This window comes from Telmatherina bonti, assembly GCF_933228915.1.
Source record: "Telmatherina bonti genome assembly, chromosome: 15".
Classification (NCBI taxonomy): Eukaryota; Metazoa; Chordata; class Actinopteri; order Atheriniformes; family Telmatherinidae; genus Telmatherina; species Telmatherina bonti.
In genome coordinates, this window is record NC_136613.1 from 7,149,000 (window position 1) to 7,221,088 (window position 72,089).

A 72,089-nucleotide genomic window follows, 5' to 3' on the forward strand; every position below is an offset into this window, starting at 1 on the left:
ACTCAAAAAGATAAATTTCATTTTAATGAAATTTTCAGGAGTTGTTGGCAATATAAAAAAGACTAACTGATTTAATTTTGGTGGTGATCCAGATCACCGTTTGGATCCAGAAATTTTCTAGAGGATTCTTTAACATTGTGCGAAGCTCTCACTGAAATTCTCATCAGATTTTAAGTTTTATGCCAGAAGTGATGAAAATTTCCTCCAGGTGTTCCTGAGACGTCATCCTCACAAGATGAAATGGAAAAAGGCAAACAAACAATGTCGCTGGCACAGGAGCACATGAAGTTAGCTAATTACGTTGTCATGTCTAACACAGCCAGATTATTACATTACTTATTATTATTATTACTTATTACACCAGCAGAATATTATGAAGACAAATGTCTGAAGCGCCGCCAGAGAAATTTATGTTCGCTTCATAAAGTGCTCCATTATGTGTTCCTCTATCAGCCAGAAGAGCACCAGGTTACATTTCCTCTCATTTTTCTGCTGTTTGATGCTGTAATATCACGAATGCCATGCACACACTGTCTAATGCAGTCATCAGCAAAGACTATTTGAACCATATTTCCTCGCAGTTTATAACTGTGGTAAATATTTTGTTTGTTTTTCTTTTCATCCACCATATTCACTGACCACAAGGAAAATCATCTGTGTTATGAGTATATCTAAAGTACTCCAGCTCAGCATCAATGGGAAGACAAGATCAGGGGGCACTATTACTACTCTTTGGGTCATAAAATCTGCAGGTAATGTTTTCTTTACAGACATTTACAGATCATATCTCATCTGACTTTTGTGGTCTAGATGAAAAAAAGCCTGATTATTTCAGAATTTGGTTTAGGGTCTGAAACCTCGGATGTCATGCTATTCCTTACAACTCGTTAAATGGAGAGGAATACAGCATTGTTTGCAATGAAATATATATATATATATATATATATATATATATATATATATATTAAAATCGCTAATTTTGGCCCACAACACAGCTTTTGGTGTAAACTGCAACTGATAAAGGAAAGTCATGCTCTAGAGAAATTCAGAATACTCTGGCAGGAAGTTCAAATAAAGCATCAGAAGAGAGTTTTGGTTGTTAAAATGAGCTTAAATCGCTGATACACCTGAACTTTATGCTGATCTGAGACCAGTCCATGAAGGCTAAAGGACCAAAGTGAATGCCTCAGTGCCAAACAACACAGGACAAAGAAACAAAACCACAAACCTGAAATTTGGAGAAAAAAAAAGAAAATGTCACCGCAAGTGTTATACAACCATCAGTCAACTGACTCCAGTTCTTTACATGCAGACTACAGAAGCTGAGTTCATATCTGCGAGACCATAAAACTGGATAATTGTCACCTTTCGTAGATCTGAACCAGCACTGAGATCGTGCTGCTGTAGAACAAGTTGAAAGCTGGTCAAAACTAGACGAGGGCCGATTCACTAATCAGTTCATCATAATGACACACTTGCCAATTCAATTATGATTCATTAATGTTCAAAAACTATTATTTTTCATAATATTTAAAAGGCAAATGAAGCTGTTTGTCCACAATTTAAGGCAACAGACTGGGAGCACATCCCACTACAGCATCTGGGAAGCAAATGGTAAACAACTGCATCCACTGTTACTGAGCGTGAGATTTTCATATTTATTTCCATAAAATATTTCCAGACGAGATCTGGACAAGACTTAAGCCATATGTAAGCTGTTTAAAGCCAAAGTAAAATTTAATAGTAATACTACAAACGTGACAGTAGCTCCATTCCAACCCAGGATAGAGGAGCTTCGTGTTCCCAACTACTGCTGCTAACACATTTTCCCTGAAAACTCCAGGAAAACGTTGAAAGACAACATGAAAAATATGTCTTATATAAGTTGAATTTATTTATGGTTAAATATAATTAGTGAAGATAACTGTATTTGGTTACTTGAATAAATGGATATGGATTAGAGTGTAAAGTAGTATAAATGTAGCCAGGAAGTGAGGGGGGAAAAAAACAACTTAATGGGGAAAAAAAACATGAAAATAAAGTCCTGATAATCATTTAATAAGCAAATTGTAGCATCCTTAATTGTAACCGAATCAACAAAGTAGCCAAGATGGCAGACCCCTTGTTACAACTTGCTCAGAACCAGCACTGAGAAGCTCTAACTGAAATACACAAGAAGAAGAAAATGTATTTTCTGACAGAAGATGAAGAAGAAAAGAAAGCACTTACCACTGAAATGCGTTGTAATGGAAGTAAACCATTCCAAGGCCATATAAAAAGGCAGCATTCTGCAGGGGGGGGGGGGGGGGGGGGGAGAAGAGAAAAACAACAAAGACGTTAAAAGCTGCAGTTTGATGGTGTCCTCATGTTTCCCAAATGGCATCTTCATACATGGCAGACAGAGTCGCGTCCACCCCAGGCCCGTTTATGTCAAACACTACAGCTCATAGCAAACGGACTGTTTATATGGCAGAAGGTAGGCCTTGCACCAGATCAGGAAAAGTAACCCAGAGCCGTCAGATCTGATCACAATCCAGCTCTTAGCACCCCTGTTTAATGGTCATTCCAAACAGTTGAACATCAAACCAAATGGGCCCGTTCATCCACATGGAGGAACAGACCGGGTGCCATCATATTACAGACCACTGCACAATTTATCTCCAGGCTATTAGCAGGAACTGAAGAAGATAATAGAGAGGAACAACACTCCTGAACTGTTAAAGTCTGGTGCAGTTACAGCAAATAACCTGGACATGTCCTGCTGCTGGTTGGTTGAACCTGTGGACGTGATAACTACATTTTAAATGTTGATACGTTGCATTACAAAGCTTCCCAAAAGCACTGAAATCATCACCAGATGCAAACACTAGCTGGTGTTAAACCATTACTTATTCAACGGCAAAAGGTACAAATCATTCACACAGATTAATCTTTCTTTTACCCTGATTTTGAAAATCATCTTTCCTTCAGTCTTTCCAAAAAGAAAAAAAAAGTACAGACTCCGTAAAATCCCTACTTTAACATGCGCTATAAACACACAGATAAACCGGCTCATCTTCAGTTTGTCTGCATTACTAGACCACCACCAGCGACTTAACCTTTGTTTCGCACGTTTACCAGAAAACTCCAGTTCGTGTGGTTTTATCTTCATGAAAGCTCAAATGATCTATTTGTAGATCTGTTTCACAATCAGTCCAGCTACTCTGACGTAGTTTTCTGCGGCGCAACAATAATAATTCAGTTTAAATTAACCTTATTTGTTAGGGCTGTGACGATATGCTTTTGTCCCGATTCAATTCAGATTTTTTTGGGTGTCGATTCGATTTAAATTGCGATTCTCACGTTTCACCAGTATTGCTGATTTGTGTCAACTAAATACAAAAATAAATATACAAAACTTTTTTTTGCTAGTCATTTTTCTTAATTTCAGTTACGGAAAAGTAAAAAGTAATAAAAACAATAACGATAATTCATTTAAATGGATTGTCTTTATTTGGAAAAAAAAAAAGATTTTTTAAACAAAAAAATTTTTTAAATTACAAAGCAAAAAAATCCCGATATTTCAATTTTTTTATTTGATTTCTCACAACTATTATTTATTAACTTAAACACCATCTGCTTATAAATAGAAAGTAGTTACGTTTAAAAAAAAAAAAATTTGCATCTTCGAGCACCGTTGTGTATACCAGGGTTCATTTCCATGCTGGATGATACAGCAACAAATATCTTCCATATGGATCAATCTCAGCCTGTGTAGTTTAATTTTGCCAAACTCTAAAATAAACTAATGACTGTAATAGTCATAATTTCTTCTGCTATAAAATCCAAACCTGCTGTTGTACCCTCACATGACAACATGCAGCTTTTTTTTATTTGATGCTTGTGCTGCACTACGTTGCATCAGAAGGCAGTTTCATGCCTTTCTTCTCAGTTTGCAGGAATGTGGAATCAATCTTTGCTTTTGCTACTTCGCGAGTTTATTTTAAAACCTTCCTAATTTATCTGATTATCTGATCTGATATCCCATTGCGTTTGATGTGCATTGACAAAAACGCTGATATTTTCCCGTCATGGTGTATAAAGGCCTTTAGAGATGCTGAAACCTCCGCAAGTCATCCTTAACACTCAGGCTAATATAACGTATTAATGCATCTATTTAAAAAAATGTTTGTTATTTTGGGCAATATCCAACTCTCATGGCAACACAATGGAGTTTTCTTAACCATAATACTACTGTGGTTCTTTCAGGGAGTAGAAAATGTGATTAACACCCAATCCCCCCATCTATCCGTCATCTACAGCGGTTTATTCCAATGCAAGGTCGCAAGAGAGCTTAAGCATAAACAGAGTCCCACATGGAAACAAATGCCGTCACATCGGTATAATTCAGACAGTTACTTTTGTATCATTTTGGTCACACCACCAGGCACTAGCTCACTTTCATTTTCACCACAACCTTTGTGGTTCTTTACATATAACCTCATGCGTGTCTCTGCTCAGTTTCCTTCATCAGCCAACTGGCATGTCGTCGTTTTTTGGGCTTTTTTTAAAGTTTATTTTTAGCCCTTTATTGGTTTTGTTGGCAGTCAGCAACCAGCTTAGAGGTACAGAACCACCGACTAGTGGACTGGAGCGACTCACAGCTGGCTCACCTGAAAAAGTCTCATGCTTACCACTGAGATTCATTTAAAATTAATCCTAATCTAATTCTGAGATTGCTTTATTACAATACAAAATATTCCAACAAATAACCTCTTTTTTTTTAATAAAAAGCAACATTTTATCATATTGTTTAAATAAGATAAGATAATAAACTTACATACATGTTACACATTTGTGTCAATTGTTCAATAAATGACTCATTATCACTGTGTTACCCTTACTACACTGTTTTAGCATTGCTACAGGCAGAAGTTGGCTGCTCAAAACTTTATATCCCATATTTTGCTGTTTCTGAGGACAGTGATGGAGTTGCGAAATAATGTGAAGCAGGACTTCAATTACAAACCGGAAGCTGCATTTACTTTCCAGCATTAAATGGAAGGCATGCATATGGACAATAATAATCTAAGCATTGTGTAAATGAGCAGAAATCCAGGCAGGGGGAGCGGTTTTAGAAAACAGCCCAAAGCAGAGATCTAAGTCGGTTCCTGAAAACGCAGAGAGCAACTATGTTTCCTATCCCACCTTTAACAAGTGTTTCAGTTCCTTCTGCAAACATCGTGTGCAAAACAGTAGCTGTGAATGCAGCGTAACAACAGCAGAGTGTAATTCAGGTACTCCACGTTGCTTAATATCATAATTGCTAAAAATGTGAGCCCATCTGGGTTAAGATGATTATGCTGTTAATGTGGCAGTGTCTTGTTCAGAGTATGGCCTTAATCTGGGTAATATCAGAATACTGCTGTGCACATACAACAATCCCCACCAACAACCTGGACCACTGTCCCTGTCCCAGTTTGTATGCATTAGAGGTAATGTCTGACACCACAATGCTGCAGACTGTGTGAGAAAACACTTCAGACTATCTGACATTGTGCATATAAATACAATATATCCACAAACTGCACAGCTGTTATGATAGATGATTTTGTCAGGAAATGGTGCAGGTATAAAATCAGGATGTTATTAGAACTGAACAGCAGGCTTGGGTTGATGTGTACATTGACGGGTGTCTTTACAGTAAGAATTTCTGATGCATTTAGGATCTGACAAAAGAAAGTGAACAATGTGTGAATGAGAGCAGCTTTAATGGGAATTTGGCCAAATGACAGGTTTGAACTCCAGTTGGTCCAGCTTTAAAAGCTTTTGTTTCATACTGACTGCACTAAAATGTTCTCAATTATTTTAAGAATCCAGTTGTAGTTGTATTTATATGTGCATAAGTCATAATTAAAAAAAAAAAAAAAAAAAAAGCTTTTCTGGCACTTTAGAGCCAGCCAAACATTTCTACAAACAGCTTTGACACATTCAGAAAGAAAATGGGCATCAAACCAAAATGTTTTCATGAGTGGACAGCTGGACCGGAGCCACAGCCAACCCAAACCTTCCAAGTTTACGACGACCTTGTACGTCAGTCAAGTGAAGGTTTTCCATTTAGCTCTTTTTCAGCTTGTGCACCAACGCTGCTGGCTAGAGAAGCTGAACAGGCCGAGTTAAATCAGCAGCATCCAAGAGTCGCCACAAGATCTGCAGACTCTGGACAACCAGGCACAGACTTGATCCAGACCAGACCAGCTCTGGCCCTCCTGAGTCACTATCTGCAGGTATTATTGTTTCCCTGCTACAACCCACTTGATTCAAATGAAAAAGTTCTCCAGCAACTTGCTGTCATCTTCTGCACCTGCCTGTTAATGAGCCATTGGTTTGGGTAAGTGTGTTGCAGCAAGAAAACACTAAAACCTGCAGGATGGTGGCCCACGTGGACCGAAGTTGGAGACTCCTAAATCCAGACAAACCTCCTCACAACTGGAAGTAATTGTTTCCGTAGCAGGTGGCACCTGAAACTAGCTGCATTTTCATTCATTTTTCTGATGTTCTCCGACATCTGAAACATCAAAGTCAAGGTTTTACTTTGTTTCTTCCGATTAAAAAAATACCCTTCTTCATTTTAGCTCTTAAATCCCATATTTCCATGTTTTTCTACTTTAATCTAAATAGTTTGTTAAATGTGTATTATAATTAGAGATGGAACTCTGTTTTAAAAATTAGTCAAAGAAAAAGGGACCAAAAAGGAAGTGCACACACAAGGTCATCATAAAACTTGTCAGTTCTATTCCAGTTATCCCATTTAGAAATTGGAGAAGAGAAGCTGGGAACATTTTCTTTCCGCTAGCTGCAGAGTCTGTGCACGAATGCGTGCCAATAGTTTCAGTGTTCATTAAATCAAACGCAACCAGAATGCAACAAGCTGGGCAGCCTTTCAGTCAATCCCAGCCTTTATGGTGTGTGTGTGTGTGTGTGTGTGTGTGTGTGTGCTGCACGTTTTGCTTCATACAAACTCACCTTCCAGTAGTCCGACTGTAAACTGAAGTACCTCTGGTATGCAGATAATGCTGGGATGGAGAATAAGGAAAGAGAGAATGAGATACAACAAGATAACAGTGACAACGTTAAAGGAAATTCAGTTCAGCCACACGGTTACTATTGGAAAGAAGTATTTTCAAGGAAACCACAAGTTGTTTTCTTAAATTAACCCTTTAAGACCAATACGGTTGCCATTGACAGCGACTGATTGGCACAATTCAAATGACAGTAAATCCTCGGTTATTTTCACTATCTGCAATTTTAACTTTTTTCAGAAGCAAAGAAGAGAAGTTTTCCATTAACCTGCAAAATATTCGTGACTGGCAGGCCTGTACTATGGAGGTGTGAAGTTAACAGAGCCTAAAACCGTTGTTTAGGGTCAAAAATCTCATTTATACACAGTTATAAACAGTGTACTAACTGTATTTACATGTCTCTCTGTGTAAATAATGTTTTAGAGCTGTCAATAAAGACTGTGGGAGGTTCTATTTTGCGGTTTGTGTGTGCGTGTTTTTGCTAGATTTATAAACTAAAATCTAAATTATTACCTAAAAATAGTGAAAAGTATTTGACAGTTTCTGAAATTTACATTTGTTCCGACAAAACAGGATAAATCATTTATAAAATAGACATCTTTTTTGTACTTATTGTAAGTGAAACAGGATAACAGTCCACGCAACGTGTCATAAATATAGTACTGAAAGGGTTCACGCAGTCTAACCATAGACTGTGTATAAAAGATGGGCGGAGCCTGCGTGACGTCACCCATAGGTTTCTGAAGAGCTGAATTGAAGCTCGGTGGGCGGTTCCTACCATCACCATCTTGGCAGCCTCGTGCCTGACGTCGCTCCCCGAAAATACAAAAATGGGCAAGGAGGTGGAGCTGAGAGGCGGGCTGTGAGTGGGGGTGGATGATTGACATCAAGCGAACTCTGACCTGTCTGTCGCTAAATGTCAATCCGAGCTAACAGGAGCTAACCAGCTAATGGAGGTAAGCAGGCTAAAGCTAAGTAACGCTGTTAGCCGGCTAAAAACCACAATTGTGCTACACACTGCCTTCTTGAAGCGGGATATCAAGTAACCGTCAATCAAAATGACATGTCCCTAAATCTGCCAAATTTTTAGATTAAATTACTTTTAAACGGGCGAGTTAGAAAAAAATTCACTCCCCCCCACAGTTGTTATGAAGGTAAACCTGACCTATTAAACCAAAAATGGATTTTTGTACCAGGCTGTAAACATGTTTATTCCTGCTGTGAAGTTGGTCTTTTTCATAGACATCATATATATGTAGACGCCGCATTGTATCACGCTGCCTATACGAGCTGACATCTTATTGCGCCGCCATCTTGGATGGATCTCCCATGCGCCTCCAATGCATTTATTTGTAAGGTGTAGGTCCAACCACGACAAGAACTCCACAGATTTTTACCTGTTTTTCCTCACAGTTTGGTTTGTTACAAAAGGGCAGAGATATTGTTATGATACAGATCACTGTAAAACATTTAAAAAACGTGCTTTTAAGTTAAAATATTTTGACAAGTCCTATCTAACTATCCCTTTGTTATGCTGCGATAGGTTTAAACTGCTGAGGAATATTTCCTGGTACACAAGGGCTGTTAACTTTCCAAAAACCTTGGAGTAAGATTTAATGAAGACAATCCAAACTTAAGAGATTATTCACTGTGTTATTATTTATCAACCAATTATGTAGAAAATTGTTTTTTTTAGTGTGTAATATATACGGGTTGTTCCACAAAAGAGTTTTGTGGGGAAACTGCATTGACGCTGCAGCAAACCTCGACAGCGGAGACCCATCCAATATGGCGGCGACGCTGGTTCACTCTCCAGCGCTCAAAGAGGCGTCTACATAAATATATGATGTCTATGGGTCTTTTAAACATGGGAGTCAATGGGGATTTGCTGTTTTGGAGCCTCTAGTGGATGAAGGGGGAACTGCAATGATTGCACCTCTGCGTCTGCCTCCCTTTTAACCATCAAAGGTACCCACCAAGAATCAACATATATAAAAACCAACAAAGTTGTTCATCATTCCGCATTAAATTTCTGAATCTAACATCATCCTACTGGGAGAAGCTGGTTTTGGGTATGTAGCTGCTTTGTTACAGCTGTGAACCAAATCCACCAAAAACCACTGTAACATCCTTATTTCTGAAGATTCTGGCAGTTTAACAGGTTGCAGAAGGACACATTTGACCAGTTACACAATTAACCAGTCAGTCGTTGATGTGAGCGTCACAAACACCATCTTATGTTCATTTATGGCTCATAACATTTGGGAACCACTGGGTTAAAGAAAAAGCCATCAAAGTGAAATCAGATCGTTGCAAAGGAAACAATATGTATGTTAATCTGAGGATGCTGGAGAATAGCAGACAGGACTGGTCACACTCTGAAGCTTACCTTTTGGATAGTCCTCCAGCAGGAGGTTGAAGTGGCCGAGCTGGCAGAAAATGTCCGGGTCCACCTTCCCCTCTGCTTTCAGGATGAGAGAATTGTAGCAGCTAACAGCCTGAACAAAAGCCAAACCGGAGTGAAGATTAAACAAGTGCAAAGACGAAGCGTTTGTTATATCATACACACATTAAGAATGATAAAGTTCCCACAAGAACATGCAAATTATCATAACAATTTGTCCTCGTACAGCCAGAGGTTTGTTCTGTCGACCCGCATGGAGACACTTTGCATAGAACCAGCTGAATGCCCAAATATGGACCTTCAAAGTCAACGGCTAAACAAATGAGCCCTGGTAGTCTACAAGGATAAGCTGGTGTGTAAATCTCAAGGTGAAACCCGACAAAAATGCAACTTTGGTTCAAACTGAAACCTTAAAAAAAACAAACAAACAAACAGGAATGTACTGATTTTACAAGGCATGTCCGTCTGGTTGAAGCCCTATTCATGAAAACAGACGCCAAATAAACTTTATAACGTCAGATTCGGCAAGTATATGTAGGAGTTTGAAAACACAAAGGACAGCCTGAAACAACTCCAGACCCCCATCCTTGTTTCCCTGTCATTAAAGACACAACAGTTCTGTTTGTGTCATTAAACGTCACACACATGCTACTAATGAAGGAATTTGCCATTAAACTGGTAGCAGCAGCCAACATCCAATATTTCTACCATTTTTCTATATATCAAATAAGTGCATGCTAACCATGTGAGCGGTGGTGTATAGTCTAAATTTTTTGCCCTTGTTTACAAAAAAAAAAACAAAACAAAACAAAACAGGAAAAACGCTGTTAAATAAAAAGTGACATGTAAGACTATTCTATTTAACAAAACAAAAAAACAGACTATTTACTTCACCCCTAAAATCCATCAGGATATTTGCTCATTATTACATCATTTCTGCTCTTCGGTTTCAGGGAGGAAGAGTTATGAAATGACTAAACCAATACTGGTACACAGACTGGTGAGAGACAGGCTCATAAACATATATACAGGCTAAAGTTAATGTAGTTGATGGCAAACTGCACCAGTGTAGCATTGGTAGTCTTAGCTGAGCGACGTAGGTACATGTTTGTAATTATAAAAGCAGCATCTCAAGGAGTTTAGAAGTTAGTATACTCAATGCTGACTGAAAAAGAAGTGGGTACACTTCATATACCTGCGTATACCCTGGACTACACCACTGCCTGTGAACCCCACAGTTGTCATTTAATTCTCTTTTGTCTGTTTATGTAGCACAGCTAGCAGCTTTGTGCCAGTGTTTTCTTTAACCATCTGTTTTTCAACATATTTGGGAAACTTTTTTTTTTTTTTGTAAAACACTACTCTAAAGCATAGAAAGGATCTCCTCATGTGTTGGAGCTGTCAGTGGAAAGGGTGCAATCTGCAAGCCACCTTGCAGTGGTTGCAGGTTTATTGGCTCTGGTTTTGATTAGCAGCGATGTAAACAAACAGGGCTGTGAACAACAAAACCAATCATTAACATCCACAATAATGAGCGTTTCGTTCTAGAAACTGTGCTCCAAGCATGAGCAGAGCACTCCATCAGTTCCAAAACAGATTTTGAGCAAAGTGGTTGAATTTACTGCTACATACAAGGGCCAATTATACGATCTTACAAGTCAAAATCTGTTTAATTTCAGAGGACAACGGAAAAGAATACGCCTCAAACATTTATACACATTGGGGCCAATTATACGATCTTACAAGTCAAAATCTGTTTAATTTCAGAGGACAACGGAAAAGAATACGCCTCAAACATTTATACACATTGGCAGTTTGATGCAGAAGGGTAAATAAAATGAGGTTCTCCTTTGTTACTTGGATTCAAACATAAATGCATCAACAGCGACGCTGCACTTTACTTTGCAACAAGAGTCATGGCGTTACAGTCTCAGTCCAAATCTTTAGCTTTTATAGTATTTTACTTGTCCAGAAAAACAAAATTATACATTGCATCAGGAAAGCTACATCACACAAATGAAGCATCAGGGCTACAATATGTATGCAAATATTTAAATTCTTACCAAAACATCTTATAACTCTTTAGATACTGTCCTAATGTACTATGTATTTTTCATCTGCATTGATAATTTAGATTTTATGGTAACAAGATATTAGAAAAGCATCAAAAATGGAATACAACTGTTATTGCAATTGTCTTGTGAGATATAAAACGACATTTTAATGTTATTATGCTAGTGTCAGGTTTAAGAATAAAGGATAATTTATATATCTGCACCTGTGCATGCTATATGACTGCAGAATAGTCACAGAAGTAGAACTCATCGCTTCATTAATACTTAAAAATCAAACATTTCTTTGCAGTTAGGATACTGTGAATGCCAATACTGCAAAACGATAAATTTGACGTGTAGCGAAGCCCTCATTCTTTCATACTATGACAAACAAATCTGTCTTGAGAACAAGAAATACCCATCTATACATTAGAGATGGGGATACAGTTGTATTTTACATCTAATCTTAGTTAAGAACCTAAAGACAGAGTTTTATCATTTAATTCTCAACCAATTAAGATTTAAAAAGTGCTGCAACTAACACACTTCTAGTTGCATGCAGCTAAATAAACCAATGTCACTTATTTAAAACAAATGAAACCAGCTCAAACCTTTCTGATCTATGATTATATGCCAAGTGCGACAGGATGTGCGGAGACCTTTTAAAAGTCATTCATAAAAAATTGAATCTCAGTCTGAAGTCTCCACGTAAGATTTCAAAATTAGGACATTGTTCTTCCACTTGCAAATTTGCGCCTTATTTGTGCAAGGAGAGACTGGGCCCCAAATATTTCTTTAAAATAGGGATCGATGCCAGTCAAATACTCCAACTTTTCCGTTATAGAGCTCTATGGTACAAAAAGAGATGTACAAATGGGTTTTATTAATATTTTAAATATCACACTGAGATGTAAAATGGTTCACTATGATGCTGTTTGATAAATATTATCAAAAAGTAATGCTCTACAAGGATATACTTTAAGTGTTTATGAAGTAGGTACGCTTATCTGGATGTCCAGTAGAAATATGAGGAGAAGAAACAGAAGAACAGACATGCATGTCTGTGGCTGGGCCTAATCACCCCAACAAAACAATGTTCACAGCTATCTCTCCAGCAAGAAACCCAGAAGCCACATGTTGAAAAACACATCATGCAAGGGTAGCCTGACCGCAGTAACCTGGACTGCTAATGCAGTTTATTATGGGCATATTAAGAACTACAAAACTACTCTCGTGAGTGCCTCAGACTTCCACTGCAATCAGGCATCTTTGTTATAAACAATAAACGTGATTATCTCTCATGCGAATAGAGGTTAGCCTAGCCACTGCTAGCTAATTAGCAAGCTAGCAAGCCTTTTCTGTGTATTTTCTTACCATCCCACGCAATCTTGGGCCAAGCCAAAGCAGCCATTATTTCTCAAGTATAAATTCAAACCCAGTATTTGTTTTTCGTCGATAAGGTCGCCTGGGAGTGGTGTAAGTGTGTACAGGTGAGAGGGCAGGAGGGTGTAAACCGCTGGACTGTTAGCCGCTACATATTAGCTGCTACGCGTTAGCCGCTACATGCTACCTGAGCGAGCTGACGCACAACCCAAACTCTGCCTGCTGTTTTCTGGTGATGGGACGGCTTGTTTATAATGATAAATATTTCTATTAACATACGTTTTTTCCTAATAAACATAAACTAAATAAACATTTTTCTTATTTTGCTTGATAAACATACAAGTTAGGAAGCTAAATATATCATTTATCAGCCCACAGTTTGCTTGACTACCTAGCCTAGCCTGATGCAAGCAGAAAAGTAACAACATATTTCATGTAAATGCGTTTTATTCTCACATGTTAATAGTGGGTATGGGCATGTTTTTGCAGTACCAAACACATTTAAATTATCGGTAAAATGCTATCACGTAGCAGGCTCTCTGAACAGGCGATGACACCTCCAGCAGGGCGGAGATGCATGCTGTTTCCCTGTAGCACAACCTTGTGTCTGCTTCTTAAAAAGCGTGTTTATTACTAATCAAATATATATATGTGCGAGTTGTTTTACTATATGCTTGGCAGTTTATATGGGCAGTCTTGTGTGTGCCATGATCCAGAAGTGAAATGGGGGTGTGCGGAGAAGGGGAGGGGGGTCTTTACAGACAACCGCTGGCTCAGCTTCAAACTTGGGTAAATTGAAGTCAAACACAAGAGTGGCACAGGGAGGTCTGTACCACTTATTTCAGGTGGGATATGCACTCATCAGAGGAGATAACGGGCTGTGATCTTGTTCAGTAGCATACCTTTAACAGCAAGGCCTTCGTTCTGGCGCCATCTTCTTGAAGCCCATGAAATCCAAACAGTGAACTGCAAGTAAAGGACAGACAACGCACAGGCGGTTCCGTGTTACTTGAGGGGGGGGGGGGGGGGGGGTCGGGGGCGATCATTTTTTGTTTTAAACTGCTCGGAAGAAAATATAAAATTGCAGTAAAGAAGCTGATAAGAAAGCTTATACAATGTGAAAACTAACCTGTCAATTTCGAGCAAGCTCTCTTTCTCTTGCGCTGTTAGCTTCGGAAAGTCCTCTTCGATTTCAGTCGCTTTTCCCGACGCCATTTTCTCCTCGTCATTACCAGCAACGCCGACACTCCGGACAGCAGCAGAGGCGGTGGTGGTGAGCGACACTCCGCACGATTTCATGGATAAGGAACGGGGAATATCAGCGGGACCGAGCAACTCCGGCAGAACGCAGAAACAACGAAACAGTTGCACACCTATCCAGGATTAAAAACGGGGCGTAGCGTAATTCTTTCCAAATCCTCAAGGAAATGATCCTTTCAAGTTCCCCTCCACATTCCTCATTGTACATCAAAACACAACGTGTATTCCAGTTCCAATTTATGCATGAAGTTGATGTAATGTTGGGTTGTAGGAGAGAGTGTTATTTGATAATATAGCAAACTTCCCCAACCAGCGGCTCAAAGTTGTTGTAATTGTGTCACAGGCAAACGCACGCCGCCACCGTCGCCACGCCCTCCGCTCAGTCTGACCAATCAAAGCTCGCCCTTTGCAGTCACGTGACTGCTTCCAGTTGATTTGCTACGAACACGCGGACGAGCACGCACACGTACACATTCAATGTGCTTCTAAGCCCCGCCTTCTATCTTGCGATTGGTTTTTTACGCTATATTATGATTACGTAACCGTATTTTTGCGGAACCCTATTGGTTGAAAGACATGTCACTCTTGCCAAGGCTGTTTCTTGCAACGTTGCACATGGATGTCGTTCAACTTACATTAAACATAAAGGCAAAAAAAACAAAGGATATTTGTAACAAATGTAATTTAATTCTGTTTACCCTCTTATTTTTATTGATATATTCTTTTTTTTTATTATTTTCTTTTTATTTATTTATCTATTTATTTTATTTTTCTCTTAGCAATTCTCTTTCCATTAATGTCCTGTGTCCCTTTTTGTACAATCATCTTTTACCGTCTCTTTTTTTTCTTTTTGAAGACTGTTGAAAATTCTGGAAAAGAATTAAAGTTATAAATCAAGGTAAAAAAAAAAAAAACCTTACATTTATTAGTCATTTAAATGATACAATACTTGCATAAATGTCTAAAACCTTATGAATAACAAATAGTATAAATGAAAGCACTTAAAAAAGAAAAATAACTGCGCTGCATTCTTCACATTGGAGCTGATTGTCCAAAGAAGAATGCTGCACAAGTTGATGAAGATGATGGAGGATTCTTCACACCCTCTCCACAACACAGTGATGAAACAACTAAGTGTGTTCAGTGAGAGGCTTCTTCAGGTCCGATGCAAGACTGAAAGATACAGAAGATCATTCCTGCCAGCAGCCATCAGCCTCCGGAACAAGACCTCCTCAAATTAATTATTATCTACTACAAGATTGAATTTCCATTTGGGGATAAATAAAGTATTTTTCAATTCATTTTCATTTCATTGCATATTTTTGTCACTTTAATGAGTCCATTTTAAGAAAACACATGAAATCATTGTCAAATACGACAACATTAAATTAATAAATATCATGACATTTCCATACTTTCCCACCTGATTGAAATGAATTGCACATTAGCAGGTTTGCAAAGACAAGCTTGACAAGTAGTTCAGTCAATGGTGTGATGGAGTTGGAAACATCTAAAACCACACTCCTGCAAGTTTTAGATGTTTCTCTGCTCTAACAATCCTGATTCGAAGGAAATGGATCAAACAGCTTACCGCTTAGTTCTGCCAGTCACTCAGTCATATGAATTAGGTGTGTTGGAACAGAAAAGGTCATCATTCTAAATGAGAAGTTGTTTTCAACTTATTTTACCTGGTTAAATAAAGATAAAATAAAAGAAAAAATAAAAGAAAGGCATCTCAAACTTCTGGGACAGTGGCCCTTGAGGCCAGGGCTCCCCTCATTTTAAGTGTTGCCCTGCTGCAGCACACCAGACTCTATGTGCCATTGAGACCCTCATTTGTTCCATCTACTTTTTATTTATGTTTCATCAAAACTGGTCTTCATAAAAAGATTAAGAATTAATTCTTATAGGGAATGAAAGGAGGAGAAAACACTGAGGCAGGCCTATGCCACATGACAAGAACTGGGCTGAAAATCTGTGGCTACAGGTCTGATGGGGGATGGATCCTCCTGAGAACATGGACATTAACATTACTAAAGCAATGCAGGATTATCTGGACAGAGAGAAGAACAAAAGACAGAAAAATCCAAAAACCCTTGAAAAGTCGTTCAGTGAGCTCAGAGAATATTAGACTGTTTTTGCCTGTGTTAAAGAATAAAGCTGCTCTCAACTCAACTCAGCTTCATTTATATCGCACTTTCACACAGCACCAGCTGCAACAAAGTGCTGAACAGTAAAGACATGCAGTGAGATTCTGACAATAGAAGTTAAGGGAATAAAAGATAAAACAATAAAAGCAATCAGAAGTCAAATAAATTAAAACAAAAACAATAAAGCAGTACATAAGAGAGAATAAAAAAGCAGAGTCTCAAACTGGATAAAATGCCAGATCATAAAAACAGGTCTTTAGACGTGTTTTAAAAGTTGGCAGCGATGCAGTTTTTCTAAATTGTAGCGACAGAGAATTCCACAGTTTTGGAGCAGTAACTGCAAATGCTCTGTTTCCTCTGAGCTTCCGCCCAGATCTCGGTACCTCCATGAGGAGCTGATCAGCTGATCTGAGGCACCGGCCTGGCAAGTATGGAGTGAGCAGCTCAGAGAGGTACGGAGAAGCCAGACCATGTAGGGACTTAAAAACAAATAAAAGAAATTTAAAGTGAACTCTAAAATGCACGGGTAGCCAGTGAAGTGATGCTAAAATAGGTGTAATGTATTCCCTCTTATGTGCTCCAACCAAGAGACGAGCAGCAGCATTTTGGACCAGTTGGAGACGAGAGAGACGACTGGCCGACCCCCAGATGAAGTGCATTACACTAATCCAGCTGTAAAATAATGAAGGCATGTATTACTGTCTCAAAATGTGGAGCGGTTATAAATGACTTTATCTTTGCGAGTTGACGAAGGTTAAAAAAGCTTGACTTTACCACTGATTTAACTTGCTAATCCAAATATTCACTTTGACCAAATATTCACTTTCAGGCTCATGCTAACCTTGCATTTATCTTAAATATTGTATTTTTGTTATGCTGGCACATTTAATAAATGGTTGTACTTGTTTCTATGACTCAATGTGCACAGTTCAGTATTTAAAGAAAAAATAACTATAATAACAAAACTGTAGCTGTTTTCTCTGTGAGACTAACTCAGATTATTTATTAAATCAAAACTGATGAAATTTGATGATTTAGTTTACTATAAGACGATACACGTTATGTTTAAGGCTAAACAAAATGTTCTTCCAGAAGGTGTCCAAAATTACTTTAAGATTCAGCAGACTAAATATAACTTTAGAGACAGTTGTAAATTTGTTGTTCCAAAATCTAGGACAGGGGTGAAACAGAGATGCTTGTCCTTTAGGGGGTTCAACTGTGGAATACTCAGTAATGAGGTAAAAAAAATTGTAATTCTTTATTTCTACTTAAAAAGATGATTTATCGGTTTATTTTTGAGAGATATGCAACTTTATAAATGACTTTTTTTTTCTTTTTTTTTTTTTTTATAAAAGTCACACATGTATGTAATGCATCTGCTTTTGTTATTTGTATAGTTTAAGGTAACTCTACTTGTAAGTGTACATTATAAGGCATACAAGCTTCGCTTCTGCCTATTTTGTTTTTGTTTTAATTGATTGTTTTTTTGGAAATGGACCAAGGCCAGATTATCCAATGGGCATTATAGGCACAGGACCAGGGACCCATGTCCACTTGGGGCCCATGTGGGGCCCATGTAGGGCATATACCAGCGGTTTGGACATGAAACAAAATGTACATAAAAGCCAGTATGGAATCAGATTTGTTTCAGAATCTCCACTGGGAAGCTTTCTGAGGATGTGACTGGATGTACTGGAGCAGCAACACATTTATGTGTTTCATGCGGATGCAGAAGATGGAAAAGACTGTGGAAAACTACCGCAGCTGCATCAGGCAGAGGAAAAACTGGAGGTTCACCAGGCTCTGACATCTACTGAAAAACATTAAACACACATGGATGCGATCTTCAGAATCTGACTTAATTTGTTGCAAGATATTTAGCTAATGACGCACAACGCCAAAAACTGTCCACATTTCAGCCACTTTCCTGGGAAAATGGTTCCAAAACACCAAAAATGAATGACGGTCAATGGGGGAACTGTTGGTGTTTGGAACTATCGCCTGTAGCATCCCCGGACGAGCACGAGCTGTGTCATTCCAAAACTCACCAGCCAATCGGAATGCGCCCCTGAAAGAGCCTGCCCATTAAAGGTTTGTGTCAGAAATGAAACCAAACAATCATGAATCAAAACCAAGTGGCAACATCCGGCGGTTAAAAATTAAGCTTATGCGGAAGTGCATAAAACTGCAGTTCCCCCTTCATCCACTAGGGGCTGCAAAACAGAGCAAATCTCCATAGACTCCCATGTTAAAAAGACCAACTTCACAGCAGAAATAAACACGTTTACCGCAGAAATAAACATGTTTACAGCCTGGTTCAAAAATCCCTTTTTGGTTAATTGGTCATCTTTACCTTCATGACAACTGAGGGGGGAGAGAATTTTTTTCTAACTCGCCCATTTAAGTTCAGCATATTTAGGGACGTGTCCTTTTGATTGACTGGTACTGATCTCACACTTCAAGTAATAAGAACGTAGAACAATCGCGGTTTTTAGCCGGTTAACAACGTGACTTAGCTTTAGCTTGCTTACCTCTGTTAGCTGGTTAGCTCCTGTTATCTCCAGGTTAGCTTGGTTAGCTCTTAGTTACTGAAAGCTCGGAGGTCGCTCGATGTCAATCATCCACCATGACGCTCACTGCGCCCCTCTCAGCTCCACCTCTTTGCCCATATTTGTGTTTTCCTGGTGAGACGACACGCATGCCCATGCCAAGATAGCGATGGTAGGAACCGCCCACCGAGCTACAATTCAGCTCTTCAGAAACCTATGTAAACGATGTAGCCTCTGTGACGTCACAGAGGCTACATCCATCTTTCTATATACAGTATATGATCAAAACCAAAACTGTGACGCGCAATTTAAAATAGCGAGAATAGGGAAAGAGGAAACTACAAACAAAATTACTCAATTTAACCAAATAAAAGCCTAATAGTTTTCATGATGATTGAAATCTTTTTATTTTGAGATCATTTATTTTACTTGAGTTTTAGAAAGTTTTGGGTTTAATTGTTGTTTTTTGCTTGAGTTTTAAAAAGTTTTGCTTGGAGATTCTGAAACAAATCTGGTTCCATAAGCTAGATAGTTACACCACAGTGTCTAGCATATTGCTATAGGTACCACCGGCTGAGAGATGTTAGAAATGCCGTTTCGCAGTGTATCATTCATAATTTTTACAACATTGTGGTGGGGAAGGGGGCCCCTGGAATACTCTGGGCCCAGGGCCATGTGCACTTTTAATCCGGCCCTGAAATGGACAAAGTGATTGTGACTGATAAAACAAAACTAAATAACTAACAGATAGTCCCTCGCTATTCAGTAAGAGTGTGTGAATATGATGCGAGACAGATAAACTCGTTTTTTCACCGTCAAATTTATGCAAATGAGGGCGGACGGACGTGCAGGCATCTGAGGACAGACCTGCGCACTCCAAAATGGCGAACAGCAACAAGGGTAAGCAGGCCGAGAATCAAATTAGCTTTATATCTCAACAAGAAGTCGGGGAGCTTCTGCAAACACATCAACACAAGTTAGACGTGTTTTCAGCTTTAATGTCGCAGCTCGGAATCCCCGCATTGTTGTTTCTGCTCCCGCAGAAACGCAGAAGTCTTTTGAACGCATCGTAAGCTTCATAGATCTGCAGCTGACTTCTAATCCAACCTGATAACTTTACTGGCTTTAAACACTTTCGTTTTATTTCTATTTATCTACTATTGATTTAAAAGCAATAGCGATAAAGTTAAGCAGTTTATTAGTAATTGTGTTGTTTTTTTTTAATTAAAAAAAAAAGACCTCCGTTGACTTTGTGTTGCGTCTCGCGTTGTTTTTATTTTCTGTTTGCAGAACTGGAAGAGGAACTTTACGACAAGGTCGTAGATCTGACAGAATACGCCAAACGCCAGCGATGGTGGAACCGGCTGTTCGGGAAAAACTCTGGTCCCGTGGCGGAGAAATACAACGTTGCCACGCAGATTGCCATAGGAGGCGTGAGCGGATGGTTAGTATCCACCATGATGCCTTCAGGGGTTTCATGTGAAGTCTGCACTCTGTTACAGGGGCGCCGCCAGGGATTTTGGGTTCTATGAAAGACAAGGGCATAGACCAGGGGTGCCCAAAGTGGGGCCCACGGGCATTTGCTTTTGCCCCGCTAGTGGTTGCTTATATCAATACCCCACAGAGCTTGATGAAAAGAGAATAAAAAGTATCATGAACCTCAATAAGTCCAGACTCAGAGGGACCCTGACTCACCTCAATGGCATCCTCACCTTGTCAGTGAGCCAGGTGCAACCAAGCATGAAGAGACTGGTAATGTCCACAGACCAACTGCATGTGTCCCACTAAGTATCGGCACCTTGCCTTGTTCCACACACTGTTTCTTCTTGTTGACATGTTGCAGTTTAGCAGCTGTAAATATTGTTTCTTGCCCCTTTAACTGTGGCTTTATTGTTCTTTTTCCATATTGATTTTTTATGCAACATTTTATTTGCCCAAAAAGCAAAAAATACACTGTATTAGCTATTGAACAATAACTAAAATAACTTCATACATTTACTTGTGTTTCATCCTTAGAGCTGAAGTGTTTGGCCCGTGGCTCACTGGATCATTTTCAGTTTGGCCCTTTCGGCCAAAAGTTTGGGCACCCCTGGCATAGACTTTGCTTGCTTTAATTGCTTTAAACTGATAAAGAAAATAGGTTTTCATGGAAATAATAAAGATCTAGGGCTGTGTTTAACCCTTTATGGGGCAAGTGACTATTTTTGGTCACTTCATTTTCTTTCATGTTCAGGATGAAACTTTTTTTGTTGTTGTTGTTCTGACAGCAGAATGGAGGTCTTGGTTCATACCAGAAGGACAATTTTAGGTTAAAATTTCTAATTTAAAGTTATTTCATTGATTCCCCTTATAAAGGGTTAAATCACAGTGCATACATCTGACTAGGTTACTTTAATATAAATGGTCTATCAGTTTATATTACTGCTATATGTTATTACAACCTTTGAAAAAAGGTTTAATGATTTTCTTATATAGTTTGTACATCTTTTTGGGCCCCTATCAAGTCAGGGGACCCTTAGAATCTTCCTAACTTTTCCCCCCCATATGGCACCTCTGCTCCGTTATCTTGTGTTCAGCACAAAACAAAAAGCCTGGAATGGCTCACATAAAATCTGCCTTTCTCTCATGTGGTCCCATTTCTCTCCTAATGTCCTCTGCCTCCTGCTGTCTGAATGGACAGGTCTGCCTTGTGTTGCCAGGCAGCAGAACGCCTGACACCCTGGACCAGTTCTGAAACACCAGACCTCTGGATAAAGACATGTATAATGTCCTCCACTTGTCTCACACACAAGCAAGACTCTGAATGAAAGAGACACAAAGCAGCACACTTTATTTATTTATTTATTCATTTATTTTTAGATTTGTTTGTGTTTCTTTCATTTTGTGCATCATTTTGCTTCACATTGTGCTCCTTTGCATTTGAGTGCTTTGTGTTCTCATCTTGTCATTTGGCATCATCATGGCATTATGTTTGATACTGGGTAATTAATCCTCCTACATCATGTTCACCATATTGTTGTTTATCTCATTCTGGAGGTTTTTTATTTGTTAGTGGTAATTTTGTGGCTTAGTTTTATATTTGGTCTTCACAGGTATCCTTATTTATTTGCAAAGCCCCATTTGGTCCTTTTGCACCTTACCATGTTCAGAAAAACACTTCATCTCTGGCTACACATGTATTTTCATCGATCTCCATTTGTAAAAAAGTGCTTGCATACCATAAAAGCTGCAGTTGTACTACGAGTTACATTGTGCAAAACATGGGAAAACCTTGGTGCAACATCAGATTAGATGTGAATAGTGTGTTCTTTTGTCATGCCATGTCCAGTTTGGTACTGTCATGATAAGAGAATGGAAACAAGCTTAGAAATAAAACAAAAAAAAAAGAGCCTCGGCTGAAGCTACTCAGGTACATCTGGTTTAGTTTAGTTTAGTTCATTTAGGATCCCCATTATCTGTAGCAAGCTACAGCTGTTCTTTCTGGGATCCGGCACAATTATAACATTAAAAACAAAAATTTGTAAAAGTTACACAGCACATCAGCACTTCGGTTCAATCATGGAATACAAGCTGTTTACAGACTCAAATCCTTCTCTTTACCTCCATTTTTATATACTAAATGCGTGCATGTCATGTCCATTCATGTTATATCCAGTACTTTAACCATAATACATCATATTCTGTCATATAAACAGTTTACTGTAATACACACAAAATATGTTTACTCATAATTAAAGTCCACCTATATATTTGATTATCTATAATACAAATCTTCTAGTACACCTCTATCCACATTATCAGTTTACTCCATGACACATTCATTTGTATATATTATACTGTTATCACCAAACCCTTATAATTATGATTTATATAGATACCTGTACGTTTGACAAATAGTCTTTTAATAATATTTTAAAGTTTTTTAGATCAGTGGTTAATCTGTTGTTGGGATGTGACATCCCAAATATTTTATGTAGCATGTTTTGCCTCTATGTTTGGGCGTTTTGTTGGTTTATCACGGTTGTGAAAGTGTTGATCAACATCTCATGTTGCATCCTTGTTGGTTGGTTTGTTGCCGTCAGTCCCAACAGCCGACACGCTGACAGGCTGTTTTCGGCTTCTGTCAGAATTTTCTCCAGGCTCCACTTTGTTGTAACAGAGTTGAACAAGAGCAGTTTGTGGATCTCTCACAGCCAAATATTTAGTCTTTGTCATTGTGATGTCGCACTGCCCAAAATCTCACTTGGCTGTTTATCCCATAAAGTGTTTGGTAGCGGTAGGCCTGATCAGGAAACTGTTTGGGAGAATACACTCCACATATGTGGATAATGTAATAAAAATGACAGAAATTTTGTTATTTGATGAGTCATGAAACTAAATTTGTGCTCGTCAAACTGTCCCAAACAGTTCAGTTCTTTTCTTAACCTTTTGACCATTAGTTGCTGCGTTAACCTTGTTGTGTGTCCTGTCTGGTTGTTTACGTAAACAGGCTCAACTCGGTGTCCTTGTCCCAGTGTGCGAGCATGCGAGGGAAAACTGGATGTTTCCACTTGTTCCCATTCATCTTGTTATTGTTGGGACTTTTCCTGGTTGACCTATCAGGTCACAGATGAGGTCAACGGCTACCATGTCTGTCTGCAGGTCCGGTCTCTTCCATTAGTTTTAAATGAGAAATATCTTTGACCTTTGCTGTTGTTACTGCTCTCTTTCTCCTCTGTATTCCGACTACTTCTGTTATTTCCGGGTCAAAGGAACTGTTTTGAGTTTAGTTAAGTGTTTTTCACGCAGGAGTAATTTGACCCACAGCCACCCTGTCTGGGTGCGTCACTCCTACTTTGAGATATATAGTTAATAAAGTATTAATCAGACGTCTGTCTAAAACAGTAAACGTGTTTAAGATCAGCGTTTTGTCCCAGCAGTCATTCCCGAACCAATCGATAGCGCTTCACAGCCATTAAAAGCTGAAGTGAGAACAAAAAGACATGACGTTGTCAACGTCCTAGAGCATCTCTGGCAAAGCTCAAATACGATTATCCACCAGCATGTTTGTCTAAAAGGTCGGAAGAAAAACAATAACTGGTATTTTATTGATAGTATCTGAATAAACTGTTTCCAGTTTAGGAGAAAATTCCAGTTAGATATGCAGTCCAGATTGACCCTGCCGCCTGGATTTAACTTAACAGTGAGATTACTGCATGGGAGTTTATCCTTCATCCACCGATGCAACAAGTAGCTCCTTATTTCTTAAACAAGCATCTTGTGTTTGTGGAAAAGTGGTTTGTCTGTTGGAGAAGGGTTAGATCATCGTCATCAAGTGAAAGTAAGAACATTTCCACATAAACAGTATGAAGGGACTAGATTAACAACACCTGTGGAGCCGGAAGAAAACCTCTAATCGGTGAAGAAAAGGGCTTCAGTTTGCAGGAGGGCGTGAAGATAAAAGCTGGAAGAAGGTTCATGTGGTCTGGTGGGTCCAGATTGACCCTGCTGCAGCATGATGGGAGCGTCAGGACAAGAAGAGAGACGGATGAAGTGATGTAGGCATCATGCCTGTCTATGATCTGGATCTGGATCTTTCACACATGCATTGGCCACCAAGGAGTCCAGACCTGAAGCTTATTGACAACCTTTGGGATGTGCTGGAGAAGACTTGTGCAGTGGTCCGACTCTCCCATCGCCGACTCAAAATCTTGTTGCAAAGTGAATGCAACGCTAGATGGAAATGAATGTTGCATAGTTTTATTGAAACACAGCAGATGCTGCTGTAACCAAAGCTGCAGGAGGTCCAGCTACATGCTAACGTGACCTTCATCCTGACCAGGCAGTGAATTTCTCATGTGATTGTTTATTAGACCGTTAGATTTCCTGCTCTGTAACAAAGCAACAGTTTTATCACCATTTTCATAACGATGCGGTTATTAGTAACAACATGCTGAACACCAGAAGTTTGGTAGAAAAGTTATTAAAAGAATAAATAAGAGCCAATGCATTGTGTGTTTGTCAGCTGAAGCACTTCCTAAGTTCTAGATGTCTAAAGACTTCATGTCTTCATGTTTAGAAGTCTTGCTTTGATCATTTGAACCCCTCACCACCATCTGGGATTTTTCTTTTAGGTGTGCAGGGTATCTCTTCCAGAAGGTTGGAAAACTGGCTGCTACCTCTGTAGGGGGAGGTCTTCTGCTGCTGCAGGTATTTCTGCACGAGTTAAAACAGTCCAGCAGAGCTTTTTTATGAGTCTGCTGCCTCTCGTTGACTTTATTTTCATTTGCATGCGTCTTTCCAGATAGCTAACAACAGTGGCTACATCCAGGTGGACTGGAAGAGAGTGGAGAAGGACGTCAACAAAGCTAAGAAGCAGTTAAAAAAGGGAACAAACCAAGCAGCTCCTGAGCTGAACACGTTTTTTGAGAAGGTGAGGGTTTTTTCATACGTATCTGGGTCTTGCCGGGGTAGACTCCAGCTTCCCTGAGACGGCATCAGCAACGTAAAAAAAATGAAAGGATATCCAAGTGTAGTCCGTCTTAAAGATTATTGTTTTAAAATATTTTTGAAAACTTTTGTTGAAATTTTGACATATGGGACATCAGCAGTCAGAGAGCATATCACCCCCCTGCCCCGGCAGGGCCGCAGTCCTGCAAGTGTCAGGACTTTCCCTGCTGCAGCACACCTGACTCACACAGAATAATGAGCAGACTTCTGCAAAATTCGTTTTCAAGAGTCTGCTAATGAAGTCTGATGCATGTCAGGCGCGTTGCAGCAGGGAAACTCCAAAAACTGCGACTGCATTTTGCCAAAATCTTAGACCTTGTCCATACGTAGTAGGAATGTCACAAAACGGAGATATTTTCTTCTGATTCGGCCTTTCATCCGCACCAAAACACAGATTTCTGCACTCAAAAATGATGGTTTAAAAACCTCCGACCAAAGTGAAGATGTGTGAATCCTCCGTTTGCACGTCTGCATGTGGACATATACAGTTGTGCTCATATTTATTCATATCCGTTCATTAAAGAAGGAAAAAAACAGCTGCCTGTAAAATAAGCTGAAATTGACTAAAATAATAATAATAAATAAACATTTTATGAAAATCATTACATTATTTTCTGATTCTGGTTCAGTAGAAATATTTTTTTAAAAAGCAAACAAATAAGATAATTTATTACATATTCCATCAGTCATAAAGTAATATTTAGCTGAACAATCCTTTAATGTTTCCGCTCCAGTCAGGTGTTTTCTGTTCCTCTCAGTCAGACTTCTGCACCTGTTGACAGGTATTTTGTCCCACTGTTCAACAGAAAAGTCTCTCATTTGTCCAGGACACATTTGTTTGTTTGATTGTTTTTTCTTTAACTCAATTAAATGAAAAAACAGTGTTTTATATTACTAAATGATATTTTTGCAAATTTTTAGTTATTGTTCCTTTTTTTTAAAGTCTCCAGTTATTTGAGTGACTGTTGTAAATTCAGCCTTTTCTTTAATGAAAGGGGATGAATACAAATGAGCACAACTGTATAATCGAGGGTTTGGAGTTTTTAATCGTCACCGTCCGCGACAGAAAATGCCGTGACGTCACACCCGCGACCTTTGTTTATGTAACCGAGGGACTTGTTCATGCGCCTATAATATATAAAACAAGAACATGAAGAAGTTCTGCGGAACTGGTACAGCCGCCGTCTTTTATTAATAGTCAGCACCGTCAAACTTTTACCAACTACACAGCGCAGACTTCCTGTCTGGCCTTTTCAAAATAAAAGCGTAAGCACGCCGCTTACTGAACACATGGACTCTTTTACATTTAGCATGGACGTCCTCAAAACTCTGGTGGCGTTATCTGTTGTCCAGGCGCTTGTTGTTTGTTTATACCAGCTCTAATAACGCTCATCGTAGACGTCCGAAGGTGAAGGACGAGATTAAGGACAATTATTTTCCACCACCTAACCAAATGATGTCAGAGGCGTTTCCTGTTTTGTGGAAGTGACATTGTGAGATGAAAAGTTATTCTGATTGGATAGGATTAGAGGCGCTACTGCCACCTAAAGGTTTGATATGCTGAACAACATTTCTATTTTAAAAACAAGGTTGTGTGGACTCTTATTTTTACTAGCCGGAGGGAGGGGGTATTTGTTTTTTAAAAAGCCCGGCTACATGTGGACAAGGCCTTATACAGAGCTTTCTATCTCGGCATGATTGAATGAGGAGTGACGTCATTTTGTGAGCTGAACTGCGTTTTCTGTCCGTTTCAGTCCACCGAGTTCGTAAAGAAAAACATCGTTGTCACAAGCGGCTTCGTTGGAGGATTCCTGCTCGGTCTGGCGTCTTAGGTTCTGCCAAAGGAAGAACAGATGAAACCAGAAGAGCTAAATCAGTGCTGGAGGGTTTCTAATTGTTCTGACCGCAATCAGCCAGTTTCAGTTTAGCTTCTGTTTTTAAGCTCTATATATGTTCTACATAAACTGCACATCTTATTGTCTGTAAAACTGTAAGACCCATGTGTCAGGCGTTGTCAGGGTGGAATCTCTTAGACCACAAGGGCCCTCTTAAAACGAATCCATGATAAATAATCTTGCATATTATGAAGAATGACTTTAAACAAATACAAAGGCCACAGATTGTTATTTTTTGCTATTTATTTATTTTTACCAAACAGATATTGTTCCAGGAAGAAACCTTGCACTGTTTTGTGCTCCGTACAGGCAGGCACTGGGTAGACATTCATGTATCAGGACTGTAAGTGTTTTTTCCATAGCAGACATCATAATCATCTAAAGTTTGATAACTTGAATGTGCTGATGGATATTGGATTGCCTTTTTCAGGGATGCTAAATGGGTTCTATCTGCCTCCCTTGCACCTCTTGTTTTTGTGTTGAGCGATGAATCGATGCATGTGGTACAGAAGACTGTGGTTTACCTATTCTGTAATAAATAAAAATAAAAATCAAGCCTGTCCTTGTTTTTATGTTGTTTTTTTTCTGAATCTTGTGTCTTATGTTTGGGAGATTCAGTTGGAGCCTCCAACTCAATCTGTTGGTTTCCTTATATAGGCTATTATGAATTGGCTTTCATTATGTTTTTTTTTCCTGTCTGTAAAGCGTCTTGAGATGGCATTGCTGTGATTTGACGCTATAAATAAAGTTGAATTAATTTGAATTAAGTTTATTGTTTGAATTTGAGGTTTAAACAAAGATGCAGTCCTGTAGTCATATGCAGGACAAAGTTAAATTGATTTGGGACTGCTGTTGTTAAAACAGCTGATCTGAAAAGGGATTTAAACTTTGCATGTAGCATAACTGCTGATCTACTGGATAACGCATCCTACCTTTAAGCAGATGGTCTACAGCTGCAGAAAATCGCACCGATCACCACTCCTGGCAGATAAGAACAGGTAACTGAGGCTACAGTTCACACACTCACCAAAACTGAGCAATAGAAGATGGAGAATGCTGTTTGGTATGTTCAGTCTCCATTTCAATGGCTACTTGGTGAGAGGAAGGGTAGACCTTAAACCAGGACTCACCAACCTTGGTTTTGGGGCCAAATATCAAGCAGGTTTTTAGATGTTACCCTATTGCAACACACCCGACTTAAATCAATGGATCATTGCCAGTGTTGTGTAGAACTCGACAAGCTGTTGGGAAAATGCATTTAATTGGAAGAAGGTGTGTTGGATAAGGGAAATGTCTAAAAGTTTGCAGGATAGTAGCCCTCATGGACCGGAGTTGGTGATTCCTGCCCTGGACAACCAATGCATATCAACAAGGCCGGATTATCCAATGGGAATTTTTGGCCCAAGGGCCCACACCCACCTTGGGCCCATATGGGGCAAATACCAGCAGTTTGGACAGGAAACAAAATGTACATAAAAGCCGGATAGTTACACCACTACCAATAGAGTATTGTTATTGGTACTATTGGCTGAGAGATGTCAGAAATGTCGTGTTTCATTCACAGTTTTCACAATGTTGTGGTGGGGAAGGGGGCCCCTGGAACACTGGGCCCAGGGACCTGTGCCCTTTTAATCCGGCCCTGCATATCAACATAAATATGCAATTTTATAGTAAATGCAAATAATACAAAAGAATGAGCGTGAGTTCAAGATTTTGTTTTCCATTATACATGACAAAGTTAAAAATTCCAAAACTTCCAACACCTGTCGGATCTGCTAAATAAAATAAATCGATCAAAATAGCCTTTTTTCACTCTTTTTTTTTTGTTTGTTTGTTTTGTGAGGTGTATGATTTTGTTTAGTCTCTCTAGTCTTTCGTACTAAAATAAATAGTATTATAAAATATATTAGACGGAGTCATTTACTGCAGTATTAAATAAACTTCCAATTTTTCACGCATCGTAACGTTTGAGCGCCCTCTTGTATTGACGTCGTTGCTAGGAGACGCCAGAAGCAAAGCGCTACCATGGTAACCAGTAACAGACTGTTGAGTGAGCTGTTGAGCAGTTTGCTGGAAAAGGAGAACCCAGGATTATATTATCACTATGCCATTGCCGTTTCTGCCAGGAAACACTCCAAACCCTCATGTGAGCTTCTATTTATTTGTTTATTCATTTATTTATCTTTCCTACATTTGTTCCGTTTCGTAGAAATGCGCCAAGCTAACCGTGTAGCATTTAAGCTGATTCAGTTCTTTCAGCAAACTTTTCAGATAAAGGTCAGAGTTACTGTTCTGCTTTGGTATGAGGGGTTATAAACTGTAATTTGTCTAAAGCAAATATAAGCTACGCCTATTATTTTATGGTGTCATTAGTTTTTATAACCCTGTATGGGAAAATGAGCTCATAAACCACCTCTTATTTCAGTAGTTTAATAAAACTTGCTGCAAATGCAAAAGAAAAAACAGACTTTGACTCATGCTAATGAGCTTGAAAGTGGGCTGAGCAGCCTTTTCTTCAAAATGATATAAACCCTATAAGTTTTCTGTCATTTCTTTAAGTAGTTTTCAGGTATGGAGTCCAGATTATCCCAGTTGAAGTCCAGTTCTGTGGAGGATTCATCCCTCTGTTGCCACTGGTTTCCAGTTCAGTCCTGAAGTTATTTTGCATACAGTTGTGTTCATATGTATTCATCCCCTTTCATTAAAGAAAAGGCTGAATTTACAACAGTCACTCAAATAACTGGAGACTTAAAAAAGGAACAATAACTAAACATTTGTAAAAATATAATTTAGTAATATAAGACACTGTTTTTTTCATTTAATTGAGTTAAAGAAAAAACAATCAAACAAACAAATGTGTCCTGGAAAAATTAGAGCACTTTTCTGTTGAACAGTGGGACAAAATACCTGTCAATAGGTGCAGAAGTCTGACTGGGAGGAACAGAAAACACCTGACTGGAGCGGAAACATTAAAGGATTGTTCAACTAAATATTACTTTATGACTGATGGAATATGTAATAAATTATCTTATTTGTTTGCTTTTTAAAAAAAATATTTCTATTGAACCAGAATTAGAAAATAATGTCATGATTTTCATACATTTTTTATTTATTATTACTTTAGTCAGTTTAGCTTATTTTACAGGCAGCTGGGTTTTTTTTTATACTTCTGTAATGAAACGGTATAAATAAATATGAGCACAACTGTACCTCAGCCTTTTCTTCCCATGTTCCTTTCTCAAGGATGCTCCTTGACAACCACCGTTCCATGGCAACCATTTCTGATGATTCTCCCTTCTTTTTTTAAGGACATCACTTTCAGATACTGTTCATCTGTACTGTAATGTTTTAGACATGACTACTTTTTTTTCTGTCTGTCAAACTTTTTTCATCTTGTTTTGTTTGGTTTTAATCGAAGCGACTAAAGAAATTGATGTTTTGTGACAAGCTGTAAGTAAAAAAAGAGCCCCGTTTAAAAACCAATTCTTTGCTGTCTCTTGAGCTTAAGATGCCTTGACAAAATAACAAACAAAGAAAAGTAAACAAAAAGGGAAAAACAATAATTCCATGAGATGCAATATGATTCAGTATCTTTACCAAGTCAAGGCAAGTTTTTTGTAAAGCACCTTTCATGTACCAGACAATTCAAAGTGCTTTACATAAAACATTAAAAGCATTACAGGAGGTGTAAAAAAAAAGCACAAATCACAATAAAATAATAAATTAAAATTGTTAAAACAAACACATGTTTTATCCTATGAAGGGAAGCAGAAAATTAACCCTGCCAGCCAGACGACCCCGGGGGAATCAGATCAAAGATACTTCATGTTAAATTAGTAGTATTTATTTCTATCCAGCAGCTAACTTTGTAAGCATTTTGACTAAAGATTAAAATTTCATTTATTCATTATTACATAACATCATATTATGATACAAATTTTGATCAATATTCCCACAAAATACAGGGTTTAAATGAAAACATGACTGTTTGATAGGTGGACAACATTGTCCCAAAAAAAATCTGAATAATGGTATGAGAGGACTGTGTCCCGATCCTCATAGACAGCTGATTAATTCTTAATAAATTGACGTCATTAATGCGTTTCCATGGCAGCATGTTTTTTACAGAAAGTGTGGAGATGATTAGTTTCTTCTGTGCCGCAGCTGGGAAAGGAGAAATTCCACAAATCCCAGCATTTTGAGTATTTTAATGGACTCCCAATGCTGGTGGAGTCAGACAAGCCGGTGATGGGAGGAGGACGTCTATCTGGCAAAAAGATAAAACCACTATATTCTGTCCATCCCAAAGCGGGCAGCGATCTCCCATCATGGGTAGCCTTTGACAAACAGGTGAGTTGAAACTGATCAGTTATGCACACACTGTACACAAAATGAAAATGTAATTCTATCTGTGTGTTTTTTGTTTTCCTTCGTCTCCATTTAATCAGTTTGAAACAATACTGAACCACCAAAAGCGTGAACTAAACACCATCATCAAAATTAGACTAATCTCACCCAAGATATCCATTTTTTTTATCCAGGTTCTGTGCTTTGAAGCTTATTTTCATGAGAAAGTGCCAATGGCCCAGGATGAAGCTTACAGAATCAGAAAGTGTAAGATCTATTTCTACATCGAGGATGAAACCATCCAGGTGGTGGAGCCAGAGTGCAAGAACAGCGGCATCCCTCAAGGTGTCTGCACCAACACTGAAAATCTGATTTTCAAGTCAAAACATCTATTTTGAGTGTATTTTTTTTTCTTCAGATTTTAGCTACAGTTGTACTTGATATTTATTCATATCCTTTCATTAAAGAAGGAAAAAAAATCAGCTGCCTGTAAAATAAGCTGAAAATGACTAAAGTAATAAATAAACATTTTATGAAAATCATGACATTATTTTCTAATTCTGGTTCAATAGAAATTTCTTTTTTTTAAAGCAAACAATTAAGATAATTTCTTACATATTCCATCAGTCATAAAGTAATATTTAGTTGAAGAATCCTTTAATGTTTCCGCTCCAGTCAGGTGTTTTCTGTTCCTCTCAGTCAGACTTCTGCACCTGTTGACAGGTATTTTGTCCAACTGTTCAACAGAAAAGTCTCTCATTTGTCCAGGACACATTTGTTTCTTTGATTGTTTTTTCTTTAACTCAATTAAATGAAAAAAACAGTGTCTTATATTACTAAATTATATTTTTACAAATGTTTAGTTATTGTTCCTTTTTTAAGTCTCCAGTTATTTGAGTGACTGTTGTAAATTCAACATTTTCTTTAATGAAAGGGGATTAATACATATGAGCACAACTGTAAATAAATAGTCCATTTTCACAGCATAAAACTCAAAAATAATAGTTTTTTTTTTTTTCAAAAAAGTACTTGCTGTTTACTAATACTGTGTTGGTGATGCGGCAGGAACACTTATTCATCGTCACCGTATCCATCTGCCTCCCCCAAACGATGGCAGCTTCTACAACATTTTTCATTTTAACATCAACCAGCAGATGGTGTTCTACTCTCGTACGTTCACTGTGACGAACTGCGACTCCTTCACAAGGAACTTTCTCACAAAACTTGGGATGCGAGTTAATGACCCTGCCCCGGTGCCTGACGACCCCTTCAGCAAACAGCGGGAAAAGGTACGCATGAGTCATACTACTGCTTTGGAATTCAACACTCTATTCACTTTTAATTTCATTCACATTAACACTGAAAACAGCAGAAGCATGACAATAAAATGTAATATTTTGTAATAAAAGTCAAATAAGTGATGAAGTGTAATCATATTCAAATGTATTTCTGATGATTTATTGCCTCACATCTGCCCTGGTTAATTAAAAACATCATTTAAACTAAATTAAAGCATCAGACAAAAACTTCAACCTTATTGTCCTCATTTTAAAAGATTAGATGTCTGTTTTCAGCTTGAGGAGAGTATGAAGCCGCTCCGCCCTTATGAGAGGCGCGACACCCTCAAGAAGTTCCTGGATCATGACGGCAAAGTCCTTCGATTCAGCTGCATCTGGGAAGATCCCAGATGGATGAATGTTCACAAAGGCCCCCGGGAGCTCGTACTTCACTACTACCTGGCTGATGACACCATATCCATCACTGAGGTGGTCCCGCCGAACTCTGGAAGGCTTACCATTACCAAATTCCTGCGCCGCAGCAAACTACCGAAGGTGAGGAGTAAGAAAACAGTTCTTTACACAATATTTCATTTTTGTCACCAGAAACCAAATGAGGAATTGACTTGTAGTTATCATTTAGTATTACGTATGGAGTCAGCAGTTCCTTCTTACCTAAACATACCTGTTATTTCAACCCGGGAAGGAAAACAGGTCACATTGTGTTCAGTAAAAATCTGGATTTTCTTATATTTAAGACTTAATGTTTCATTTTTTATGATCAGTGTTGTATGGACACACTTTGTTTTAATTGTGTGGCAGTGAATTGGCTTATATTCATTATGTCTGGAAAGTGCTTTGATGGGGTTTTGTTGTGACATGTAAAAATTCAGAAAAAGCTGGATGAATGAGATATACAGCCATTATTCTAAGAAAACATCACACAACTTATAATGATTTCATGGTGATAATTGTTTAGTGTTACACATTCTTCCCAATTGTTGCAGTCATCCTCACAGTTGTTAGAGGAAAACATCACAACGATGACATACAAATGTATAATTTAATTAAACTTATTTATTATGATGAAACGCTAAAGCTGCAAATGGAAGGGAGTAAACGTGTCCTTCAGACTGGTTGTATTTGTTTTCCACTGCGGTCTGCAAAGATCATATAATAAACTAATTTACTGACTTGTTGCTGGATGCTTGTGTGAGGAGGTCAAAGCTGCAGGTTGTGCAGGAACTGGGAGCTACTACGGTCACATTAACCGGTGATGCTGCGCATCAGGTTTATGGTAGACACTGGATGTGAGGTGAGACGGAAAGGTGGTAGTTTTCAACCAATGCCTCATGTTAAAAATACTCAGCACTCTGAAAAGTACTATGAAAAGTACTGTCGTCTTGAGGTGCTTTTAAAAAATAAAAACTCTTGTTAACATCTGGCTTGGTCTGTGGTTCGTGTTGTGGAAGTGCACGTCACAGAGGAAGTAACATCTTCCTGCAACCAAAAAGCAGCCTCATTAACTTTGAGGTGGCAGAAACACGTTTTCACCATTTTAGTCTGTAACAATCAGAATTATTACCACGTTGCTGTTTTTTGGCGGCTGCAGCTCAGGAAGACCACCTGTTCGTCAGAGGCTCGGTGGTTTGATCTCTGTAATCATCTCACAACTTAACAGAAAAAAACGCCAAACTCAACCGTAGACCAAACAGATCCAACATGTATGAATGGTTATTTGGAACGTGAAGACTTGCATCGCCTCTCTCTCTCTCCGTTGCGATGCGTTTTTTCCTCTTTTCTTTCAGGCCTCAGTCAGTCTGACAGCACCGCTGCAGCATCCAGTCTCCCCCCAGCATTCTGGCTTTCTCCCCCAGTTACTGACTGAAGCATAATTCATCTTGAGAGACAGCCAGGACTCAGTCATGATTGTGTTTGTGTGTGTTTTTAGTCAGGTAATTTTGTTTGGTTCGATGCCTTTTATTAAATGTCAGGCTTAAAGGTTAACCAGGATCCACTGTCCAATGGCGAAGCACCTCACCCTTCATGGCAGATCTCTCCATCTCTGTCTCTTTCTGTCAGTCTTCCTCCTTCTCTTTATTTGTGTCTACGTTTGATGCAGTTATGTCTGTGTGATGTGTGTCACAAAGCAGTTTTATTCACATCCAACGTGGCCTTGTTTGGTTTTCATTGCAGCACGCTCCAGCCCAAATGAAGCAGCCTGGACAGGTCACAGACCGCACAGTGCTCAACGTGTTGGCCTCCGACAGCCAGGGGGAACGCTTCATGCTGGACAACCTCAAAGTATGTCAAAGTCTAGCTGCACACCACCCAGGCTGACATGATGGTGTGTCGACAGGCATCAGGTTTCCATTAACATGCTGTTAAAAGACAGTTAGTCATTTCTAACCATCTAAAAGAATTCCCGCAGTGCAATTATTTATGTCATCTCACTTTTAGATCGTACAATTATTTCAGTTTCTCAGTCAAAGAAGATCATCACGTCCACCCAACATGTCTCGTGTCAGACTTGTCAGATAGGCATTATGTCTACAAAGTGCTTTTTCAGGATCTTTGCTCGTTTTCCTGACTTTTTCTTTAATTTTGAGTTTAGACTTGTGGAATCTCAGCTCCCAGCTGATCAGTGGAAAATACGTTGGACAGCCTCTGTGCATGCAAGGGTGTGTGGCAATATGCATGCCTGTCTGCTGCAAAGGGATGCAGTTTAAAACTAGTTTTGCATAACATTTCCTCAGACTTCCATTCATCTCTTAAGGTTTGGGATATTTTCAGATGAGGGAAAAAAACCCCTCATCTTGCCACCTTCTGGGTCGCTTTAGTTTAGAAGCTGATTTTCCAAAGTGACAGCTGCCTGCTAGTACAAAACTTGATCACACCACACAACTCAGTTATTTTATAAAAGAGATATTCCTTTAGATTCATATAGTGTGGTAATAATCTGTAGATTGGTACTGGTTGTTTAACTAAACAGAAATAGCTAAAACAAACGCATGCTTGTTTCTCCTCAACTCACTCTTTCTGGTCTCACTTGTTTGCAGACTGGAGCTCTCAATGAGGAGTTTTACACGGACTCGGATCTGGTTGTGGGGGGGACTCTGAATGTGTGGGGGAGGAAAGTCACCATCACCGACTGTGACGAATTCACCAAAAACTACTACCGCTCCCAGTACGGCATAGGTAAGGCGTAGCTAGCAGGCCTGCAGCCCGGCTGGATGTTTTCCTTCTAATACTGCTATGTTTGCTATGTTTAAACAGTTTCTTCATAAGTTTAGGTTTTATGGGTTAAATAATGAATCAGAGGATCCTGTGTTCAGGATGAAGAGAACTATATTGACGACTATATTACTGTTGCATTACATGAATCTGAGCACTTGGGGGCAGTAAGATCAAGCATTATGGAGAGCTGTTACCTCCCAGTGAGACTTTATTCACTATGAATTTATATCTAAAGGAAAACAAGAAGAACTGACTGGTTTTTGTGTTTTATTTGTTGATGAATATTAGAATAAATGATGAAATGCAAGACCAGATAGGCAGCCATCCAGCACAATGTTTCCACAGCTTCACGCTTGAAGGTACTGGAGGCCCATGAAGATTACCAGCAGCAGAAACCCAAGCTTGTCGTGGATGTGCGTGCCACTCCGTGCAGGCCTTTTGGGCTTGCTGCATTAGTCACAGTAGTAAAGCAATCGCAGTCCCTCCTGACAGGCTGCTGTGATGGAGGGTCCTGTCTGACTCAGAGCAGTCAGAGGTTAGATCAGGGATGGATTACCTGCTTCCTTCTGATCGTTTCAGCTCTCCTCCTGGGTTTCATTCTTCTTTTTAAATGTTTAGATTTTTCTCTCTCCTCCTTCCTTTCAGAGGGCTTCACCCCAGTGCAGTACAAAGCTCCCCCGGCCCCCAAGCCGCCGAAACCCGTGCCCCCCTACAACGGCTTTGGCTCGGAGGAAGACTCCTTGAGCTCATGTCGGAGGATTTTGCTCAAACCCCCTAAGAAAGATTTTCACAAATTCATGACGAAAGACAGGTGGGATGACTTACAGCCACAATCAAATGACATAATGGAGTATTTCCGTGTGTTTCCATGTTTGTGGCGGCAGCATCCACCAACTCTGCTGTGTTTATGTCCCCCTTTGATGTGTCCTAAACAGAAATGTGCTGAATTTCTGTGCCAAGTTGATGACCGCCGATCCGGTTGACAGAGACAGGGCGTTCATCCTTTCCTTCTACCTCTGCGATGACTCCATGAGTGTGTTTGAACAGCCACAGAAGAACTCAGGTAGGAAAGTCTGGAGCGAAGCAGGATTCGAAATGCAAATCTATGGCTCTCACGGTAAACGTTAAGATGTCAGATGCAGTTTCCAGCTCCAGGATCTCATGGAAACAGATGACGTTTAGTTGATAAATGAGTTTCATCAATGCAAGCTGAGGGTTCAGTATGGCTTCGATAAAAAGTTTTTAAAAGGTTGATATGAAATTTAATACAAGGTATAGAATACACAGATGTGTATACAGAAACGTCTTGTTTTCCTGCACTAAGGCGTACTTGGTGGGAAGTTTCTGGAGCGCCGTCGGGTGAAGAAGCCAGGCCAGCAGCTGTTTAAGAGCGAACCCTCTGAGTACTTCAAAGCTCAGGATCTGTATGTTGGAGTCGTCCTTTCCATCAATGGTCGCAATTTTCAGCTTGTGGATGCTGACGAATACACGCTGAACTACATGGAGCAGCATGCCGATGAGGTACGGAGGAGCCCAAGGGAAGAGTTCTTTTCTTTTTTTTTTTTTACATGTCCTGCCCAGCATCCTGACAGCAGAATGAAGGTCTGGCTGCAGTGTTGTGCTGAACACATTTACTCTTCCAAGAGGAGCCCGTAGATAATGAGGCTCCTGATGCTTCTTAAGCTTTATTCTTTATTTTATTATTGGTTTCATAAGTCTGTTATTTCAGCTTATAACTGCTGGACCGAACCGGCAAAAAGAGAGATAATAGAGAGAAAGGATAAACAGAGGAAAATAGACAAATGATGGAGAGGAAGACAAAGGAAAGAAGAGAGAAAGAAGAAAAAGAAAACTGAACAAAAAGTAGAAAAGATGCCACAGCAACTATTATGTCTTCTCTACAGAATAACATCTTTTACATTGTTAGAGAATCAAGGATCTAAAGTTTCAAAGAAAGCACAATAAACATCCTGAGTAAAAACCAGAAGTAACTACAAACGGAGCAGCAGCCGGTATATGTACAGGGATGTGGGGGTGTGCTTTTTCTTTTTTGCATACGCTCACTTTCAGTTGTGCTTTTTGGCACAGCGAGCAATGTGACAGTCATCTTTTCCTGAGGTGTTGCTAAATGCCAAGCGTGGTTAAAAAGTCTCTGTGTGTTTTTTGTCAAAAGTTTCCCAAAGCTAACACAGGCAGCATCCTCAGCAAACTGCGTTCCATTCCGGAGGGAAAACGGAGCGAGATCAGGAAGTTTCTGACTCTCAGTGACCCCACCAACACTGGTTTCATCCCATATGAGTCGTTCAGGTACAGTAATAAACCAAGACTGGGTGGAGCTCACTCCCAACCACACAGCTTTATTTATTCATTTTACTCAGACCTTTATTTAAGTAGAAAATATGACCCTTGGGATTTACAATCCTTTTTACAAGAAGGTCCTCGCCAAGAGAGGCTGCAGCTCAACTCAGCAGTTACAACAGAACAGATATACAATATACTCAGCAACAGACTAAACTAGTGTAATACATCAATATAAAATACAACAAAAGAATTAATAAGAGGAAAAACAAAAGAAGAAAAAACATTTAGTTACTTTGAATTTGTTAAAAGGTCAGGATATGAGGCAACGATTGTCAGCCACAGCATTTGCACCCAGATGTTCCCACTTCCAGTTGGTTTAAACTGGTTTAGGTTTACTGGATAATTTTTTTGGAGGCATATGACAGTGTGCAAAGACTCTGGATTCTAAATATGCAACCAAACTTTAACCTTTTCAAGCATAGTGGCCATAGAGTGGACACCTATTTACAAGCTTTTTTCTTGCATATTCATGAGTGAAGATAATATTTTTGTACATTTTTGTGGATGTTTGCGAGTCATCCAATACGTTTCCACTCACTGCAGAATAAATAAATATGTGATATAATTAAACATATTGTAATTGCCCAAGTTTGACTTTGTAATAAACAGGAAAATAAAATGATACAGCTATATTTTATAGAAGAGTTACATAATATAATCATGATTGTACATTTTTTATAAATATTTTACAGAATACATTAAAATAAATCATGATAAATGCTAAATATCACTAATAAACAAAAAAAGTATCATTGCATAAGTCTGTAGAGGTAAAATACTGTATTAAAAAAAATGTTGCCTTGTTTTTTATTAATTCATGCATGAAAGGGTTAAAAATAAGATAAAATGGCTGCATTGCCCTCAGGTTTTTGCTACCTTGAGGATTTCTTTTGTAGGTCTGAAGTTGTTGCAATGAGCTGAATTTAACCGACCCATTGTGGTGTCACCTGCTGAAGCTTTGTGTTCAACATTCAGCCTGTCTGGAGTCAGAAGAGACACTTTTTTAGATCAGCTAGATGTAGATATGATTTAAATTTGGACAAACTTGTTTCTTTAGGGAAACTTATGTCCCATCATAAATTTAATTTTAACAACATCAGAATTGGAATTGGATGTCTGAACCTTTCAGCAATCAATCCCCAAAATGCTTGAAATCATTTGGACAAACCAGCTTTCTGAGACTCAGGTGGTTTTTTTTAGCTGATTTCAAGCTAAAGAAAAAACATTCAGTATTGAATTTAGTTTTTCCAAACTCAGCAAAGTCTTTCGGGACACATAAAAGAAATAAGACTTGGATGAAGACTGTAGGATTTCCTGTTTGCTGAAGGATGAAGATCTGTGGTTCAGGTAGAAAAGACCAAGAATAGCTTTTTATATGAAAGTATGCAGATGGTTTGTTGTTCAGAGAGATGGATCAGACCATCCAATAAGAGCATAAACTGTGTGATGGAGGGTTTTAATTTTCATGAAACAGTTTGTGGAGCTTTATTTTCTGCAACGTATTTAAACATTTCCTTTTAACAGAGTTAGTCTTCTCTCTCTTTCATTAAAGCTCACTTTATTGTGAATCATCAGCTCCAGTGACCAAATTATTCTCTTCTCACCGTTCCTCATCAGCATTACTGAAATCTGAAGAGTGTCTTGCTGCGTGTCGAGTTAGATTTATCTTACGTGTTCCTGCTGCTCTCTGTCATTGTTGAACCAGACACTGATGTCTGAAACATGACTTTTAGTTTCACTGACTCTAATCATGAGATTTAATCTGGTATTTTATTGACCTAATTAGGACATTTTGGTAAATATGAACCAGAATAGAAAGATTTTAAGTATTTATATTTCTAATATTCAGGAGTTTAAGGAGTTTTGTGTTTGTGTTTTGTTTTGTCGGCATGTTAACAAGTTTTATATCACACGAAATATGTTGGACAGCATTAACATCCGCCTGTAGTCAACCAAGAAGTGTATTAACTATAGGCTTAGAATGGGGCGTCATGATGTCATAAAAGAGGAAATAGAAATGTGAGACGATTCAGTCAAGGTTGTGAAAGAAGAAAAATGAGCAGTTGTACCAGGGTGGATCCCTGGGGGACACCATTGGTTACACCAAGGCAACCAGAAGTGATTCCTTCTGCTTGCACACACTGAAATCTGTAAGACGGATCATTTCCAAACCATCTGAAGAGTTTCTAGTGAAACTCAACATCAGAGTTGAATCGTGGATAATTGTCTGCGTGCAAACAATGAGTCTGTAGTTTCTGAATTCCTGAACTCCCTAAAATGTTTAAATCTTGACCAAAGGGAGCAAAAAACATAAGATTCTCTCCAGAGGGAGAATCTTATGTTTTTTCTGAACATAAGATGTTAATCTTTCATGTGAATATGTGCACCGCAGGGGCCTGCTGATGGGCCTGGACTGCGGTCTGTCGGAGCATGAAGCTCTGGTTCTGGGCCGATGTTTCTCCGAGCACAAACAGCCTGAGGAGGACGTGGGCCTGATGTTGGCCGTGGCCCAGGACATCCTTAAGAGGAAGCACTTTGAGAGGTTTCCTGAGATGGTCAGAGATTTTTCACACCATGACCGGCGCAAGTAGGTGACACACACTCTGTATGACATACATGCACACACACACACACGTGTGTACCGTTGCAACAGAGAGGCACAAAAACCCACAGGCAGATCGCATCACAACAAGGCATCAATCTTGCAGCCAGTGGCTTCATATCTCAGAGCAACAATTAGTTCCAGCAATGCGAGAGAGAGAAGCATTGGAACCAGATGGACCCTTAAGACCAGTATGGCATGTGGAGCAACACACCACAGGACAAACACACACACTCAGCCTGCCTCTTTCTGTGTGTCTGACTGTCTCTTCTTTCCTTTTTGTTAATAAAATGATCAAAACGAGGAGACTTTTTTTAACCCAACTTTAACAATAAGGTTAGCTGAAATGGATGGTATTGCCATGGCGATGCGCTCATGTTGCTGTTTATGACTGTTGACACCCTCAGTTAGTGTCACATTGTTCATAAACATCGCTGTAATGGAGATGGCATGACAAGAATGCTCTGTCAGGCCTCTCTGAGGACGACTGCAGTGGTCTAAGAGCACCAGCATCCTCTGTTTCACTCCTTCACATTATCTTTAACACAATATCTTAGGATTAATGAGTCTTTGTTGAATTTTGGAACTGCAGTGTTTTTTAATAACGACAAATTGCAGACGGCTGTTAGTGATGAAAGATGAAACTGAAGCCACAATTTTCAGCATCAGGAAGGAGCATCTTTTCACCAGAGCACCTGATACCAAACACATAATCTGCTCCAGAAGAGGTTAAACCAGATATATATAAAGCATTAACCTTTTAGTAACTCTTTCCCAAGAGATGTGGCTTAGTAACCTGCTAGTTTGAACAGATCCTCGTCGCACTGAGATTACATCACACAAACATGTCAAGCTTTACACAAGCAAGGAAACGGATGAAAGTTTAGTCTCTTCTGTCTCCAGTTTCTTTACTTTTACATGTTTTGTAGCTTGTATCTCCATATTTAAACGGTGTGTACAGCTACAAATCACATCCAAGTATGGATTAATTCTGCAATTCTAAAAATATGAGTCCATTTTGTTGCCCTGATAAAGATAGAGATGGAGTTTACAAAACATTTGTCCTCAGTGAAGCTCCATACAGATTCAGCTTTCAGGCTTGATACAAAACATTCAGCCGATGAAATTCATTTAATTTGATATTGACAAAAACTAATTAAAGACCTGAATGCATCTCTTTGTTCTCCATCATAACGAACGGTTTCATTCGTCTGATATTCAAGACAGAATTACTCAGCGAAGAAGCATCAAATGGCAACTCAAACTGCCTAATTGTAGAGAAACTAAGACAAATAAGTTTAGGTTTTAAGGTACTTGTGTCGATGGAAAGTTTTGACTTTTACAGAGTAAAAATCCTCAACAACAATTTACTGCAAAAACTTGGATTATGGCTTTGAAACAGACCCTGTTTGTAGGAAAGCAGAGATAGCACCCCCACCCTTCAGATTATGGTGATATGATCTACAGACGTGCTCATGTTTCCAGTATTATACTCAAAATATCACTCAGGCTCTACATTCACTACAAAATATTCCTGTCATCCCCACCATCCCCTTTGCTTTTATTCAGAGCTGTGATCAACACGTGTGTCTGTCCATCGGTGCATCTACACAGTCATCCATCACCTTGTCTGTCTTTTAACCCCTTTCTGCTCAGGTGTTTGGTTAGCCGCTACTTTCTTATACTAATAACTGATAATTCAAGATCAGTTGAATGACTTCATGTCTATCTACACCCGTTTCAACTTCGTATAATCCCTCTTCATTTCTTTAACTTTGTGTCATCTCTGCATGAATGAGAGTTGAAGCTGAATGGAAATTTGTCTGGACAAAAGCAGGTCTGAATGAATGTGTTTTCATGCTCTGCTTTGTGTCCAGAACTGGCCGTCTCTCCACTAAAGAGACAAGGACCATTTGTAAAGCCTTCCAGCTTCCAGTGCCTGGGAACCTGCTGGAAGGTCTGCTCAGCAAGTAAGAGCCCACTTCTCACCGCAGGGTTAACGGCGGAGCCGCTCAAGGTCCCGCTACATGTTCAGAGAGGATTTGAAAGATTCATTTTGACAGCTGTGAATCATAGTCCAGATTCTTTGCCCAGAAATTTTTCTTGGCACATTGGAAACATCTCTGAACTCTCATTCAAACTGTGCACTCGTAGAACCGCACAGTCGGAAGGTTTAAAGCCATAGCAGGAGACTTTTAAGAGGACGGATCTGTCTTACCTAAATCCACGTCTGCTGCAGGTTTTGCCATGGAGATGACGTTGACTATCACGCCTTCATTGCTGGCCTCAACTGGCTAGAAAACCCTGCACCACCAGTCATGCCTGAGGACATCTTGAGGGTAAGTGAGAGGGACCACAGCAGTTCACAGAGGAAAGGGAAAAACTTTTCTACATGAGGGTCAGTCAGGAGGACACAGCAGGCCGATTCACAGTGTGTGCGCAGATTTTTAAATAGATGGAAGTGAAAATCAATCTGCATTTCAGTCCAGCCTGCGATGACTCAGAGTAGAAGTCAGCCAAAGTAAGAAGTAAGTGAGCGGAAAGGAAGAGTCAAATGGACAAAAGGACAATTTATCGTGAGCACAACTTGATCAAAAGTGGCACACGCAGACAGAGGTGATAAAAGTGATGGAAGCAGTGCAGCTCCTTTGTTCTTCCTTCTTTGCACTTGTTTCTTTCCTATGTAGCGCTGATTAGGAATGCCTGAGCACAGCCAGAGCTAAGCAGAAACAGGTGAGCAGGAGAGGTGTGCAGCGGAGCATGACAACAAAGAGAAGCTCTGCATGGCTGGAGCCAGAGTGGACTGAATCTGTGTTTGGTTGTGTCTGCGCTAGCACAGTGCTTACTTCACTGTCAGTCCAGCTCTGCCACGGTTTCCAGCTGCTTTTTGTCTTGCTGGAGTGTAAGACCAAACTGGTTGCTCAGTATTGGCTCAGCTTCTCCTCCTTCTGAAGTCACTTTAAGGTAAACTGTTCAAAAAAAAAAAGTGGCCAGTGAACCTTTAGAGATGTCGGACAAGACAGGAAAGTCACGTTGACAGGCCAAGACTGACAAACGTCTCGTTTAGTGTTTGTTTTACACGACAAATGTTCCTGTTATCTTTAGTGTTGTTTTACAGTTGTGTTCATATGTCTTCATCCTCTTTCATTAAAGAAAAGCTGAATTTACAACAGTCACTCAAATAACTGGAGACTTAAAAAAAGGAACAATAACTAAAAATTTTGCAAAAATATAATTTAATAATATAAGACACTGTTTTTTCATTTAATTGAGATGAAGATAGAAAAAAAACCAACCAAACAAATGTGTCCTGGACAAATGAGAGACTTTCCTGTTGAACAGTGGGACAAAATACCTGTCAACAGGTGCAGAAGTCTGACTGAGAGGAACAGAAAACACCTGACTGGAGCGGAATTATCTTATTTGTTTGCTTTTTTAAAAAATATATATTTCTATTGAACCAGAATTAGAAAATAATGTCATGATTTTCATAAAATTTTTATTTATTATTTATTATTACTTTAGTCAATTTCAGCTTATTTTACAGGCAGCTGTTTTTTTCCTTCTTTAATGAAAGGATATGAATTAATATGAGCACAACTGTATATACTCACCAAGGGGCCAAATTTCTAAAAATACAGTATTAAAATGAAGATTTACAGACTCATAAATCATATCATGAATAAAATAATTTATGAAAGAGAGTTTACAACATAAAGAGGAGCTGTAAACTCATTTTAACTCGTGAGTTTTGCAATGACACGCGTCCTTATTTGTCTCCAGTTTGAGGTGAATCCGAGGTTTGATGGCGGAGGAGCTGCGCTGAAAAACATCAACTATTCCACTCTTCTGCAGGAAGTGTTCAGCTTCACTTCCAACCACGAGGACCCGGCCGCCATCATCTCAGCGTAGACACTTAAAAGCAATTCTGCCTCAGGAACAGTAATTCCTCAACACAAACACTGGAGCACGCATCACTCCTTTTTCCATTAAAGAGCATCGGCTAAGCACGCTTTGTTTTTTTTCCATTGTGTGTCGCCATGAAAGCCGCAGGGGACGGGATGAGTGTGAACAATTTGAAAGCTTGTTTTCTTGTGTACAGATGGTTTGGCAGAAGAGGTCCCCACACAGTCCATTTAACTGAAAAATGGATGCTTTAGGGTAGAAAACCGCTTTTTATGTGTTTGTTCACATGTGTTCGTGTGAATCCAGACAAGATGCAGTAAAAGTACAAGGTGTTAAAGCAGAACCATATTTCAGCTCTGGCTCAGGTTTTTACAGCAGTGTCTTATTCAGTCTCTGCACTCAGACATGAAGCTGATAAGGAGCAAATTGCTGATGGAGTGAATGATGTGTTTGACGTGTTGAGTTTTCTCCACAAAACACAGATTATAGATGGGCTGTAATAAGACTAGAAGCCAGAGGCCACAGGAACCTCATGTGTTTATCATCAGAGAACAGTCTGAGAGTGAAGACGTAAGCAGGGGAAATGAGGACAACAGTGTATTTCCTTTTTTCTTTCATTTATCTCACCTGTTTGAGATCCATATCTCCACATTACAGTCCAGGGTTGTAGTAGCGAAGCAGAGCCCTTCTCATCTCCATCAACGCCTTCCAGGTCCCCATGGGGGGGACGCCAGATGGGTAATAAGAGCTCTTGTAAAAAAGATACTGTTGTTATGCAGCCGACAATCACTAATGCATGTTTTTATTGACCAAAATCAAAATGTTTCCTGACAGAAAGAGCCGGAATCAGCTGAGAGACAGCAGCGCAGCCGTTTACTTGTGTGTTTCCCTACTGCACACCTGATTAAAATAAAATAGATCTCAACTGTTTGTTAAGTTCTGCACAAGGCCGTTAACGACTCATTCATCTGAATAAGGAGTGTTGCAGCAGGGAAACATGGGGACCTGTTGCTTTAGCATTTTATCTCTGTAACTTTCAGTCTCACCTCCTGCAGGCAGAGTGAAAAGGGCTGTGATGTCTGTAGCAAGTCCTGAGTCGACTTGTAAGCCTCCACTCGCATCTACTGCTCCAGTATTTACATGTTTTCCTTCCAGAGGTGGAAATTCCTGGTCCAGAAAGTAAAAGTTCTGCCATCTACCTGTACATTTAGAACAGGTGTTTTCACTAACAGGCTCGTTTACCTGGCAAATAAACTCTGCTCATTAAATTCAACTGGTTTGGTGACTGGTCGGACAGGACTTTTACTTTCTGGACCAGGAATTGCCACTTCTAGTTCCTTCTTACGCTCACCTGCGCTCATATGACCGAGTCATGAGAGGGCTGGCGGAGAACTTAAGGAACACCTGTTGAGGAAATCCTCTTCATTTCAATCAAGTCTGGAAGAATCAATACAACAGGACTGGGAATCACAGTCGTTTACATTTTCAGTGTGGTTCTTTTTGTCACCTTTAAATTCTGAACGCCCAACATTCCTGCATACTGTAGCTTTCACCACAAACCTCTGGATTTATCCATATATCCGAGTGTGTGAAAACATACAGAAGAGAAACTTAGCGAGAGTGAACTCCACAGAGGTGTAATTTACAACAGCGGCACTCTTTTTATGTGCAGTGCTGTCTGTGTGTGGCAGCAGTAATATATAAAAAGGCGCGGGTGGTTCAGGTTGAGGCGCCACTGTAATCAGAGCTTGTACTGCAAATTATAGTTAGAGGCGAAGTCAAACGTTGGGTAATCAACCACCCAATCACCTCTCTGTAACCACACACATTCACACCGCTTTGTCCTCTTCACACCGAGTACAGAAACAGAGCATGACATCAGCCGGGGCATTATCGGGTCCTCTCCGTCTGCTTTCACACATACTAAAATACAGGCCTCCTCAGTGACACGCCACCAAAACACAATGGGTGACGTTTGATGCGGTCAGTGGTGGCAGGGAGCTTCCCCAGCGCATGCTTGGCCTTTTTTTTTTTTTTGCCTTCAGAAGCATGCCATGAATGAGGGAGGAATTTCCACAACCCCCCCTCTCCTCATCCAAGCGCTCCTTTTCCTCCTTTCAGTCGCTCTCCTTTTACATCCATTTCTTGCCCTGTCATGCTCTGTTGCCCAGCAACAGCAAACAGAATGAGCTGCAGCGTCATCGTTGGTCTCTGACATCTGATTGCACCATATGACCGAACATCTTCCACAATTAGACCGGATGGGATTCTGAATGTCCAGATTAATATAAAGCATGCTGTTGCCAACAAAGCCATGAAAAGACCCAGACAGCGCATCACTACAACATATGCTTTGGAAACACTGGTGATACTTATCGTTATATAAAAGTCAGGGAGTTAAATCACACGTTAAATGCAAAAAACATCGAGCTAAAACCTTCATGCTTTGATCTAAATGTTAGGATTATTATTTCAAAGCCTGAGTTAGCTACAGACATCACACATAATAAAGTTTGCTTCTTGTTTGAGTTTATTTGTGCACACATGTTAACACAGAGTCATTAAGGCAGAGCAGCTATAACCCCTTAAAATCCCTTAAAATCTATTTTAATAAAAAAAAAAATGTTATGGGGCAAATTTTATAATGTGATTACAAGGCAATTAATCAAGGCTAATCAATTACAAATTAGATACATTTTTTTAACCGAGTCCCACCTGCTCGTGCCAACATGCTGCTGCAGCCAATGTGGCTTCACTCAGTTCTCACCCACCAAGCTTGAGCCTTTAAGAATAATTCTGCAGTTTATCCATAAAACATCCAGTTGTGGCACAAAAACATTTATTTATGAGGGCAAATAATTGTAACACCCATTAACAAAACTGCCAGAAAAAATTCTTGAGAAATAATGGTGCAATACCAGAAACACCCAAATAAGTTCAAACATTTTAAAAAAGGAAAATTTACAATGCAATTTGAAATTTGGAGTAAATGACTGAACTAAATAAATTAACTACCGTAGTTATGTCCAGTTGTGGCAGTTCCTGGTCCAGAGAGTAAAAGTCCTGTCCGACAGCTGCTCCAACCAGTCACCAAACGAGCTGAATTTAATGAGCAGAGTTTATTTGCCAGTTAAACGAGCCTGTTAGTGAAAACACCTGTTCTAAATGTACAGGTAGATGGCAGAACTTTTACTTTCTGGACCAGGAATTACCACCTCTGGTTACGTCTCAGTCAGTGTGAGAAAATGTGTGTTCGTCGGTGGGTCCAGCAGTTTGCATGAGGAGATGGAAGGCAAGGAAAGTTTATTTGTCTAGCACCTTTCATGTACAAGACAATTTAAAGTGCTTTACATGAAACATTAAAAGCTTTACGGAAAAAAAGCATAAAAGAAAATATAAATGACAAAATCACAATAAAATCATAAATTATGTTAAAATAATTAAACGCAGAATTAACTAAAAGTTACTGTGCAGATGTCATGCGTATAGGCGCACGAGAAAAGAGATGTTTTAACCTGGATTTAAAAGTTTCCACATTTGGTGAGAGTTTAATCTCCACTGGCAGTTTGTTCCACTTGTTTGCAGCGTAACAGCTAAATGTTTAGTCTGGATTCTGGTCTGGACCAGTTGACCCGATTCTTTGGATGGAAGACAAATATGATCATTTTACCAAACTTAACCACGTTTACTGCCACGTGAATCGAAGTTTGCACCAAACGCTGTCATGAATCACCCTCCCCAAAGATGTGTCCTCTCAGCATGCAATGGTGTTCATGTGGTTTGTGCGACAGCTTCCTGTTGCCTCTCTCCGTCTCCACTCAACACAAACACAACATGAAGCCCGGTTGTCCTGTCGGCCTCTCCTGTTCGGCCCTCGTTCCACTTTACTGCTGCTCTGTTTGGGACCGCTGCACTGTAAAAACCGATACGCAGGAAGTTCACAAACGTCTCTAGAGTGGGGAGGATCTGAGCATGTTGCACACGAGCAAATATGCACACGGATGTGTGTGCGTGCATGCATGCTGCCGTGCGTGATGGGCTTAATGGAAGTCTGATGGAGTCATGGCTAATCTATGAAGCCTAAACAGATATTTGAGAGGAAGAAGGGGGGAGACGTTTCTGTTTACTGGCTGGCTTCCCTTCTTTTCTCATGACAACAAATCTTAAACGTGGAAGCCTGCAGACACACACATCACAGAGCACCTGTGCTCACATGTTTTTCTCCCAACTGTTCCCCAAAGCAGCAGCTTTTGGACCGACAGTTCACTCTAAATATGTCTTTAATTGGTTGTTTTAGTGGAATTTTTAGTGGAAAGCCCCAATATTACAACCTGATTGATTATGTATGGTCTTTGTATTTCATACACAACTTCAGAGAGGCTATAGCCGCGCCAACATGCCTTCACCCCTGGCACAGGTTCACTTTCAACTAATAATATGCAATGTACCATGTTATTTATACTTTAGCATGTGTATTTGTTGGAATAATAAATTCTGAGGCAATCCATTTGGGAAATGAACCCTTTAGCTGCTGATTTGAAATTAAAATGTTGTCAGGGCATGTAAAATGTCTGCAGGCTTTAATTTAATGGTGGGATCATTTATTATTGGTCTGCTGAAACAGACGTTTAACGCTAGTTAATCGTAAGTTGATGGCAAGACCCTGACAGACTCAAAATCCTTTAGTTTCAGCAGAAACTCACTCCCAATACATCTTTTTCTGACACATACCAGCTGCCCCAGTGCCTACAAAGCCAACAGGACAGCATCATCTGCAAATGTTAACCATGTGATCTTAATCTGGCCGAACTGAAAACCATTCTCCCCTCCCCGGGTTTTGTCTAAAACATCTGTCCGTAGGGATGCATATGGCATGTTCTGTTAGCTTTCTGTCTTTATTGTCACCTCAATGCACTCATCTGGTAAAAACCATGAACTCTCACTGATCTGATTCAGTTATTAAATACTGCAATGACAAGACAGACAGATGCCTGATGGCCAACTAACTGGTCTGGAAAGGTTTACAAGTAATCAACTAGGACGAAGGGAACCTGGGTTCGTCCAAGTTCTAACTTTTATTTTACAGCGACTGAATGTCTCGTAGCAAAGGCCGATGTCCTGCCGTCATGATCAGCAGGTCGCTAACTTTCTCCACATCCACATCTACACGGAGTGAACTCTGCTCCACGCTGCTGAGTCCTGACAGGAGCAAAAAGCTGGTTCAGGTTTTCACAGCCAGGGGGGCCAACATTCTTTTTATTGTATTTATTTAGGTTTCACTTGTGTTTATTTAATTTGATTCTGTTTCGTTTGATTATGTTGCAGTTTGTTTTATGATTTTCATTTTCAGTTTTGTTTTCTTATGTTTTTTTTTTTTTTATTATTTATTTATCTTGAACACCTATTAACTTTCTAATTTAATAATGTAATATTGGACTAATTTAATTTCGTTTTAATTTTCTTTTCTTTGTGTTCATTTTTTAATATTTATTTTTTATATAATTCATTTTTATATTTTTTTGTTCGTTTTATTTTTTGTATTTTTATTTAGTCTTTGTGTTATTTCATTTGGGTTTTTTTTTTTTGTCTGATTTTGAGGTATTTAGTTTTATTTAATTCATTTTGTTTTGTTTTCTTATGTTTTTTTTAATTTATTTATCTTGAACACCTATTAACTTTCTCAGTGAGACTAATTTAATTTCATTTGAGTTGTTTTTAGTTTTTTTTATTTTTTGTTTGTTTTATTAGATTTTTTGTATTTTTATTTAGTCTTTGTTTTATTTGATTTGGGTTTTTTTTTTTTGTCTGATTTTGACATATTTAGTTTTATTTAATTCATTTTGTTTTGTCTTATGTTTCTTTCTTTAATATTTATTTATCTCGAACACCTATCAATTTTCTCAGCGAGACTAATTTAATTTCCTTTTAATTGTTTGATTTTTTTTTTGTACTTTTTTGTTTGTTTTATTTGATTTTTTTTTTTGTATTTTTATTAAGTCTTTGTGTTATTTGATTTGTTTTGGTTTGATTTTGAGGTATTTAGTTTTATTTAATTAATTTTGTTTTGTTATGTTTTTATCTTACTTAATATTATCTGTTCCTAATGTGTCTGTATATCATGATAGCTTCTTATATAATGGCACCTTGGTTTTTGTCAGATAGAAGAAATATTTTCTGACAAACAAGCTGAAAAAAGTCCGGCATTAAACGTATTTCTACCTACCTGTTGGCTCCTCATTAGGAAGAGCTCAGTTAGTTTTGGAGCAGGCTGTCATGGAGGGGTATGTAGAGACCGAGGAGCTTGTTAAGTGCTCTCCCTGTGGACCACACTCTTCTGTCACAGCTCTTCTGTTGAGACGAGGAGAGCTTAGTAAAGTGTTTTTGGCTGCTCTCCGTCATTCCGGTGATTCCTCGGTGCCTATGGGCATTGGCACAGGGAGCGGGATGGAGGGAGGGAACGCTCAGGCTTAGACCCCGCTGTACAGGGTCAGCTGCTGCTCCAGGTGCACATGGGAAAACACTTAGCTGCTTTCTTGTTGTTCACATCTTCCTCTATTTCTATTTTCTTTTACAGTCGACTCTGCTTTCTCCCACACCCAGCGGTGCTGTTCACGTTCTGCGAGCAACATCACTCACACGACTACCTGCGTGCACGACAGATGAGTGCTAAGATCATTAGCTGCTCTGTTGTCTGCACTGTTGCCGTCTGAGAAGAGCAGTTTCTCTTTGATACCAGTGTTTTCTCCCTGTGCTTGTCATTATCTCCTCTATTCTGAGCATTTGTGTGGACTTAGTTTCTGTCTAAACTCCATTACCAGACCTGCTTCGCTCATCAAATATCAGTTGTCTTTGGCAGCTGCTGTGACATCACTTTACCTGGTCAGAAACACAGAAAGTTATTCCACACCAGAGGTAAATTACAGCTGAGGGACTATTTCTGTCAGAGGTTTGGCTCCCAGTGGAAACCATTTTCAAGGGAAAGATGCTGTTTTTTTTCCCCTGCACACTGGTCCAAATAAATCTCCCGAAATTATAGCCCACTTCCTTGTTTTTTCATGTAGCATTAAAATAAAGCTGAAAATCAATCTTTGAAATGAAGAGCGATCAGTCAGTCAGTCCACAGCCTTCAGTCCTCTCCAGATAACACCCACCAGCTCCAGCACTGTGGAAAACTGACAAAGGAAACTATTTAACTCCAAAGATAAGCAATTAGAGATTTAAAACTCTTGGAAAAGGATAAAATGGCCAATGCTTGGACTTGCAGATGTGTGAGCTCTGATGTGACCCTGCCCTGTTAATCCCCTTCTGATGAGGAGATGACACATGTCACATCCCATCCAGTCACGACTCCTGCGCTCATGGGGACAGGACGGCAGGATCAGACTGCCTCCAGCCAAGGTGGGCCTCGATCAGGACCAGGACATCTCTCACATCCCATTCCTAGCAGTCATCGGCTGGTTTGCTGATGTAACGCAGGCGCAACCTGACCTGCAGGCCTAATCACCAGAGCCCCAGGGTACGCTGCAAAATGCTAACCAGGCAGTGACACATGATTAAAATGGATCTGAACAAGTGAAGTTTATCATCCTCGTACAGAGCAGGTTACCTGTCTACAGCTGTCACATAACACTAACTTAATTTGCTCTTTATTGCTGTTATTACACCAACTATCGCTACAGAAAGTGAAAGTGTTTGCACAAGTTGTCAGAGAGCTGCTTTTCTAGCAGTTTATCATCTCAGAGTATCCCCAGTTTTTTTCCTCCTCTCTGCCTCTCCAACCCCACCAGCCCTCCTTTCTCCACATATGGGATTCACATTTGGCTTCACTGAACATTTTCTTAATGTGGTATTATGATACATTATCTGAAGCCATTTACTCGCTGTCACCACCTCTCATGTGGACACAGGCTGAGTAAGCCGAGCAGACGCTGTCAGATTCTGTCCAGGTGAGTTATGGCCATTTAATTTGATACTGTTCACAGCACTGATCATTTACAACACCCCAAAATGGAATCACAATACAAACTCTGCTTACGTGGGTCTCTTGCTCTTTTTTTCTCTAGGAGCCTGTTGGTGGTGGATAAGTTTTCGCTCCCTCCTGCTGCAGGCTGTAAATCGCCTCTGTCAAAGGTGTGTGTGTGTCTGTGTGTGTGAGGGAACAGAAGGTGAGAAATTTGGGGGTCAGCCGAGGTCCTTCAGGTAATTGCACTTCTTAAACTTTTGACCCGCTAAGCTCTACTTACTATGGTGCAGTTTGCTTCCCTTTTTTCCCTCGAGAGTTTTGGCTCTGCATACCAGAACCAGTGTGTGTGTGTGTGTGTCTGTGTGTGTGTGTGTGTCAGTATGTGTGTTTGGACCTGATAAAATGAGTATCTGAACATATGTTATCAGCCTCACACAGCCTGTGTTATTCTTTTTCACCTTTTCTTGGCGTTGCACTCCTTCCCCCAGCGCCTCTGCTTTATTTAGCCAGAGCGATGAAAAATATACGCGTTCATCTTGTTGTTTGGTCCCCGAGCTGCTTCGCTGCTCTGCGCCTGTGTGAAACATATTGAAACAATAGAGCCTGAGCTCTGGATGATGTGACTTATTTGTCTGGCTCTATCTGTGCCTCTATTCTTCTCCTCAGACTTTTTCCCACACCTCTGTTGGAGGATGATGTCTTTGTTATCAGTGCCAGTTGCTCCAAGTCGACAAATTCTACTGTTTTCTAACATTATTGTTAAAAGCGAAACTAGAGTTTCTTTAAAAGAAGTTAAATTACAGAAAAATACAGAAGTGAAATATTCCTTAAACTACACATGACGTATCCAACAGCATGTATCATCATCGTGCCCAAGAAATGTTTATGCTAGCGTTAAGTTTCAGGTCTCTGCAATTGGAAAACGCTAAAAACAAGAAATGTCTGTTGGCTCGTGTGCTATGAGATGACCAAAGACTGTATGATGGGCAGCGAGAGCAGCATTAAGGTTTCTTACACTGGAACTCAGTAGCTGAAATCTCCATGTTCTTAATAAAATAAACTAACAAGGATCACCCTGATGTCAAACTCCAACACGGCTACCTTGCACATAAAAAAAATGGGCAGTTGTTTCAATAAGTTAATTATTACCACTTTTTTCAGCTTATGTCTTATTAAATCAGTACACATAGTGTTCAGCCTTGCGTGTGCAAAATGCAGTGTAATGTTTTGCCATTGGCATGTATTGCTAACTGAAGCAAGTCTGGTATTTGAGCGCAACAATAAGTAAATTCTTCTGGTCTTTCAACTTGCAGATGGGACACCATTAACTGCGATGTGACAACATTCCCAACTTTTAATTCCAACCATAGACTGTTAAAGATGGGCGGAGCCGCTGTGACGTCACTCGTAGGTTTCTGAAGAGCTGAATTGAAGCTCGATGGGCGGTTCCTACCATCGCCATCTTGGCAGGGGCATGCGTGTCGTCTCGCCCGGAAAATACAAATATGGGCAAAGAGGTGGAGCTGAGGGGGGGGGGGGGGGGGGGGGGGGCTGTGAGCGTCATGGTGGATGATTGACATGTAGCGAACTCCGAGCTTTATGTAGCTAAGAGCTAACCAAGCTAACCCGGAGATAACAGGAGCTAACCAGCTAAGGGAGGTAAGCGGGCTAAAGCTAAGTGACGTTGTTAACCGGCTAAAAACCGCGGTTGTTCTACGTTCTTCTGACTTGAAGCGGGAGATCGGGTACCTGTCAATCAAAAGGACACGCCCCTAAATATGCCAAACTTCGCAATTAAATTACTTTTAAACGGGCGTGTTAGAAAAAATTCACTCCCCCCACAGTTGTCATGAAGGTAAACCTGACCTATTAAACCTAAAATGGATTTTTGTACCAGGCTGTAAACATGTTTATTCCTACTGTAAACATGTTTATTTCTGCTGTAAACATGTTTATTTCTGCTGTGAAGTTGGTCTTTTTAACATGGGAGTCTATGGGGATTCGCTCTGTTTTGCAGCCCCAAGTGGATGAAGGGGGAACTGCAGTTTTATACACTTTCGCATAGGCTTCACTTTTAACCGCCGGAGGCTCCGTCCATCTTTCACATACGGTCTATGGTTCCAACTTGCTGAATAGAATCGAACTTCAAGGTGAACTTAGCTAGCATGCTCACCATTTCACTGCACTTTGGACATATGTCCCTCTGTATTGAAAGCCCCACTACTGAACCTTGGTAGGTTTTCACACTGTGGAGACCCACAATGGGACCTAATTTGGCATCTACCTTTCATCCCGTCTCTTCTCTGAACTCTCACCAGCCAGTAAAAGTCAGTCCAATGGTAACTCTTGTCTTTTCTCTTACTCTTTCACTTTTTTCTCCATCTTTTACTCGCTTCTTCCAAACATATCCTTATCCATTTGTTTCCCAAATCAGCCATGGTGTGTTGATATCCAGTTGCTAGCACGTGATCTGGTGCTATAAATGGCAGTGGTGCTGTTAAGTGATGCACTGGTGGTTGATGATGACACAGGACCAGATTAACTTTGTCGAGAATGGGGATGCACCAATCCACTTTTTGGAAGTCCCGATCGCATAAATCTGCCGATGTTTGCCGATACCAGATCTGTTTATGTGAACATTATTGTGACTCTGGTTATTACTGCTGTTATAATGTGTAAGATTTCATTAGGTTGTAATAAATGACCCATCCTTTCTGAAGTTACCTCACCAATACAAATATAATAACATTACAGATCTAACTATTTCAACGAGTCTTTTTTTTTTTGGGGGGGGGGGGCACATTTTACCTCAAAACAACTATAAATGTGTGGTTCTGAAACAAAGATCTCGCTTTTAGTGGAACGAAAATATCACATTTTAACATTCAAGGCATTTTTTTCTTTTAAAACATGTCTGAAGCATCAAACACATCTGCGCTGGCTTGACTAGTGTGGCATTGGGTATTGTTTGTGGTATCAGTACACTTTCATTTATACCAAGTACGAGTACACACGCTTGGTATTAAGCCAATACCGATACTGGTATCAGTGCATCCCTAGTCAAGAACAGTCTTTACTCAACATTCTGCAGAGCTACATGCAACATTAACCTTGCAAAGCATTGTGGGAAACCAAACATCATGGGAGCAGTAGACCTAGTGCTACAAGCGGAGTGGAGAGAAAAGTTGTGAAGCAGCTTCTCAGCCTCAGGAAGCAAAAGGGCAATGACAGCTCCAGGAATGTGCATAATAAAAGTGACTGTAGCATCAAAACAAGTCAAAAGCACTGTGTTTATAGGTTTTAAAGTGACGTAGTGCTGACCGTAAGCTGTATCCCTTTCTCCCAAACATTAGTTTAGAGCTGTTATAGTGTCCTCCAATGGTAATCCCCCTCTTTTCCTCCAACTTTTCGGTCAGATGAGATTTTCCTTACAGTTGACATCTGGTGTGACCAGTCATCACTGCACAAGTACAACTGTCTGCCTGCATCTAACCGCAGTTCTCAGCATGTCGAGAAGCAACGAGTTAGCTTGTGCATTGCAGAAAAGTTCTTTCATAACATCTCTGTTATCAATCAATCAAAGTTCTTTTCCATACAAAAGTAGCACAAAATGCTAAAGCAAGGTAAAAACACACCTTCAGATACAAAAACATATAATTTACCCGAAGTCTAACACATACACATGTGTTCACACACACATTCACATAAGTAAAACATATAAAACACTCTCATTCAACCCCTCAGGCGAACATTAGACCCCAACACCGGACTCAGAGGACGATGAGGAAGCGGTATCTAAGGGATCCATCCACACTGGGACACTAATCATGACTACAGAGGCTCCACCGTAAGACCCACCCAGTCCAAGGCAGTTATGTGATGTTTAGGTAAAAGAATGAGTTGTATGTAAGTAGCATATACTCTGTGATGCCACACATTGCTTTTTAGAACAATTTCCAAGCGGTGTGGTATTTTAGCCTCTTTATCTCTTTGGCACAATAAGCCAGAAGGTTTAAGCAAGACGGGGAAGCTGAGGAGTGGTGCTCTATACATGAATATAGAGACCTAAAATCTGTTCAGTATTGGGCTTACTGCCAGCGAGATCACCCGCTCACTGGTCACAAAAGTAATGTAGTTTGTAACTGCATAAGATTTTATCATGAAGACGTGGGCTTTACCTCAGACACACCAAACCTGGTCCCTCACATCGCTGTGTGAGAGGTCTGGTATACATCCCTGTTTCTGATGATGTCTGAGCAGTTGCGTCTAATTCCTTTACCATCATAGAATGCTCAGAAAGCAGACCGGTGTCCTGGTTTCTGTCGTACTTCTCCAGATGGCACAAGGAAAGGACTCCATTCAGTTTCATTTAAAAAAGATAAAATAAAGATGAATAAGCTGTTCATGTGTGCAACACAGAGGCAGAAATGATAAATAGTGTTTTTCTAAATATGTTTTAGCTGATTTTTTGTTCTTTAAGTGCCATGAGGTCATAGAAGGACAGGGAAAGGGACTTTGGAAAAGACAGCTGTCTTGCAGACACATGCTGTTACGTAAACAATGACAACTCAGTCAAAACAGGTCTTTACTACTAATGCCGGTCATTTAACACAATAAGAAAGGAATCATAAAAGCCTGACAGTGACAGACATTGTTGTGTTGCATCTGGGCCTCATATTTAACACAACTGCTTGGAAATAAAGGAACAAAACCTGAAATATCTATTTTCCCTTTATGAAAGACCTTCCTGCACATCCCCCTTTCTTTAGGAGATAATAAAAGAAATTTCATTTAGAGAATTGGACCAGCTCCGACACAAACTGTTATTTTTATGAGTCTTCCAAAGAAAAAGTGACTGTTCGATCAGCTCCTCGGACTGTTTGTGAATACAAACACAGAAATCCGGAGAGGGGAACTGGGCTGCCTGACGTAATGCAGTGATTTGGCAGCAGCCGTGCACTTTCAGAGTTTTATTAGCTTTCCATTGATTGTTGTTTGTCTTTTTTATATTTTCAGAGTGTCTTCATATTGAGCCGTGTGAGAGAGATGGATGAAGTTGCTTGAGTTTGGATCTGTGCGGCGTTGCTGTTGTTTTTGTCCTTCCCAAACATACAGACAGCAGGCTGTCACACAATGAGACAAATGGCTCATTTGCTAAATTAAAACTTTGAACTCTTTGTGTTTTGCTGTTTATTCTGCCTCCAGGTGAAGGATGCAGCAGCGAGAAGATCGACGAGGTGTCTTACCAAAGCTGCCTTTTGACTCTTCTCAGCACCCTCACCCATCGTGGGGAGGCAACATTAAAACTAAATCCGCTAACAGTTTTATAACCCTGACCTCGTAAAACTGGCTGCAGCTTTTGGTCAGCTCTCTCCCCGACGGGGCGAGCAGGGCCGTCCAGGCCTGGAATTCCCATTTGCCGGTGTGGAGTGTGTCGGTGCGTCAGCTGCTGTCTGTGAGGAACACAGAGAGAGAGAGAAAAAAGGGCGGATGATATACGACTGCTGTGTCACCATCTACATGTGACGGCCGTCCTCACGGACAGAGCATCCAGCCTTCTCCCTCTTCCCCTGTTCAAGACGAAGCGAGGGAGAGTGTGTGTGTGACTGCAGGACAGAGGAGAGGGAGAGGGAGGAGGTGAGGCTGAGACAGAGGGAGGAGAGAGTAGAGCTCAGACAATCAGTGTGTGTGAGAGGGAGGTAGAAACAAGAGGAGCTGGCTGGGAAACAATAGTAGAACAAATCCAGTGTTGCATGCAGGATCTCAGCTCCTCCGCTGCCGGCCGCTGAAGGTAAGACCACCATCCCGGGTGTCGCTCACCTGGATCAGCACACCCACACACCTTCATTATTTCTGGGTTTGCTTTTCTGTATAAGCTGCTGATGCATCACACACGCTCTCCGGCAGAGTTTAGGAGACACTTCTGCTCACTTTCAGTCAACCTTCAGGTGTGCAATCCTTTTAAAAAGAGAAAGAAATCCCTTGTTTTTAGCTCCAGCTGAGTTCAGACATGGCAAGCGGCTTGTAATATGAGGAAACATGTTTGTGTTGGCGCTGCTGGATTTGTTAATCAGGCACTGACAGCAAGACTGGAAGGGTAGTGTGTGCTCGCTTGTATTTGGAAACCTAACAATATGCCTTTTACAGGTTTGTTATGTCCTTGAGTGTATGATTGACTTGGACTGTTGTACTGGACCCCGAGGCTGCTGACTTATGGTCCAGGGAGATGATGACAGATATAATAGACTCTGTGGTAGGTAGGAAGAGAAGGAGGAGGAGGAGACGGGCTACTACTTTCATTTGACTCTGAGGGAGAGGTGTGTGTGTGTGTGTGTGTGTGTGTGTGTGTGTGTGTGTGTGTGTGTGTGTGTGTGTGTGTGTGTGTGTGTGTGTGTGTGTGTGAAAAAGAGAAGGTGTTCAGATGAGAAATGAAGTGATTATAAAAGATCATCTGATAGTAAGAGAGGTGAGCGAAACAGCTCAAGTAAGAAGAATAAACATGTGAGGCGAAGAAGGCAGGCAGAGTCACAGGAGGACACAATAAATGGGAGAAACAGAATGAAACAGAGATGTGTGAGAGAGGTGGAAAGAAAGGCCGGGTGATGCAGACATCCCTGAAGACATCCCTCGACCAGAAAAGTTTTCAGGTCCTGGAACTCCAAACCATCCTCCATTTGGAGGGGAAAAACGAGACCAAGACGAGCTGGAGGTGCGTTTGAAACGTCGCAGCCAGGTGCAGATAGACAGCAACGCTGTCTGATATCTCATGTTTCATATTCTCTCACATGCATGCAAACACACACACACACACACCGAGGCCCATTGTGAGTGTATTTATATGGAGAGTGTTGAAGCTCCGATAGGCAGTTCACAGCGTCTCACCGCTGCAGGAATGTGCTTCTGACAAATGTACACTCTGCACAAACCGCAGGCCTTCGAGAGGATCCTTACCGCCACCCTGCCAGACAAGTATGTGACAGATATCTGCTGCCTTAAGAAAGCTGGTCCAGCGCGATAAAACCAACACGTCTGCGACTCCTTCGCTTGCTCTTTTTGCCTCAGGCTCAGAGCTGAACGGAGGATTGATCTAGTTTCACGCGCTGCTTTTAGCCTGCAGCTCTGACATTCCCAGCATTATTTCCCTCCCTCTTTATGTCTGATGAGGAGTTGGACTTTTAGATGTGAAGTGTGTGTGTTGACCCTGGAAATTAGAAGGATCAAAGCAGCTCAGATATCACCAAAAGGAGAAACAAACACTCAGAATATTCATGCAAATTGTGTGTGTGACGTTTGTGAGAAGCTTAAAGCTGACACAAGCTCAGCTCGGGCTCACATGACCACCTGTCATTGGCTGCACACCGCTCTCAAATCCACACTGTTTGTCTTATCTTTACTGGGGGGGGGTTATATTTAGTGAGGGGGCTTAGCTTTTAGGAGGTTGGCGCGTGGAGAGGGTAAGAGGGGCTGAGTGTGTGTGTGTGTGTGAGAGAGAGAGGAAGTTTGTGTGTGTGTGTGTGTGTGTGTGTGTGTTTGGCTGCTGGCGTCAGTAGACAGTGGAAGAGCTTGGCACTCTGCATGTCAAACTGTGTGTATTTGTGCATATTCAGTGTGTGTGTGTGTGTGTGTGTGTGCGCAGCCGGAGGACAGGTCTGTATCCCCCCTCCCTGCGCTGCAGTCAGGAATCTGCCCTTTAGTTTATTAAAAGCTGGTGAAACAATGGAGGGGGTGAGGCTGGAGATGAGGGCAGGTGGGGAGGTGAGCAGAAAATCATGACGTAAACTCTGGGCACGGCGCAGCAATCCAGCAAATCAGAAGCAAGCTCCATGATGTAGTTCGAAGAGAAGACGAAGGGGAGGCATAGAGGTGGTTACAAGGGCTCTACCTGATTCCTCCTCCTCTTCTCCTCTTTCATGCACCTGTTCTCACAGCGGGGGTCCCTTCCATCCACACCACATAAACCAGAGGATCTCTTCTGTAGAACAGGCTCTTGGGCTCGGCCCAACAGCATCCCAGTAACCTCCACATCAGCAGGATAACGCCATGCTGCCTCTTGTGTTCTGCGCTGGTCTCTGTCTGAGAGAACTAAAGCCATAAGTTAGGTGGGTGGGGGATATTTATACATGCACCCCACTGGGAAGAACAAAACATTGTGACAAGGATGGAGAAATTCTGTTTTGCACAACATATGGCTTGTGCAGTCGGGAGCCTCCATGGTGTTGCTTCTCAGAACAGATTTTAAAATAATATTTCTGCAGCTTCACTTCGGCTGTGTAGAAGAGAAGATCTCAAAGTTGTTGATTCATCTGCGTTCGATGATGCTCAGAGTGAAAACGAGGCTCTGGCTACAGACACCTGTTAAACAGTCCCAGTATGTTCCAAACCGGTGGGCTGGATCAGATTTTCAGTCTCCAGTCAGATTTGGTTTAGATTTAGAAACAGGTATGAAAAAGAAAGTCCACCAAGAGTTTAATTTCATTGGGAGGTTTAGACTTACAGTAGTTCTGGATTTTCTGTTTGACAAAGCTTATTGTGTTTGTTTCCTGTCTTAGGTTTTACCACCATGGCAACATGTGCTTTCAAGCCCTGTCCACACATTACTGTTGCAGATTTTCTATTACGTTGCAGATTTTGTCCACATAAAAACAAAAAAATGTGAATAAACTTTTATGAGTACACCCTCCAGCGTGAAGATGTTTGGTTGATCCAGCGGTGCTGATGTAAAATGTAGACATGATAACCAGCGTTTTGGCTTGCAGCTTGGTTTGGTTCACCGTCACAGACATAACCCAGATTATACTGGTGCTAATCTTGTTAAAGTGTCACTACTCAGCTTTAAGGCCCTAATTCTGGCTAATTCAGGATCCATCTTGCATCCTGTCTCTATTCTGAGCTCCCTCCAGCCAGTAAAAGTCAATCCCATATTGGGTCTTATTTCTTGCTTTGTTACTCTTTCCTTTCTTCCTCCAATAAAAAGCTCTTATGGTTCTTTGCGGAATCGGTCACGGTGCATATTTAATATGGTCATTGTGTTGAAATTCAGCTACTGGTGCAGTACTGGTACAGATATCGCTTGATGCCGCAGACTGGGGAAAGGGTTGTAAAGCGGGATGCTGCAGGCCAACAACACCTCCAGAAATGTGCATTCAACACAATGAATATCTGTCCATCAAAACAAGTCAGAACGAGAATTTTTTAGACTGCTTTAATAGAATATTTTATATGTTTGCAAGTTTGTTACTGACTAGAATAAAAACTAAAGGCAGCACATTATGTTACTGAGGACAATGAGACATAAAAACACACTCATTATATTAACATGTTTTGACCAGGTTGGTTTCAGAGGCAAGGGATAGTATGTGTGTCGCTTTGGATAAAAGTCTCTGTTAAATTACTAGAATAGAATAGAATAGATCCATACCTTTTGGTTTAGATAACTTCTGTGAGCCTTTCAATCAGTTTATTTTGTAAATAGTAACATGACAGAGAATAAATGTGTATTTATGTAAAAACACTTTTAATGTTTTACTGTCGTTCTGATCTCAACCGAGCAGTTTTTAAAAATGTTTAATAGAAACTACAAGAGAAGATGGAAGGAAGTGGTGACTGAGTCTCAAAAGGACATTTCACAAAGCCGTTTTAAGTTATAAATTGTTTGGTAAGAGCCTAACCTCAATTCCTGGACTCAGCTGTTGCTTGTTTTGCTTCAGTCCTCCAACATGTTTTATAGCCACACTACCAAACCTTGGTAGATTTCTTATGTCTCATTCTCCTCAGCCAATAAAAATTAGTCCAATGTTGCCTCTTGTCACTTTCTCTCTTTCGTTTCCTGCCTTCGTTTAATAATATGGTGTTGGGTTTCTTTGCCAAACCAGCCATGGAATATGCATAATGGTGAGTTCACCATCAAAACGAGTCTGAAGCAGAGTTGTGAAGTTGGACACTTGTGTAAACTTGCTATAAATATGGCAGTCTTGTGATTGCTTCATGACATTGTGTTCAGTTGTTTGGTTTCTTTACTGTCTCAAAGCAAACAAAGGTAAAACTGTGCTAGCTATAAGCAGGACCAGCACTTTTCGGTGTTCATGGTCAGGAATTGTTTGACTTTAGATCAGGGGTGCCCAAGTCCAGTCCTCGGGATCTACCATCCTGCAACCTTTAGATGCAACCCCAGTCCAGCACAGCTGAGTCAAATAGCTGAATTCCTCTTCTGCATGTCATCCAGTTCTGCAGAGGCCTGCTAACGAGCCACTTATTTGATTCAGCTGTGTTGGAGAAGGGTTGCACCTAAAAACAGCAGGATGGTAGATCTCGAGGACCGGACTTGGGCACTCCTGCTTCAGACCAAAGCTCCCTCAAATCCTCCTCATGTGGCAGTCACTTAGTTTGCACCAGGAAACTAAAAAACAGGACTCACTTTACAAGTGTATCCTGACACTGAAGGACCAAAATCATAAGAAATAAATTGCTCACATAATCAGTAAGTATAAAAAATGTCCTAATATATTATTGATGATAGAAAAGTGAATCATATCTTTCCCTAAAGGAAGCGCAGCAGTACAGGTGTACAACAGACCTGCCGCCGTACCGTGGGTGAGAGTGGGAGGCATCTTTCCCACCGTAACGTCTAACAGAGACATCTCAATATCTTCAGAACTTAAGCTTGGAATCAACATCTCATAACTCCCAAATCCAAAAACTTCAGGCCGGATGGATGGTGGTATGTAAGTAGGGGTTATTTTGTCCTGATGGAGTTCTGCTCTCCACTTATTCTTAACCCAGCCGGGATCTTTTTGCATACACTGAGCCCTTCATAAATGATTTGCCCCTCAGCCATGCTGCAAAAGTTCTACCTGCAAAACATAAGTGGAATTTGCTCCATTTGTTTTGCTCCATGAAAGATGATATGAGTTTTAATAAGCAGTAAATTCAGACCTACAGACTGGTCTGAAGTTACATAAAATACTTGCCATGTAATGATTTTGTCTGCCTCCAGGCCTCCAGCTTGGGCTCTAATTAGTTTTTGAGTACCAGGAACTCCACATTGGTTGCTTAAAGAGGAGATTGCTTCGGATTTTTTGGGGGCTTTTTATGCCAAATTATTGAAGTTATGATTTGTTTCAGGTAAAGTTGAGCCAGAGGACAGGCTCCACAGCACTGAACTGGGAGGCCAAACAGGGTAAAAGGAAAAAGCTGGAGCAACTGGATATTTGCAAAATGATTGTCCAGTAAAAGCAACTACAGATTCGCATTTCAGGTCTGTGCAGCTTTGAATTTCCACTAATTTTAAGGCATTGTGAACAGCTCTGCAATTAGAGGGATACAAACAGTACTTGGCATATAATTAGCATTAATAACATAGCATGCGACTTAGCTGATTTTATATCATGCTGTGTATATCCGTTTAGAAAGGTGATGCATTCAGCTACTGTCAGCTCAAGGGGAATGGAAGCAAGTCTTCTTTTATTTAGTCTTTTAGATTTAGGGTTGTGAAATTATGTATTTCTATATATAGAGTGTATTTTCCTAACCCTAAACCTGCAGATTTTTTCCCAAATCTGATTAAACTGATAGTGAGGAAAAGAACTGAACAATTAAAGTGCTAAGAAGGACAAATGGTGGTGTCCAAGACAACAAAATCAAACTTTGACCTTAAGATTTGATCTTTCATTTACATAATTACATAATTTTCTGACTTCTGGCTCATTTTGATGACTCATTTATATGTATGATGCACATTCAAGGAACCGTTACTGTCCATAAGAATCCTGTGGTTGAGAAACATTTCATGACTTTTTTCCCATCAATTTACAGCAGCATCTCACAATACCATGCTGCGTCACATGCTGGCAACTGGATATCAACACACTGCTGTTTTTAATGCACACAGCATGAAAGAAAGAAAGAAAAGTTACAGAGCAGAAGGTGGAGTTAAAAGTAGGCTGCAAAACAGAGCGAATCCCCATAGACTCCCATGTTAAAGGGGTCCTATTCTGGTATTTGGAGTTTTCTGAGCTTTCTACAGTGTTACAGTGTTGAATCCTCATCAGACATGTGAACGGCACTGTTTTTTATCACCTAGTTTGAGTTTGAGTTCCAGCACGCTCTCTGTTTGGTTTCCATGGCGACGAAAAACGCGTCGTTTTAGAGAGTTTTTTCTACTTGGAAATCCTTGTGACGTCCCGGGGGATAAGGTTGGGTGATTGGTTACCTTCTACTGGTTAACAAGGGCATGTACAAATACATCAGGCGGGTGGAAAACGTGGGATAAAGTTATTTCCAACGATGGCTGGTGAGTTTACCAAAGAGAGACATCCTGCTGCATTCGTTGCTGTGGGTTGCTGTTTTCCACTTCGTTTTCAGGCTCTGATTCAGGTTCCAACATGTAGGGCTGTATGCTATGTGTTGACATTGTACTTTAGTTTTTTTATTGAGTTCATATTAACCTAATGCTTCTGTTTATGAGACGTTACAATGACGGTGAAAGCAGGTGCGGTGCGCGCTCCCGATGTAGTGCAGTGGCGGGAGGCGGGGCTTAATGCGGAAGAGTCTCAATCCACTCGTTTTGCCCGCAGGCTGATCTGACAGCCTACGGAGAGGGTCGGTCTGAAGTAAATAAAGCCATTTGTGACAATAACTCCATCAATCCCAGCCCTTCTGGTCTCAGAAATAAAAATAAATTAGCCTGAAATGCACAGAATAGTTCCACTTTAAAAAGACCAACTTCACAGCAGAAATAAACATGTTTACAGCCTGGTTCAAAAATCCATTTTGGGTTTAATAGGTCAGGTTTACCTTCATGACAACTGTGGGGGGGAGTGAATTTTTTCTAACACGCCCGTTTAAAAGTAATTTAATTGCGAAGTTGGCAGTCGTCATGTCAGATTTATTGTTTCAAATCCTCTATCGTGATCACGCTAAACTGCAACTACAGTTCATCTCTAACTTGCCTTTTTAATGGAGTCTCTTCTCAGCCAATTGAGAAAGACGAATCTACTTAAAAATCCCCTCAGACATGCACAACACCATCCATCCTCTCTAAAGATTAAGCTGCCATTTCAAACTACTTGTTTTGGACCTGCTTCACACTTGTCCCAGGTTGCGATAACTAATTCAGCATGCCTATCCTGCAGTTCTGGAAATTCTCTGCATTGCGGCTAGAGCTGTATAACCCTGCATTTTTTATGCAACAACACTCAAGCCACTGTTCTCTGAATGTTCTCAGAGGTTTTTTTTTTTTTTTTTTACAAATAAAGTGGCTTTATTTAAAAAAAACAAAAAAAAAACGTCCATTCGTCTCTACCTTAAAATGGAAAATGTGTCTCTCTTGGTGGCAATTTACTGGATGGAGCCTGGCCGTGCAGCAGCGTTTCTACAACAGTCATCAACTGAAGTTGTTTACTTTAATGTAGGTGAAGTTTCATGGGTAATTCAGAATGAATGACTTGTTGTATTTTGTGGAGTTCTGCTGCCAACAACCCAAGGTGACACAACGAGTTCGGATCCAACACTCCTCCCTCCCAAACATAATCACTGTAGTTCAAACCGCCGCAGTGCAACGGAGTGATCTGAGCCAATGGGGCTCTCGGGTAAATGAGGAGGAGGTGATGTAAAAGGAATGAAGGAGGGACTGGTTGCACTTTAAAGTAGACCTCGATGAAGATTTGTTTCTGTAATTTCATTTGAAAGACAAGTGTTGTTTGAGGAGATGATGTGCTGTGCCCAAACGGCAGATCCAGGAAAGACGCGGCGCGTAAAGGTTTGCTTGGTCATTATACTTGGACATGAAGCGAGGTGGAGAGTTTGAGAGGATCCAGCTGCTTTCTGTAAACCATCGGGGCTCCATAAATCTGAGCAGGACAGGTGAGGGTGAACTGACGAAGAGGAGGCCACTCTGCCCCCTCATGCCGCTCCAAAACCTCATGACCTTGTTTACTTCAGCTTCAGCCAACCCAGACACCCACAGATGAGCTCTCACCCACAGTAATGAACTCCCACTCAGACACATTCTCCGTTTATTATCCTAAAAGCTCCCATTATCTGAAGCGGCTGCCATTCATAGCTACATATTGATATCACCAGCTTTCAGAGCTTAAGCCTGAGCAGCCAAATGAGACAGTAATTAAGACGTGTAGTCACCTTCTAGTGAGGGATGTCCCTGCTTTAGTGCCGCTGGAGCAGGGCGGCCTCATCTGGCGGCGCAAGAACCAGACGACAATCAATGGGAAGTCATCCCTGCTGAATGTAAAAAGGCGGGAACGTCTAGCCAGCTCCACAGATTGTTAATCAGAGAGGACACAGCTGGCTGGGGACCAAAACTCATCAGAGGTAAAGGAAAGTTGAGTTGGCTTGTCCTGGTATTTACTAAGCAGACCGCTGCTGTCATTATCTTTGTTTGCTTTCCTTCATGGTAAGGCCAGGACCTGTTGTCTGTTTAACGAAAACACATGTTCTGAAGGGGAGCTGTGATTTATGAGGAAATGCCGAGGATGTTTTCCTGGTGTGACCATAACCAGAGTTACATTGTCCCGTTTGATCTCAATTGACTGAACACGTTTTCACTTTACAGAACCCCTTTACAGAGTTTACAGGACGCTTCATACATGCTTTCTGCTCGTCCATGCAAAACAGGAGTAACATGGAGAGAAAGCTGGAGACTGTAGCGGGGGCCCCAAAATTCCCAAATTCTTTACATGTGCTGATTTGGGTGGAAATTTGCAGACTGAAGTTGCCTCCACAACACACACAAATCCATTCACTTCAAAGAGCTTCTTTTGTCTTTGGTGGAAAAAGGTGGAATCAGTCTTCTGTTCCACAGCACATGACTGTGGTAGTGGGTGACACAAGGATGACCAAAGCCTCACGGTACGGAAAGTAAAGCATTATTTATTTCAAAGGGGCATAATCAGGATAAACATCATTGTATCCGGTAAGGAACTTTGGTCTTTCCAACAATGCTACAGTTTATTAAAGCTTGCAGCAATGGAGGTCTCGCCACAGCATTTCAGGACACATTCACGTCGGCCTTTTGGTTCGGATCCGAGTCCATTTGCTCGGAAAGTCGCTTCGTTTGGGGAAATGTGAACAAACAAATTCTGATTCGGATCAGAGAAGCGGACGGATTGGGAGATATGCAGCTTCCAGCTGTTTGCCAGCTTCTTGATGCTGCAGAAATCCTGTTTTCTGCTGTTTTGTAGATGCAGCTAAAGAAGTTGAAAGAAGTGAGGTTTATCTCTGAAAAAGAACCTGCAGATCCAGTTCCAAATTAATTCTTTGCCAAATTTTCTTTAATGTGCCGACACCAAACTGGTTCTGATGAGCGAACAAGCTGAAGAAACTTAAAGGGCACATCCACATCGACCTTTTTGATCCGGATCCGAGTCCGTTTGCTCAGAAAGTTGTTTCGTTTGGGAAAATGTGAACGCATCAAACAAATTCTGATTCAGATCAAAGAAGCGGACTCTGTTCACCTACAAACGCAGGTCTCGGTCTGTTTCAAGTGGACCAAATACAGGAAAAAACAAACAAAAAAGTCCCTTCCTGCATTTAGCTTAGCATTGCATTGTGGGTAAATCCATAGCGATGGCGTTAAGGGTCCTCTCCCTCGTCTGGTGTTCATACTGCGTCCATTGTTGCAGTGGATTTCTGCAGGATACTTGAATAAGACACAATGAAATCCCAAAACAGCCATATTTTTGTCTCCATGTTTAACTCGCAGGTGGAGGAAGTTTTCTTCTTCACGTGGGTCTTGTTCTCTTTTCTGCTAAATACTAGTGCAGCGCCACCTCTGGTGGGAATGGGGAAATATTATTGTAATGGTTTGGCTGGTTTGACCAAAGTCCCCAATTGGACTGAGTCTAGTGGATGTGATGTCCAGATGAGATTGCACCTTCAGTCAGGTTGGGGTCTGGACTTTAACTGGACCATGTCAACACCTTGATTCTTTTCTTTTTCAGTCATTCTGGTGTTTTTATGAGTATTGTACTGTTGCATGAAACTGCTTCAGCCAAGCTTTAGCTGTCGGCCAGATTGCCTCTCATCTAACTGCAGAATATCTAGGTGTCCAGGGAAGTTCATGGTCCACTCAATGACTATCATGTGTCCAGGTCCTGTAGCTGCAAAGCAAACCAGATCACCATCCTTCCAACACCGTGCTGACAGGCGATATGAGATTCTTGAGCTGATATGCTGTATTTGGTTTTGTGCATTCTGACCAAACTTGTCCTCTTTGGTCTTGTCTGTCCAAAAGGACGTTGTTCTAGAAGTCTTTTACTTTGTTCACATGCAACTTTGCAAATAAAGTCTTTTAGAGAGAAGAGGCTTTCTCCTGCAACTCTTCCAAATAAGCCATATTTGTTCAGTCTTTGCTGAGTCCTGGACAGACAACCCTGTCCAGGTTGACTTTATTTCTGCATGCTTCCTAAATTATTAGAACAGAGCAGCAAACTGCCAGCACGATGCTTTTATAGATGAGTTCATCACACTGAATAAACAATTTAACCAGGAGCAACTGACTTCTTCCCTCGATACAAGTTTCCAGCTGCAGCATACCTGCATCAGATTGATGGGTCACCGTGATTGGGCAGAACATGACAACACGCTATTTAATTTGAATCGGGTGTGTTAGATGGTGACATGATGGACTGACGACCTGCCTCTCGGCCAATGAATGCTGGGGTAGGCTCCTGCTTCCTGCAACACTGAAATAATGGACTAAGTGGTTAAGAAAATGGATGGATGGATGGATGGATATATATATATATATATATATATATATATATATATATATATATATATATATATATATATATATATATATATATATATTATACATATATATACATATATATCTTTGACAGTCCTGGTGTAATGCATGGTGTTCATTTGAAGTGCGCCCAAGTCCAATCCTCGAGCTCTACTGTCCTGCAACTTTTACACACAACACACCTGAATCAAATTGCTCTGCTCCCTCCACTGCGTGTCATTCAGCGCTGCAGAGTCATGGTAACCAGACATTCATTTGATTCAGGTGTGTTGGAGAAGGGATGCACCTAAAAGCTGTAGGACATTAGATCTTCATATCCGTATTTGAGCACCCCTGACTTACTCCACTTTCAGACCTGGTAAGAATCAGATGAAAGCATAACTCTTCTTTTCATGACTGTAGGTTAAAAACTGATAATGGATAGATGGAAGATGACAGGAGCAAATAAAATCACCCATTTTTTGTAGAGTTTGGCTCCTGTAGTTTGTAAGAAAAGAACAAAAGTTATTTTTTTTAAGAAGGTGGTCAGTCCACCGCAGTCTGCAGGACAGTTTACTGTAAAGCTCTGCTCAGTTTTCTCTGAGAAACTGGAATGTATGATTTCAGCACACTTCAGGGCAGTGATTCTTACAAAGAAAAATGAGGTTTTCTTGTATTAACTGCGTTATATTTGCTTAAAAACGACTATATGGATGTGATTCTTTATACAAACAGTATGGAGTAGAATATGCATTGCACTGGTAATGAGTAATTAGATGATCATTTAGATCATTCATCATAATTAACCCTTTAACTTTCACACTAACAGTAAGACTAGAGAAAATGTTTCTCTGTGTTTATCCGTTTGTTTAGGACAAGAATAAACGGTAATAATGGTACAGGTCATATAGTTAAGTAATGCGTAACTCATGATAAACTAATGTATTAATTAAAGACTTTCTCATGAAGTCCTGTTGCGCATCATGAACTAATGATCTCAAAGTTGATCCATGTGATTACTTGATCCTTAATTGTTCATCAACTGATGAACATTAATTCACTGTTTAATCATTATGTCAACAAATTTCCCAGTTTAGATACAAATATATGTTTTAAATCTCTGCTCCTGTTTATTTTTTTCATTTTTATTTAATCCAAGACACATACAAAGATGTTCGATTTAGTGAACATGGGTATGTAAAGTGCTTGGAGTGATTATTAGGGTTTTAAAATCACTGTATTAATGCAGTAAGCTGAACAAAAATATGATACTGGTATATATGGAAATGTTTTATAATACCTAGCTGCTTTAAAAACAATAAAACAATCAGAAAAATAAATAAACCTACAATTAAATCTTCATTAATAGTCACTAAAAGAGCTTTTACATATTCATGTTAGCTGAATGAACAGAATAAATGTTTTTTTAATGATTAAAATGTTAAAAAGAAGAAGTTAATAATGATGTAATAACAGTGAAATGGTTGAAATTTGGAATGGTAGTGTTTTAACAAACACTTTGTTTGGGTTTTACATACCCAAACCAACTGGTAGAGATGCTCAGGCGGGTTTATTTCCACAGTTTTTTTTTATTTAAAGAAATTCATCAAAGTCACTGCAAATTTACATCTATACTAAATGTCAGACCAAGATCTGAAAGGGTTAAGATACATTCTGCATTGTCCCATTCAACTATGCGTTTTACTGGAAAATTCATATGTGCTCTAACGAGCAGAATCACCTGAGATGAAGCTTGCAGAAGGCAGGATGTTGTGAAAGGTGCATGAAGCTCCCCAAAGATTTCTTCTAACAATTTTGCATATTTTTTATTTAAGTGGAATAGAAGAAATGGCAGCATGCAGGACAGCTAAAAGCGAACGATGTCTGAGGATTACTACTGCGTCTGCTGAAAGCTGTGGACAGCCATGGTCTCACGTACAGTTTCTGAAAAACATCCATGAGCACTCAGGTCTGCAGTGCACGTGTGAAAATGGCTATTGACATCTTTATTTGGTCTTCACCAATTCCCGAGGGGCATATCTGACTCGTTTAACGCGCCTTTCTGTTGGCCATCTGTTCGCCGACTCTTTCAGCCTTTTACTGGTTTAAAGCTGGTTGAAAACAGCTACCTGCTGTGTCTGAGAACAATGCTGTGAGAACTCAATGCGTGAAAGCTGGTCTAATGGTATTAGCTCATCTTGTAATTTCCTTTTATTAGAAGGCAAAAAATATCACATTCTTATCACTTTCCTCGGAGACCATATGCATACAGGATTCCGAGATAAAATTGTGTTGCGTTTACCTGCAGAGATGTGGGGTTATGGTGATAAAATAACACTTAGAGCGTTGTTTATGGGCCTTTGGACATGTAATAAAGCTGTCATGTGTAGTTTGTTGTGTGCACTGCACT

General features: G+C 40.2%; 4 protein-coding genes across 4 annotated transcripts in view; 3 read left to right on the plus strand and 1 right to left on the minus strand.

Moving 5' to 3' along the window:
* Positions 1-14,464, minus strand: part of kdm6a (lysine (K)-specific demethylase 6A) — a 61,790-nt gene extending 47,326 nt beyond the window's left edge. Inside the window, exons 1-5 of the mRNA XM_079254101.1 lie at positions 14,032-14,464; positions 13,805-13,868; positions 9,451-9,559; positions 7,006-7,055; positions 2,230-2,288 (exon numbers count right to left, since the gene is read on the minus strand). Coding sequence (XP_079110227.1) covers positions 2,230-2,288; positions 7,006-7,055; positions 9,451-9,559; positions 13,805-13,868; positions 14,032-14,201 — 452 coding nt within the window. The 5' untranslated portion in view covers positions 14,202-14,464. The remainder of the gene's footprint in view (positions 1-2,229; positions 2,289-7,005; positions 7,056-9,450; positions 9,560-13,804; positions 13,869-14,031) is intronic.
* Positions 14,465-19,709: 5,245 nt separating this feature from the next.
* fundc1 (FUN14 domain containing 1) lies at positions 19,710-27,987 on the plus strand. The gene is made up of 5 exons (XM_079254172.1): positions 19,710-19,761; positions 20,152-20,305; positions 24,975-25,050; positions 25,145-25,273; positions 27,105-27,987. Exons 1-5 carry the CDS (start codon positions 19,743-19,745, stop codon positions 27,180-27,182), a joined length of 456 nt encoding a protein of 151 aa, XP_079110298.1. The 5' UTR covers positions 19,710-19,742; the 3' UTR covers positions 27,183-27,987.
* Positions 27,988-29,349: 1,362 nt separating this feature from the next.
* On the plus strand, positions 29,350-51,446 carry efhc2 (EF-hand domain (C-terminal) containing 2; the record flags this gene model as incomplete). Its single annotated transcript, XM_079254303.1, has 17 exons — positions 29,350-29,391; positions 31,410-31,595; positions 31,787-31,937; positions 32,658-32,881; positions 33,167-33,424; positions 35,066-35,173; positions 35,929-36,067; positions 36,752-36,917; positions 37,042-37,169; positions 37,431-37,627; positions 38,280-38,413; positions 40,860-41,054; positions 42,947-43,039; positions 43,309-43,408; positions 44,853-44,977; positions 45,282-45,340; positions 51,319-51,446. The coding sequence occupies 17 exons, from the start codon at positions 29,350-29,352 to the stop codon at positions 51,444-51,446; spliced, it is 2,433 nt and encodes an 810-aa protein (XP_079110429.1).
* A 7,194-nt stretch (positions 51,447-58,640) lies between these two features.
* Positions 58,641-72,089, plus strand: part of ndp (norrin cystine knot growth factor NDP) — a 32,306-nt gene continuing 18,857 nt past the window's right edge. The window contains exon 1 of the mRNA XM_079253723.1: positions 58,641-58,729. The gene's annotated coding sequence lies outside the window, so the exon portion shown is untranslated. The remainder of the gene's footprint in view (positions 58,730-72,089) is intronic.

What these genes read in the sequence shown, in the direction of transcription:
- fundc1 (XM_079254172.1), top strand. An exon ending in ATAGGAGGCGTGAGCGGATG is followed by an intron (nt 20,306 to 24,974) that starts GTTAGTATCCAC and finishes TTTTTCTTTTAG; the next exon opens with GTGTGCAGGGTATCTCTTCC. An exon ending in TGAACACGTTTTTTGAGAAG is followed by an intron (nt 25,274 to 27,104) that starts GTGAGGGTTTTT and finishes TGTCCGTTTCAG; the next exon opens with TCCACCGAGTTCGTAAAGAA.